This window comes from Muscardinus avellanarius (genome assembly GCF_963383645.1).
Source record: "Muscardinus avellanarius genome assembly, chromosome: 10".
Taxonomy (NCBI): Eukaryota; Metazoa; Chordata; class Mammalia; order Rodentia; family Gliridae; genus Muscardinus; species Muscardinus avellanarius.
Window position 1 is genome coordinate 64,936,818 of NC_137796.1, and position 68,416 is coordinate 65,005,233.

Here is a 68,416-nt window from a genome sequence, read left to right on the forward strand (position 1 = left end):
AAAAAAAAAAAAAAAAAACGAAGATAAGAATTATGGCTGTGGTGGCGCATGCTTATAATCCCAACATTTGGGAGGCTGAGACAGGAGGATCATGGTTCGCGGCCAGCCTCAGCTACTTAGTGAGTCCCTTTGCAACTCAGTGAGACCCAGTTTTAAAACTAAAGAATAAAAAATAGGACTGAGGGTGTAGCTCGGAGTAGAATGCCCCTGGGTTCCATTCCCAGTACCGTAAAAAGAAAAAAAAAAAAAAAAAAGAATCACGGCTGGGCGTGGTGGCACATGCTTGTAATCCCAGCATTCAGGAGGCTGGGACAGGAGGATCTGAGTTTGTGCCCTGCCTCAGCTACTTAGTGAGGCCCTTTGCAACTCAATGGGACCCTGTTTCAAAATAAAGACTAAAAAATAGGGCTGGGGGTATAGCTTGGAGGTAGAACGACTCTGGGTTCCATGCCCAGTACCAAAAAAAAAAAAAGAAAAAGAAAAAAGAATCACTGTGTTGGAAACACTCAGAGTGGTGCCAGCCATTATCTCTGTTAGTGGCGGTGGTGTGGTTTGCACTGAGGCTTTGGGCCAGCTACTTTCCTCTTGTGCCTCGGTTTCCTCTTCTGGATACTCAGGCATGAGTAGCTTTTTTCAAATGTTGGTGTTTTTATCATCACTTTGGCAGTGTGATAAAGACTCAGATGTCCAGACCTTCCTCTCTTTACCATAGACTCCCTGGATCAGAGTCTCCTGAGTCAAGGGAAACTCTGGGGACTGGTAAATGGTTCTCTTGTCCACTGACACCTGAGGAGTGTGAGGAGCTCAGCCTGTCACGGGTCTCTAACTTGGGGGCTGTTGTTGGAGGCCTGACCTCTCCACCCACCCTGTCATTTCTTCTCTCTCCCCCACCCAGGGTCTGGAGATTGTGAACCCACAGGCAGCTGAGAAGAAGGTGACTGAGGCCAGCCAGAAGTATTTCTCAAGCATGGCCGAGTTCCTCAAGGTCAAGGGCGAGAAGAGCGGCATCATGTCCACCTGAGGGGTGGCGTGTGCCCAGGATGGCCACCCACTGAAGGGACACGGAAGCCCAGCCCTTCTGAGAGGATCGGATTCAGGCTGAGAGAGGTTCTGGTAGAGGGAGCCTACTCTGCCATCAGCCCAGGGCCAGGGCCTCCAAGAAGGCCACTGAAGAAGCACTGCTCGCTTCCCCCAGGACCAAGGCTGCTGCCCATGCAGAGGGGTAGAAAAGGACTTCATTACCCTTGCCTTTTTATTTTAACTAACTGAGACAGGAGATTTTTTTTTTTTTTTTGAAAGAGTACAATTAAAGCACAGTACCAGAATCTGTCCTTGGGAAGTGATCATTTATCAAACACCTGGAGAAGCTAGAGCCATGGGATTTTAGAGGAAGTACTGGGCTCCCAGGAGGAGAAAAGCTTTCTCTGTCTGTCTCTGAAGCCCTGGAGAAGAGTATTGATGCCCCAGAAATATGGCCACTGAAAGCTCCAGTGTTGACACAGGCAGACTGAATTGTTCTGGTCCCTCCTCTGGGCACCTAGGAGGACTGGAAAGAATACACAGAAAGCGCCCAGCACTGGGCTCACAGCGGGGCTCAATAGCTGAGTCCTGGTTTTTTTTTTTTTTTTTTTTTTTTTGTGTGTGTGTGTGGTACTGGGGTTCCTGGAAGCCGTTCTACCTCCAGGCTACACTCCCAGACCTATTTGTACATTTTTATTTGGAAACAGGGTCTCCTAAGCCAGCGCACGGCTGGCTTCGAACCTGTGCGATCCTCCTGTCTCTGCCTCCCAAGCGCAGGGATTACAAGCGTGCGCCACCACGCCTGGCTTTTTTTTTTTTTTTTTTTTAACATTTGTGGAGGAGGTGTATTGAACCTCAACAAGGGTGAGGCAAGTGGGCTCCATGCCCTGGTGGGATTAGTGGGCTCCAAAGCCTGGCATGGTGGTGCACGCTTATAATCCCAGCACTCTGGAGGCTGAGACCAGAGTATCATGGTTTGCGGACAACCTCAGCTACTTAGCGAGGCCCTTCACAGCTCAGTGAGACCGTTTCAGAAGAATAAAAAGACTAAAAATAGGGCTGGGAGTGTGGCTTGGAGGTAGACTGCCCTGGGTTCCATCCCCAGAACCGCGAAGGAAAAAAAAAGGTTCCAGCCAGGTGAAAAGGAACCTACACTTGCGTCCTGGTCTATCTTGTAAACAGGCTTAGCCAGGGCGCCTTTACTCAGAGTGAGGGGAAATGCATTCCTGAAGAACAATGTGGGCAGTCCCGGGGGTGTCATGAGACTGTGGTTCCCCTGCAAATGTTAAGAGCAGTTGCTGGAGGCTCCATCCACTCTGCTCTGGAACAGCATTTTATGGCAGTCCTGGGGAGGAAGCCCTGGTCACCTGGCTTGCTAGGTCAGGGCTTCTTTTAGTTACTCAAGAGGTGGGTCTCTCTGGCTTTCAGGGTTGTATCTTTGAGTTCTTACTCTTTCTATTCCAATCTGGGGTTTCACCTTTTATCTCTGTATGTCTTGCTCTCAGCCGAGGGCTCTGTCTCAACTTCAGCCTCTCTCCCTTACAGAGTCTGCATAACAGGAGGTTCCTCTTAAGGGTGGAATTACCCCCAGTTTTCATGACTCTCACATTTTATCCTTGGGCCTTTATGTCAGCCCTGTTTGAAAGTGACAGCCTTTGCTGATCTTTTTATGGGTCTGCTGGAGAAGAGTCCTTTGTCCATAACTTTATCCAGAATGTCCCTTCTTGCCCTGGCCTTGATTGTATCTGACATCTGCCAGCAGTGGGTGGGGTAGGGTTTGTATGGAGGTGTGACTCAAAATTTGATATGCTTCCAAATTTCCTGGAGGAGTTGTTAAATTTGATTCCATTTCACTTAGGTGGGACTCAAAATGTGTATTTCAAACAAGCTTAGAAAAAATTACTGATGTCTGGTCCCCAGCCCCAGAGAGAACAAATTAGTTGGTGTGGTATGAGCTTGGTTGTCTGGATGTTTAAGTTCCCCCAGGTGATTCTAATGTGCATGAAGGCCCAAGGACCACCATTCTGCATCCTTGGGGCTCCTGGACCAGCACCACCCCTGAGCTTGTTAGAAGAGCAGAATCTGAAGCCGAGTATAGTGGAGCAAACTTGTAATCCCAGTACTCGGGAAGTTGAGACCGGAGGACTAGAGGTTCGAGGACAGCTTCAGCAAGTAGTGAGACTCTCATCAACCTAGCAAGACCCTATTTCAAAATAGAAATAAAATAGGGCTGGCAGTATAGCTCTGAGGTAGAATGCCCCTGGGTTCAATCCCCAGTGACACACACACACCATGCACATGTACACACGTGCGTGCGCACACACACAAAAAAATCAGAAGTCCCGAATCAGAGTCAACATCTTAAGAAATGCCAGGGGAGCCAGGTGTGGTGGTACATGCTTGCAATTCCAGTATTTGGGAGGCTGAGACGAGGACTGCAGGTTAGAGACCAGCCTCAGTAATTGAGTGAGACCCTGTTTTGAAAAAAAAAAAAAAAAACAGTCTGGGAGTGTTTCTCAGAGGTAGAAAGGCCCAGGGGATACCTGAGAAGAGTCCATAAGGCACCTGCATGCAGAGGCCACAGAGACTTTAAATAAACTCCCTACCCCTAGAAACCACACCTTGAATATCAAAGATCTAAATGAACTCAAACTGAGGAGCATGGAAACCACCTGGGGAGTTGGAAAAACACTGATTCCCAGGCTTTGCCTCCTTAGGTCTGTGTGGTCCTAAGAATATATTCATGAGCCAAGTGTGGTGGCACTCCCTTGTAATCCCAGCATTTGGGAGGCTGAGACAGTAGGATCACGGTTCGCAGCTACTTTGTGAGGTCCTTTGCAACTTAGTGAGACCTCATTTCAAAATAAAGAATAAAGATAGGGCTAGGGGTGTAGCTTGGAGGTAGAATGCCCCTGGGCTTCATCCCCAGCACTGCAAAAATAAATAAATAAATAAATAATAATAAAAATAGGACTGAGAGTGTAGCTTGGAGGTAGAATGTCCCTGGGTTCCAATCCCAATACCTATAAAAAAAAATACACACACACACACACACACACACACACACACACACTTGTGTGTGGGAGTCTTGGGATCAAGCCCAGGGGCATTCTACTTCTAAGCTACACCCTCAGCCCTTTTTATTCTTTATATATTTTTTTCAGTACTGGGGATGGAATCCGGGACATTCTACCTCCGAACTACACCCCCAGCCCTATTTTTTTTTTTTTTTTTTGGCAGTCCTAGGGATGGAACCCAGGGGCATTCTACCTCTGAGCTATACCCCCAGCCCTATTTTTTTATTCTTTATTTTGAAACAGGTCTCACTAAGTAGCTGAGGCTGGCCGCAAACTGCGATCCTCCTGTCTCAGCCTCACAAATGCTGGGATTACAAGCCTGTGCCACCACACCCGACTCCCCAACCCTTTTTAATTTTTATTATTTTTTGTTTGTTTGAAAACAGAGTCTCAAGGGCTGGGGTGTAGCTCAGTGGCAAAGTGCTTGCCTGGCAAGTGCACCGCCCTGGGTTCGATCCCCAGTCCAAACAAAAAAGACAAAAAAAAAAAAAAAAAAGACAGACAGAAAGAAAAGAAAAGAAAAGAAACAGAGTCTCACTTGGTTTCTGAAAGCCTTGTTATGTTTCTGAGGCTGTCTTTAAACTTGCAATCCTCCTGTTTCAGCTTCTGGAATTACAGGTGTTTTCCATGACCAGCAAGAATATGCTTTGCTGTGTGTGTGTGTGTGTGTGTGTGTGTGTGTGTGTGTGTGTGTGTTTTACTGAGGATTGAACTCGGGCATTCTAATGCTGAACGACACCAACTACACTCCCAACTCTTTTTACTTTTTGTTTTGAAGCAGGGTCTCCCTAGGTTGCTGAGAGACTTGCTATGTTGCTGAGGCTGACCTCAAACCTTTGTTCCTCTTGTATTAGCTTCCCAAGCTCTGGGATTACAGGTGTGTGCTACCATGCTCGGCTAAGAATAGGCATTTTTACAGGCATTCCTTTCTCCTTTGCCACATGTGATTCTGATGGAAGTGATGCAGAATGGCTCATACATGTTCAGGTTCGCTTCAACCTGGGAATTATCTTGCTTTCTACAACCAAGAGAAGCTCATATACAGCTTTCCATACCCACTGTGTGACCCTGGACAAATGCTTCCCAGTTCAGGAAAGCCAGAGTGCCCAATTCAACCACAAGTCATCACTAGCATTCGTTCATTCAGCAAAGGCTACTGAGTGCTTCTTGAGTCTTAAGTACTGGGAGTGCAAATCCAGACTGGCAAACCCAAGTAAGTATGAAAATGACAGTAGCGGGTAAAAAATAAAGTCGAATGAGCACGTCTCACCTGAGCACTCAGCATGGGCAGTCAGGGAAGTGTTTCTCCCCAAGAAAAGACAACGAAGCTGAAATGTGTAACAATAGGTGTTCCTGGAGACAACCGTGGAAGGGCAAGGGCAACCTCTTCTGGACCTTCCGCAACATTGAGGAAACGGATGTGCAGAGAAGTATCCTGCTCTCTGCTCAGGGAGTCAGAGGCTGGACAAAAACTCCATGCCTCGAGCTTACCAACTAATTCTGAGTGGTACTAGTGATTTGAAAGCACTTCTTCCTTAATTCAACGAATACTGAGCTTTTGAAATGTGCCAAACAGAGGCGCTTGGAGAAAACGACGCATTTCAGAGACAAGGACTGGTCTGTCTGGCCAGGGATGCGGAAGGATGCTTCCAAGACTCGCACCTGCCGGTTACACCCTCTGTCACTCGCTGTAGGAGCAGGTGCCGCCCACTCGCAATGCTATTAGCCAAACTGAGATGAATGATAACAGGGCTATCAGGGAAATGGGTGGACCTTGTTGCCCAGCTCCTCCTCATTGGCCCAGCAGTTGTTTTGATTGGCAGATAACTTCGGCTCGGCCCCGCTTTGAAGGCACCTGTCTCTCTTTAAGTACGCGGCCTTTAACGCCCACTCTCCATGCCTTCCTCCGCTCTCCCCACCCACTTTCAGAGCAACCAATGGTTTCAAGGCAGAATACGCCCTGCAACCAATTGAAATGGGCCTCAAACTTGACGGACGACTTCCCGCCCCTGATCAACCTAGCTCCTCCCCTCAGCCAATTAGTTTAGGAAAGGGGGGCGGGTACGTCCAATCAGCGCGACACAGGCCTTCTGACTGACACGCAGGTCCTCGCGCTGGCGTGTTGTGCCCTGAGGCGGGAGGAGGAGGAGGAGCGGAGAAGAAAAACGGAGCCAATCCTAGCAGGCTGAACGGGAGGCCAATCGAACGCCGCGCCTTGCAGAGATCACCCAATCCGAGAGAGGGGGCCGACCACATCCCTGAGAAGAGCCAATGGGATACGTATGATGGCCAAGAGCGACGTGCGGCGGGAGCAATGACAGGCCTATATTCGGGGCTCGGGGGCGGGTCGGCGCCAGAGACGAGAAGAGAGGAGGGGAGGCCTCCTCCGCCGCCGCCATCTTGGACCGGGCCCGGTCAGCTTCCGCGGAGCCATCGGCAGACGCCGCGGCCTCCCTTGAGCCCCGACCCCCGTCGTCAGAACAACCCCGGGCCCACTCCCCCCATCCCACTTCCGCTTCGCGCCGCTATCGCGATAGCGCCCGGGCCCGGGGCGCGAGAAAAAGGCGGCGGGTGCTCGCCTCCCCCGCCTGTCGCGATACGCTCCTCAGCGGCGGCGCCAGCTCCTGTGGTGAGAGCGTCAGGCTCGACTGGGCCGGACCCCTTCCCCTCCCCCGGCGCCGCCGGCCGCCCTCCCCCGCGGCCCGCCGCCTGTCGCGACACGGCTCCCGCCCGCCCTGCCCTGCCCTCGCCTTCGCCGCGCGCCCGGCGGGCCTCCCGCCGCCCCTCCGCTCGGCCCTTCCGGCCCGCACCCCGCCGCCGCTTCCCGCGTGGCACCGCGCCGGCCCGGTGCGAGGTGCCGCCCCCTCCGCGTCGGCGTCGGGTCGGGTCCTGCCCGCGGCTCGGCGGGGGTCCGGAGTGCGCCCTCCCGGCCCGGGGCTTCCTCGCACCCTCCCACGCCGGTGCCTGATACCCAGGAGCGCGGCCGCCAGGACCCGGGTTCTCGCTTCCCCTCGTTGTCTGCTGGGGGAGCCTGTTTGGAGATGGATCGGGTGGATGATAAACTCCTAAGACCTGAGGTTGCAGCTCCGTTGTGAGTTGGAGCCTCAGCCAAAGTTTTCACCTCCTTAGAGTGCGGCTTGTCCCTCATAGTGAAAAGTCCCCTAGGCGGCCACGTCCCATAGTACCGCAGCCTCCCGTTTGGGGGAACAGTGCCCCCCCCCGAGACTCAGGGGTGTCCTCAGTGTTGCTCTACTCCGGGCCTGGGCTCTTATCCCCCCAGAGGGGTGGGTATCACCCTCTGGCTTTGTGGATACAAACTGTCTGCCTCTATGGATGTGAGCTTCCTTTTGGTGTGTAGCCCACCACAGCATTGGTGTCTTGGAGTTGTTAAGTTCTCCTGGGTCTCGGGTTCCTGGGCCTGTCTTGGTGAAGCCTACTAAACTCGCACTCTCTGTGTTGTCGGTGAGCTACTAAGTTGTGGCTGCTTTTCAATGAGGTGCTGTCACCTCCCCTGGAATTAACCTCCTTCCCGAGGGTAAGAGTTTCCTATGCTTTTCATCTCTCCCCACATGGATTGTTACTTTACTGAGTTTGAGTCATGTGTATCCCAATATACATATATCTCATATATCTTTTTTGGGGTGTTGTCTTTCCAGGGGCCAAGAATCTCACACTCCCTTGGTAGTCTTGAGAGCCCTCCCTGTGGGTATCGGGCTGTCCCATCGCTGACTTTAGACAGTTGGAGAATGAGGGCTCTCCTCTGTCCACCCATCAGGCTGGCACCCCATAGGGATGTAAGGCCTCTCAGACCTAGCGTTCCTAATTGCAACTGGTAGCTTTTCTCTTTCAGGTTGTGTTTTCTTGGCAGGGTAAGGAATCTGTTTTGGTGTTGCCACCCCAGGGATAAGGTTCCTGCCTTCTTTGATGTTGACATTTGCCCCTCTTCTGGACTTGAGGCATTCATGCTCACTGTAGGTGTCTTCACTGTGAGTGAGACTAAGGGATCTCTTCCTCTTGGTTGTAAGTGCCCCTGGTTAATGCTTCTCTCTTTCATCCTTGAAGACTTGTCACTATGTGGCACTAAGGCAAAGGTTCCTTCCTGTGGGGTATAAGGTACCTGAGACTCAGTAGAGGCCCAGTATGGTCTGGTGTAGCTTTAGGAGGTGTGGATTCCCAGGGCCCCACCCTTGGTTTTGGGCCTTTCCTGGGGAGGTAACTGCCTCTGACCCAGCTCCCAGAGTGTGGGGGTGACACCATCCTCCCCTGGTTTAAGACTTGCTCCCTGACACTGCTGGCCACTGTTCCTCTTCTAGAGCATAAGCTCTTCTGGGATAAAGGCTTTTCATGCCATGGTCCAAGACCCTTGTGCAGATATGTAATCCCCCAGGATGTGCCCCTCATTGAGTCTTTGTGATGGAGCTCTCCTCCTGAGGTGGTTCTGGGGCTCTTTGTTGTTGGCTTCTGTGGGTCTGGTGTGTAGCTCATTCCACCACTTAGTGTGAGCTCTTGACTTGGGGATGTGCCTCCCCTTGGACATAGGATCTGTGCACTTCACCTCCCCTTGGCCAATACTTGAAGACTCATTGATGCTGTCTGAGACCTCTCTCTGTCCTAGTTCATGTTCTGTGAGAAAACACCTGCACATCTCAGAGAGGTCTGTAGTAGTTACCTCCTGGTGGTGGTGGTGGGGTCTTGGTGGAGCCCCAGATGGATGGGCTTTTCCATGGTGACATCTCTACTTTGAGGCACCAGCCTCTTTTTATGCTGTTATGTGGGTGGTGGTGGTGGGGCGGAGGTCCTGGGTGCAACTCTCTTACAGTGAGATTTTCTTTTGTGGAGAGAAAGTGTTTCCTCCACAGTGATTGAGGTTCTAGCTTTGGTAGGGGTGGGGAGGAGGCAGAGGGATGAGTACCCTAGTCCTATTGCACTTGACTCTTCTCTATATAGCTTCCTTTCTCCAATCAGGGACTGTCTCTGCTAGTCAGAGCTGTTCCTACCTTGGTATCTAAAGCATTTTGCCCTGGAACTTTCCTGTTTCTCTTACACCTTGCTTTTGACTCCAGGACTTAACTTCCTTGCTGCCAGAGGATGTCTCCCTCTGGGGTGTATCACCTCCCCTGTGCTAGGGTCCCAAACAGTGTGAAACTTGGGGAGGGCATCACCTCTCTGCGCTGTGGAGTGCCTTGTTGGGGTGTGAACCATGAGATGCCCTCTTCCTCAGCCCATGACCCTCTGTTGGACTCTTGGGACAAAGCAAGGGAGTGTAAGCTCTTGTTTAATGGTTCTGTCCCTGATGCTTAAGTAAGAGGCTTTTTTTTTTTTTTTTTTCGCCCCTTCTGCTGGTGTCTCGTCCCTCCTAGAAGCTCCCCAGGTCAGAGGTACTTGCCCCACCCAGCTTGAGTCCCCTCTCTGGTATTGTCTCTGTGGGACATTTTGCTGGTTGCTTCACTTTCTTGGAAATTCCCATGTATGATGGGTCAGCTGCTGCTGTTGGGGTGTGTGTGTGTGTGTGTGTGTGTGTTGCTGAGAATTGAACCCAGGGGCATTCTACCTCCAAGCTACATCCCCAGCCCAATTTTGTATTTTTTAGTTTGAAACTGAGTCTCACTAATTTGCGGAGGGCCTCAGTAAGTAGCTGGGGCTGGCCTCAAACTCAGATCCTTCCAAGTATTGGGATTACAAGTGTGCACCACCACGTCTAGCACAGAGCTCAGCATTCTTTTTTTTTTTTTTTTTTGGTACTGAGGGTGGAACCCAGGGGCATTCTACCTCTGAGCTACACCCCCAGCCCCATTTTTTTATTCTTTATTTTGAAACAGGGTCTCATTGAGTTGTAAAGGGCCTCACTGAGTAGCTGAGGGTGTCCGCGAACTGCGATCCTCCTGTCTCAGCCTCCGGAATGCTGGGATTACAAGTGTGTGCTACCCAACCTGACTTTCAACTGTTGTTCTTGATGAATCTTTTACTTATAAAAGTTCAGTTCTGAACTTACCTGAAATAGGTCCCTGTCCTTTCTGGGCCTCTTGTTCAGAAGCCTGCTGTCTTTACAGTGTCTCACATAGTAGGTGCTAGCCACATGTAGTGATTAGTAAGGAGTTAAAACTAAAGCAAATAAAGTTACTGGCATTGTAGTTTGTGCCTGTAGTCCCAGTTACTCAGGAGGCTGAGGCACGAGGATCACTTGAGCTTAGAAGTGAGAGACCAGCTAGCAACTTGAGACCCTATTTCAAAAAGAAAAAGTTCCTCAGTTGCACTGGTCACATTTCAAGTGTTCAGTAGCTAACGGTGCGCTATGGAATAGTTCCCATATTGCATGTTATGTGGGACAGGAGTGTTGTCTAGGTGTCCCTTCCCTATTGGCAAGGATTCCTGGGCACGGCTGCCCTCCAGGTTGAGGCTCTTAGTCCTGGTTATGGGTCATTTTCTGCCTTTACAGTTGAGGGATATGGGGCAGGGGCACCCCTGCTCTGTGCCAGTAGAGTGGGACCATCCCTTGATTTCAGGGATCCTGGCTTTTCAGTATTGGCTTCCGGGGAGGGCAGCTTCTGCTGACAACTCAGAAATCCTCTTGCCATAACCCTCCTTCCACAAGTTTCCCCTGTACTTGGCATCAGGTCCTATCTTGTGGCTTCCCCCAGACTAAATATCCTGGTAACTTGTGTTTGACTACAGTCCCTTCTGGGTTGCATGTAACTTCCTTTAGGGCATCAATGCCCCTCTTTGGGTACCTGCCCAGATGGTTTAGGTTCCCCTGAGTCTAAGTTACTGGTCCATTGGAATTCTTTCATGTGCTAAGATCAGCTTCCTTACAGCTAAAGCACCTTTTCACCCTCTTATCTTCATAAGATTTCTATCTTCTCCCAGCCCTCTCTTTAGTACTGCTTTCTGCACCCAAATCTCTAACCCTTCCTGTTATCAGACTCTTTGGGTTAGGAGTATTATCTCCTTTTGGTTCAAGGATTCTGCTCTGGAGTCAATGTCTTGGAGGTCTAAGATCATATTATGTTTGGCATCCAGCCCTGTCTATAGGAATGGATTCAGCTCTTCATAGCACTAGGCATCTGTCACTCCTTCCCCTGGCCTCAACCTTCCCTCCCTCTGCTACAGCTCATACGTGTATACAGGGCTTTGTGCAGTGCCAGCGCTGTTATCTCCTGGCTTACCTAAGGAGTGACCTCTCCCACTCACCTGTGCTCCCAGGACCTCTGTGTAGAAAGTATGATTTCCAGGGCTCTTACCTTTTTTGTTTTATTTTTATTTGTATCGTGTATTTATTTTTTCAATGCTACCATCAAACCCAGGGCCTTGTGCATGATCTCTACCTCCAGCCCAGGTCTCATGCTTTTTATCTTACAGTCATCTGTATGACATTTTTCTTCTCTGAAAGATCCTTTGAGTACCATCTTGGGGAACTATGCTCCACATTCTATGAACTTTTTGTATCCTAAGTCAGAGGCCTACAAAAAGTATGTTTTTTCTTACTTGGGGGTTTGTGTTGTTTTGGTACTGGACATTGAACTCATTCTATCTATGAATTACACCTCCAGCCCCTTTTTTTTCTTTTTCTTTTTTTTTTTTTTTTCCTTTTTTGGTACTAAGAATGGAACCCAGGGGCATTGTACTTCCAAGCTACACCCCCAGTTCTGTGTTTTAGTCTCTTTTATTTTTTTGAAACAGGGTCTCACTAAGTTGGTAATGGCCTCACTAAGTAGCCGAGGCTGTCTGCGAACTATGATCCTCTGGTCTCTGCCTCCTGAATGCTGAGATTACAAGCATGAGCCACCATGCCCGGCCACCTCCAGCCCTTTTTACTTTTTTGGTGTGTGGCATGGGATTGAATCCAGGGTGATTCTGCCTCTGAGCTACACCCCCAGCCCAATTTAATTTCTTATTTGGAAACAGGGTCTCATTAAGTTTCCTAGGTTGGCTTCAAACCTGCAATCCTCCTATCTGAGCCTCCCAAGTACTGGGATTACAAGTGTGGGCTACTATGCCCTATACCCAGCTGTTTGTTTTTTTCCCCCTTAATTTTGCAACAAGTTCTAGCTAAGTTGCTGAGTCTGGCTTCTAGCATCTAATCCTCCTGCCTCCACCTCCCAAGTACTGGGAATATAGACATTTGCCAGTGGGCCTGTCTTCTTTCCTTGTTTTAACAAATTCCTACAGTCCCATTGGCTAGGCAGTTGAGGTAGTGTAAGATGACTTGGGCCTGGTCATCATTATCAGATAGTAAGTGCTCCTTTCCTTTACAACTCCACCTTCCTCACAGTTCCCACCCATGTCTAAGTCTGGGTTTGGAACAGCAGGGAAATAAATGTTAATTCCTTCCCAATATTTCCCAGCAGCGTCCGGCTCCAAGGGAGTATGAAGAGAGTGCGTCTGTAGGGAAGGGAAGATGGCGGACAAGCGCAAACTCCAAGGTACTAGACTGACTGCCCATTGCACATGTAGTCACATTCTCTTCTGGGAACCCTTCTTTGGATGCTTGTTGTTTCAGCACAGTTCTAACAACTTTCCCTCCTCCCTGGTCAGGTGAGATTGATCGCTGCCTCAAGAAGGTGTCCGAGGGTGTGGAACAATTTGAAGATATTTGGCAGAAGGTACAGGGGCTGGGACCCTAAAAATCTGGGTCTTCAGGGAGGAGGACATAGGAAGAGTTCAGGGTCTCTGGGTGTTGCCCAGGGAGAGGGGCTGCATATCTTGATGCTGAGGACCTAAGAGAAGTAGCTTAAAAGCCAAGTGTGGTGGTGCATACCTGTAAGCCCAGTATTTGGGAGGCTGAGACAGGAGGATTGCATGTTTGAAATCAGCATCAGCAATTTAGCAAGCAAGACCGTTTCTAAATAAAGCTAGGCCAGGTGTGGTGGTGCACACTTGTAATCCCAGCATTTGGGAGTCTGAGACAGGAGGATCTGGGTTCACAGCCTCAGCTACTTAGTGAGGCCCTCTGCAACTTAGTGAGACCCTTTTTCAAAATAAAAGAATAAAAAATAAGCCGGGCATGGTAGCACATGCTTGTAATCCCAGCATTTAGGAGGCTGAGATAAGAGGATTGCAGTTCGCGCCCAGCCTGAGCTACTTAGTGAGGCTGTTTGCAACTCATTGAGACCCTGTTTCAAAGTAAATACTAAAAAACATTGCTGGGCATGTAGCTCGGAGGTAGAATGCCCCTGGGTTCCATCCCCAGTACCACAAATAAATAAATGCCAGGCATGATGATGCATGCCTTTAATCCCTGTACTTGGGAAGCTGAGACAGGAAGATTGCAGTTGTGAGGACAGCTTCAGCAAGTAGTGAGACTCATCAACCTAGTGAGACCCTGTTTCTAAATAAGAAATAGAATTGGGCTAGGGGTGTAGTTTAAAGGTGAATGACTCTGGGTTCAATACCTAGTACCACAAAACTGAGTTGGGAGTATAGTCTGGTAGGTAAAATGCCCCTGGGTTCCATCCTCAGTACCACACACACACACACACACACACACACAGTAGCTTAAAGATGGATTGGATCTCAGAATCCCTGGTCCAAAGAAGGTAGAGGCTGGACCTCTACCACCAGAGCAGAATCTGAGGCAGCTACTCCCACACTGACTTCTGAATTCTCCATCCCTCAGCTCCACAATGCAGCCAACGCGAACCAGAAAGAAAAGTATGAGGCTGACCTAAAGAAGGAGATTAAGAAGCTACAAGTGAGGGGGCTGCGACTGGACTCTGTGTCCTGTGGGAGGAGGGACTGGGAGAGTGGACTGCTGGGTCCCAGGGAGGAGAAGGAGCGGGGAGCCCCAGTTCCCTGGTGCAGGGTCTTACTTTCTTCTCCCAACTGCAGCGGCTGAGGGACCAGATCAAGACATGGGTAGCGTCCAACGAGATCAAGGATAAGAGGCAGCTCATAGACAACCGCAAGCTCATTGAGACGGTAGGAGCCTAAACCTTGAGTCCCCAAGGTGTAGGGTGGTGACCAGATTCTTGGGACCCCAGAGTTTGGAGCAGCACTCCAGAGGTCCCTGAAGGAGTAAGGTCTCCTGAGGGCAGGGCAGAGGCAACAGGCTCAGAGCCTGAGAGGTGGATCCCAAGGTTCAGGTGTGAGTGTCACTGGTCCTTAGCTTCTTTCCCACCTCCAAGAGCCCCTCCCCCTCCCAACTGCACTCTCCACAGCAAATGGAACGGTTCAAAGTTGTAGAACGAGAGACCAAAACCAAAGCTTACAGCAAGGAGGGCCTGGGCCTGGCTCAGAAGGTGGACCCTGCCCAGAAGGAAAAGGAAGAGGTTGGCCAGTGGCTCACGGTGAGTTGGGGCAGAGAAAAAGAGGTGAATGCAGAGCTGTGACTGGGTGCACGCTGGACCCCTGGCTAACAGCCTCCTCTCCCCTCCCCAGAATACTATCGACACCCTAAACATGCAGGTGGACCAGTTTGAGAGTGAGGTGGAATCACTGTCGGTGCAAACACGCAAGAAGAAGGGCGACAAGGATGTGAGTGAGGGGAGCCCCAATGCCTGGGTGCTGGTGGGTGGGGTGGGCTGACAAGGGAGACACCATCTGCTGTGGAAGTCAGCATGTGGATGCCTATGGTGGACCTAGGCTTAGAGATTGCAGGGGCAGAATTGGGGGTACTTAGCAGCTGACTGGTACAAGGAAGAAACGAGACAGGAATTTGGGTCCCCGGGTGTCTGGGTAGACAGAGGAGTAGTTGAGGGAAGATGAACTCTGGTTCACCTGGAGCCACGGAGTAAGTATAGCCAAGGGGGGGCGGCTGAATGGTACCTAAAGGCACCCAGGTTCTCAGAAGAGGATAATGGGTATGGATAAGGTAGGACACTGAGAAGCCTGTGAGTATGGCCTGAAGGAGAGTGATCTGGGACAGTGCCAGATGGTGGGATCCCAGATTCTACACTTCCAAGGTTGTGGGCAGTGCATTCATCAAAGAGATGTGAACGATGTCTGCTTGACAGAGTCCCCAGGGAAGCTGGGAATAGATGTGCCAGAGTTGAGTGTCAGATTCTGAAGGACCCAGAGGGCAGATGATGGTTCCCTGAAGAGAAGAGGAATTTGGAAATGAGGCTAAGGTGTTAAATTCTAAAGGAAACTGGGAGCTAGACGTGGTGGCACATGCTTGTAATCCCAGCATTTGGGAGGTTGAGACAGGAAGATTGCGGTTCGTGGACAGCCTCAGCTACTTAGTGAGGCCCTCTGCAACTTAGACCCGGTTTCAAAATAAAGAATAAAAAAATAGAGGGCTGGGGGTATACCTTGGAGGTAGAATACCCCTGGTTTTCACCCCCAGTACTGCAAAAAAAAAAAAAAAGAAAGAAAGAGGGTTGGGGGTGTAGCTTGGAGGTAAAATGCCCCTGGGTTTCATCCCCAGTACCACAAAAAAATAAATAAATAAATAAATAAAATAAAATATAAAGGAAACTGGGGAAACTGGGGCATTGGTAGTGGGCAGGAGCTAGGTTTCTGAATCTGGTCTCCTGTAGGAGTATGCAGATAGATATGGGCCAGTGATGGCAAAGGCTATCATGATTATAAACAGAAGTTTCCCACAGATAGAGACCATTGCTATTACTACTAGAGCAAGGCAGGAGAAGAGGGGCATTTATATCCCTGCTAGTGGGAGGCTTGACTAAAAGACATGGGCTATAAGGTGTAACATGCAGATAGAGGCCAAATTATACAGGTGGCATAGGGTCTCTGGGTATTTTATAGGTTTCCAGGGATCCCAAGAGCCAGAAAGGGTCTGGGGAGGGACTGGTGGGGTTTCTGAAATATCAGAAGCCTCAATGTTGTCCCCACAGGGACAGAGGGTGGGCCGACTCCACACTGCCCCATGCTGGGAGGGGTCAGAGTGGAGCCTCTGGGTCACCTCGGGGACTGGGGACTGAGGATAGGTTCTGTGGGGGCAGGAGGGCTGGGCAGGCGCTCTGCAGCCCCTGAGCCTGGCCCTGGGCTCGCCAGCAGAAGCAGGACCGGATTGAGGGCTTGAAGCGGCACATTGAGAAGCACCGATACCACGTGCGCATGTTGGAGACAATCCTGCGCATGCTGGACAACGACTCCATCCTTGTTGACGCCATCCGCAAGATCAAGGATGATGTAGAGTACTACGTTGACTCGTCCCAGGACCCTGACTTCGAGGAGAATGAGTTCCTCTATGATGACCTGGACCTCGAGGACATTCGTGAGGCTCTGGGCTGACCTTCATGGTGCAAGGGATGAGGCCAGGAGTGGGTAGCCAAACCAGCTAAACATGCCCCTCCCCTGCTCCCACAGCACAGGCGCTGGTCGCCACCTCCCCCCCCAGCCACAGCCACATGGAGGATGAGATCTTCAACCAGTCCAGCAGCACGCCCACCTCGACCACCTCCAGCTCTCCCATACCGCCTAGTCCGGCCAACTGCACTACGGTGAGGGTCCAGGGTGGTAGGAGCCTGTGTCTCCAGAAGGGCAGGAGTTCAGAGGGAAACCTGCTCTTTCCAAAGTGGCCTGCAGCAAGGGCAGCTGTGAAAGCAAGGGTCTAGGCTCTTAGAGCAGCTGAGGCCCTTCTGGGTCCCCAAGGGATAGAAAGAGCTAATGGGTGGACTCTGGTGTCCCATGTAGATTTAGGCCACAGCCACACATGGGTCCTGGGTGTGTTTTGGGGGGGGGGGCTGTGCATGGTACCCAAGGCACTGGGCAGCTGCCCTCAGGCAGAGATCTCAGGGTTGATTTCTCTAAGGAGAGAAGATTCCTAGGCCCTTAAGAAGCTGGGGGAGTGAATGCTGGCTCCCAGAGGACATTGAGGAGCTTGGATTTAGGTTGTTTCTCCAGGAGGCCACTAAGGGGCCTAGATTTAGGTAGTTTTTACAGAAAAATAAAAGTTGTCTATTTGGACAGCTCTGGGCTACAGTGTCAGTGTGCTGGGTCTAGGTCTTTAGGCGCTTCAGAGATAGGTGTCTCTGTCAGGAATGTAGGGGTCACACTGATATCTGACTCCACCTCTTCCCTCAGGAAAACTCTGAAGATGATAAGAAGAGGGGACGCTCGACGGATAGTGAAGTCAGCCAGGTGGGTCTGAGCCTAGCATTCGTGGTCACTCCCTTGTCAATTCAGTGGTTCCCTGAGTGCCAGCATAGAGCTGGGCTTGGAGACACAGCAGAGGGTCGGAAATCAGTGGCACCCTGAAGGAGGACTTGGAGGCAGGTGACTAGTGTTCTGGGCTCCAGAGGAAGATGAGAGAGGCAACCCATGGCAGCAGGTTGGAAGGCGAGGGAAGGCGCTGGCCTGGGCTTGTTGGCTAAGGGGCTTGGACCAGCTCTGAAGGGGCCAAGCAAACCTGAGAAGTGACAGGTTAGAAATCAAATGGCTTAAGCCGGGCGTGGTGGCGCATGCTCATAAACCCTGCACTTGGGAGGCTGAGACAGGAGGATCACACAGGTTCGAAGCCAGCCTCAGTTACTTGAGTGAGGCTCTCAGCAACTTAGTGAGACCCTGTTTCCAAATAAAAATATAAAAATAGGTCCAGGAATATAGCCCGGAAGTAGAAAGCCTCTGGGTTCCACCCACAGTACCACCAAAAAAAAAAAAAGAAAGAAAGAAATCAAATGGCTTCTACTATATTCCTGAGGGGGAAAACAGTTCACAGTACTTCATAGAATTTCTTTGTCCCTAGTGAGCCCCATTAACCATATTCCCATGTTCCAGGGTAGGAGCACACCTTAGGAAACAAGGTTGATGTTTGGCAGGAGTGGAATTGGCCTAAAGCCCCATGTGGGCCAGTGGGAGGGGTGGCCAAGGGATGAACATAGGCAGGCCCCAATGAGGCTGGTGTGGGGCAGGGTCCTGGAGTGGCTGGGGCAGTGGGCCAGGAAGAAAGTGGGTGAGCAGTCTCATTGGCTCTTGATGAGCCCAAGGTTCCTGTGTGGTCAGGAGAAGTGCAGAGGCAGTTGGCACAGAAGCCAACTGTGGAATACGTGTCAGACCCAGGCTGCAGTGGGGATGCCATGTCCTCTACTTTCTGGCGTGCTGGAGTTTATGGCCCCGTGAAAGGCTTTGGTGACTCAGTGACATTCAGAAGTACTGCTTGACTGCTGACTGTTTCCTTCTACTCTTGACGTGTAGCTGCTCCTGCTAATCTAGCATGGAGGGTACTCAAGACTTTCCCTCTAGCCTCCCATGGACCCATAGCTGGGTGTTCTTTGACAGCAGAGTGTGCCAGGTCACTGTAGGGAATGTGGGGAGGGTCTAGGCAGGGCTTGGGAGGTGGGCGGGCCACTTCCCAAGCACAAAGGTGACTGAAGCCTTAGGATGAAGCACTCCAGGTCCCCTGGACAGTGGGAGCAGTTAAGGACAGCAGGGTCAGAGGGGAGGCTGGTGGGACAAGGATGGAGCCTGAGATCAAGGTGGGCAGGGGACCCACTGACCCACAGCGTTCTGACACTCTGTTCTCTCCTCCCTACAGTCTCCAGCCAAAAACGGCTCCAAGCCTGTCCACAGCAACCAGCACCCCCAGTCCCCAGCTGTGCCACCCACCTACTCCTCTGGCCCCCCACCTGCCGCCTCTGCCTTGAGCACCACCCCTGGCAACAATGGGGCTACCACCCCAGCAGCACCCCCAAGTGCCCTGGGCCCCAAGGCCAGTCCAGCTCCCAGCCACAACTCGGGCACCCCTGCTCCCTACGCTCAGGCTGTGGCCCCACCGGCCCCCAGTGGCCCCACCACTGCCCAGCCCCGGCCCCCTAGTGCCCAGCCAAGCGGGGGAGGTAGCGGAGGCGGCGGAGCGAGCGGCAACAATAGTAATAGCAGCACAGGTGGAGGGGCTGGCAAGCAGAATGGTGCCACCAGTAAGTGGAGGCCCACCGGTGGGGTGGGGCCGGGCCAAAGGGCCACATGAGTAGCAGCTGACATCCCCATACCATTTGCCTATCCTTCCTCCAGGTTACAGCGCAGTCGTGGCGGACAGCCCTGCAGAGGTAGCCCTAAACAGCAGTGGGGGCAACAGTGCCAGCGGCCAGGCGCTGGGCCCCCCCTCGGGCTCCCACAACCCACCTCCTAGCACCTCGTGAGTGTCTTGGCAGTGCTACCTCTCCTATCACAGCCTTGGCCTTCCAGGCGGGCATCCAATGGGCTCTGTCTTCCACCTTGGCTAGCTGTCTTGTCCCCGCTTCTTTTCTACCTGGGACATGTATACATTAGCCTCTACCTTTGCCCTTTAAACACCCTGAAACAACATCCTCCTCTAATCAGGACTCTTCCCCAGAGCCCCACCACACCCCCTCTCCTATTTCTGTTCCCTATACCAAGGCTACTTGACTCCCACTGCAGGGAATGTTGTTCCACTTTTCAGTAGTGTCCCCATATCTCCAGCCATTCCTTCATGCTTTAGGTCAGAGTTCTGACCTGGCCTGTTGGTTTCCTAAAGAATACTGTGTAGCTGGGTGAGATGGCATACACTTGTAATCCCAGCATTCGGGAGGCTGAGACTGGAGGATTGCGGTTTTCAGACAGCCTCAGCAACTTAGTGAGGCCCTCTGCAGCTTAGTGAGACCCTGTTTCAAAATAAAAATACAAAATAGGGCAGGGGGTATAGCTTGGAGGTCAAATGCTCCTGGGTTCTATCCTCAGACCCACAAAAAAAAAAAAAATACTGTGTAGAGACCTGCCACCTACCTCCTTACCCCAGCCCTAGTTGGGCTTCCCCAGGGGTACCTTCCCAGAGCTACTTGTTTTGTGATTGAAACATTTGCTCCCACACTTCTAGAGGGCAGTCCCCTCTTGTCCTCTTAGTTCCAGGGCCTGTTGGAGCACCCTGAAAATCCATATTCCGCCTCTGCAGCTCTGCACTACTGAGGAAAAAGAATTCCAGAAATTGGTTCTGCCTTTACCCGGAAGAGCTGCTTTTGTCCCAGCTGTGTGCCCTCAGCTGCCCTTCTTGCAGTCCATCTTCTATGGCTTCACCCAGCCCATCCTCTGAGCTGCCTCCCCTTCTCCATCCTCTTTCCCCAGGAAGGAGCCCAGCGCAGCAGCCCCAACAGGGGCTGGGGGTGTGGCCCCAGGCTCAGGGAATAACTCGGGGGGACCCAGCCTCTTAGTGCCGCTGCCTGTGAATCCCCCCAGCTCCCCAACACCCAGCTTCAGTGAAGCCAAGGCAGCTGGTGCTCTACTCAATGGGCCTCCACAGTTCAGCACCACCCCGGAGATCAAGGTAAGTTTCCAGGAGTCCCCAGTGAGCACCAAGCCTGTCCTGGCCTTAGTGTCTTGGCTGCAGATGTTTCCTGCACCCTTATCTCCATATCTAGTGACACCTCCACCTCCCCTTCCTCTCTGGGTCTCTTTCTGGCCTTCTGTCCCCTTCTCACACTTGCTATTTCTCTGGATCCATCTGTTTTGTTTTGTGGTACTGGGGATTTCCCCAGGAACATTCTATCTCTGAGCTATATCCCCAGCCCTGTTTTATTTTTTATTTTGAAATAGGGTCTCACTAAGTTGCTGAGGCTGGAAGCTACAATCCTCCTGTCTTGTTTCACCTGCATCCTCACCTTGATCTCTGGGGCTTTCATACCACCTTGATCTCTGTGGATTTCATTCCCTCTTGGTTATACTTGCTGTATTGCTTTTTGTGGGTGTGGGTTTGTGTTTCTCTCTCCTCAGGCTCTTGGTTTCTTCTCATTTCTCCTGACAAGACACATTGGTGCTTTCTACTTCACATGATCATTTCCTAGCTCACGTGTGTGTGCGTGTGTGTGTGTATATGTTTGTGTGTGCGTGCGCCTCTCAGCTCAGGTTGGCCATGCTGCCTCTGTGGCCCTCCGGATCACACAGTGTCCTCTGTCAGTTGGGATAATTCCTAAGGGCAGGAACCAGTCCATATTTCATCCAGCACAAAGAAGCCAGGCCCAGAGCTCATGTCAAAGGTGTGTGTGTGTGTGTGTGTGTGTGTGTGTGTGTGTGTGTGTGTGTGTGTGTGTTACTGGGAATTGAACTGAGGGACATTCTACAATCTACCACTGAGCTACACCCCCAGCCCTATTTTGTATTATTTTGAAACAGGGACTTGCTAGGTTGATGAGAGTCTCCCTACTTGCTGAGACTGTCCTCAAACCTGCAATTCTCCTGGCTCTGCCTCCCAAGTATTGGCATTACAGAAATGCACCACCAGCCCAGCTACCCTTGTCCCTTCTAAGAGACCATTTCAATCAGGAAGACACTTGTTGAAATGAGCTCTGGGCCTGGCTTTATGCTGGATGAATATGGACTGGTTCCTGCCCTTAGGAATTATCCCAACTGGCAGAGGACACTGTGTGATCTGGAGGGCCACAGAGGCAACACGGCCAACCCGAGCTGAGAGTCAGATCAGCCAGCCAAGCATAGTGGCACAGTCTTATAATTCCCATAGTTGGGAGGCTGAGATAGGAGTATTGCAGATTCAAGACCAGCCTCAGCAACTTAGTGAGAACCTGTTTCAGAATAAAAAATAAAGCCAGGTGTGGTGTTCAGGCCTGCCTGTAATCCCAGTACTTGAGAGGTTGAGACAGGAGGGTCACAGGTTTAAGACCAGCCTCAGTAACTTAGCAAGAATCTGAGTAAACTAGTGAGAGACCGTGTTTCAATACAAAAATTTAAAGGCCGGGTGTGGTGGTGCACGCTTGTAATCCTAGCATTTGGAAGGCTGAGACAGGAGGATTGGAGGATTGCAGTTCACGGATAGCCTAAGCTACTTGGTGAGGCCTTTTGCAACTCAGTGAGACCCTGTTTAAAAATAAAAAATAGGACTGGAGGTGTAGCTTGGAGGTAGAATGCCCCTGGGTTCCATCCCCAGTACTGTTTAAAAAAAAAATTTTTTTTTTTTATAAAGATGGGTTAGGGGGTTATCTCAGAGTTTAAATGCCTCTGGGTCCAATCCCCAGTATCACAATAAACAAATATAAAAAGGGCTGGGAGTGTAGCTCGGAGGTAGAATGCCCCTGAGTTTAATTATAAGTACCAAAAGAAAAATGGAGCCCACAGTTTTTTTGTTTTGTTTTTGTGGCACTGGGCATGGAAGCCAAGGGCATTCTACCTCCAAGGTATGCCCCCAGTCCTGTTTTTTATTCTTTATTTTGAAACAGGGTCTCACTGAGTTGCAAAGGGCCTCACTAAGTAGAAGCTGAGGCTGTCCTCGAACTACAATCCTCCTGTCTCAGCCTCCAAAATGCTGGGATTACAAGCGTGGGCCACTGTGCCTGGCTAGAGCCCGTAGGTTTTTTGTGTTTTTGTTTTGTTTTGTTTTGTTTTGTTTGGTGGTACTGGGGTTCCTGGAAACCTTTCTACCTCCAGGCTACACTCCCAGACCTATTTTGTTTTTATATTTTTATTTGGAAACCAGGTCTCTTAAGCCAGCAAGGCTGGCTTCGAACCTGCGCAATCCTCCTGTCTCCACCTCCCAAGCGTGGGAATTACAAGCGTGCGCCGCCACACCTGGCGAGCCCACAGTTTTTAAAAGAAAAGAATCACTAGAGTGGGTGATAAGGTTTCAAGTGGAGAAAGGACAAAAGTAAGACTTCATGGGAGAGGTCCTGTGGGCTGCAATGAATGAATGAATGAATGAATGGATGGATGGATGGCAGTGTCAAGGCTTGGATTGTGCCAGGCTTGGCCAGGTGATGGAATGAATGATCCATCTCAGGGTATTTGGATATGGGGTGGATGGTTCTTAGTAACTGAAGAGTTATACAGAATGAACAGAGGAGCCAGCCCTGACCATGAGAAACGAATCATTTTTAGTAGATTAAGAAAAGCAAATTTAGTAGATTGAGAAAAGTATAGCTGGGTGTGGTGGTGCACACTTGTAATCCCAGCATTTGGGAGGCTGAGACGGGAGAATCACGGTTCACAGACAGCCTCAGCTACTTAGTGAAGCCCTCCACAACTTAGTGAGACACTGTTTCAAAAAATGAAGAATATAAAATAGGGCAGGGGGTGTAGCTCAGAGGTCAAATGCCTCTGGGTTCCACCCCAGACCCACAAAAGTGTAGGCGCTGTAAGCCCAGCCAGCTGATGTTCCTGAGGAGGGGGCTAAATGCCAGAGGGAAGGCTAGCACCCCTGAGATGGCAAGATGGATTGCAGACCTCCCACCTCCCTAAAGGGTACTACATGGTACTGTGGCAGAGTTAGTTTCCTCCAGCAAATGGGTATCTACAAGAGGAATATCCTCAGACAAAAACAGTAGCACACCATGTATTCTACAGGGTCGTTCCTTCATAGCATGTCATGAATTTTCTTTCAGAATAACTATTCCACAGTGGAGAGTCCACGCTTAACTGGGCATTCCTCTATCAGTGGGTGCCTTAGTGGTGTCCTGTTTTCCCCAAGCTACAGTGCTTTTTCATAGGTCTTATGGAATGGGTGATTGTCCTTCAATGGGTGAGGATACCCGGGTCCTGTCAGGTCCAGCCCAGTCTATGCCTCAAGCCCTTAGTCCAGGCCCCTTCCTCCTGCCCCTCCAGGCACCTGAGCCCTTGAGCTCCTTAAAGTCCATGGCAGAACGGGCAGCCATCAGCTCTGGTATTGAGGACCCTGTGCCAACATTACACCTGACAGATCGAGGTGAGTATCCAGGGATGGTGGAGGGGGTGGGCCACAGGGAAGGGGCTGGCCCCTGTCCCATCATCATCTAGGGGCCTGGCCCTGCCTTCCCCACAGACATCATCCTGAGCAGCACGTCAGCACCTCCGGCCTCGGCCCAACCACCCCTGCAGCTGTCAGAGGTGAACATACCGTTGTCACTGGGCGTGTGTCCATTGGGGCCGGTGCCCCTTACCAAGGAGCAGCTCTACCAGCAGGCCATGGAAGAAGCCGCCTGGCACCACATGCCCCACCCCTCTGACTCCGAGCGCATCCGGTGAGGGGCCACAGAAGAGTAGGGGCCGGGACTCTGGAGTCTAAGGGTGGAGGCAGAGGCTGGGGATCTAAGTCCTGGCTCCTGAGAGACTAGGTAAAAAGAATGCTGGCCCAATAAAATGCTGAGGGCTTGCTGGCTGGGGCTCCCAACAGGAGGTGGGGACGCATCTCTGAGGACTCTTCTGAGATCAGGGCAGGAGCTGAAGGCAGCTGGCATTAACCCCCTGCTGCTCCACAGGCAGTACCTCCCCCGGAACCCCTGCCCGACGCCCCCCTACCACCACCAGATGCCACCCCCACACTCGGACACCGTGGAGTTCTACCAGCGCCTGTCGACTGAGACGCTCTTCTTCATCTTCTACTATCTGGAGGTACAGCAGGGCCCCCGGGGCAGCCTCGGGCCCCCCGGCTCCGCCGCCACTGCCGCCGTCCCCCCTCGGGCTGGAGGGGCGAGGTGGGTGCCCCACTGCGGCCACCGGGACCGCACCCCCTCCCTATCCCAATCCTGGGCCCTCCCCCCAAACCATACCTGTCCCAGTCTCCATCTGGCCCAGAGAGGTATTAGGACTGCTCAGGCCAGGTAGACCCCAGCCCCTTTGGTTTCCCCATGGTGTGACCCTCAGCCCTTTCTCCAGCTCTCCTGGGCAGGCCCTTTAGCTAGGATGTTCCATAGTTCTGCACCAGAATATTCTCAGGCCTCCCTGGAGACCTCTAGGAATCGGTGCCCTCCACCCTCTTCCCCTCTTGAGAATTTCTCTAAACTGTCTCCTCTCAGCTCTCATCATGCATTAGTTTCTCTTCCTTCTCAAAGCTTCTCTGAGAGCACTTTCCACCTCCTGTCTCATTTTTCTTCTGACCAACATTGGTATGTTCCATGGCCCCAGTGCTACTCCAAGTGGATTGTCCAACCCAACCGTGGTCTGTGGTGGGGGCCCGGGCCCAGCCCTGATACCCTGCCCCACCCCCTGGCCCCCACCCAGTTTGGGGGGTGCCCTGATCCCCTCTCCTGCCTTCTTCCCCAGGGCACTAAGGCACAGTACCTGGCAGCCAAAGCTCTAAAGAAGCAGTCATGGCGATTCCACACCAAGTACATGATGTGGTTCCAGAGGCATGAGGAGCCCAAGACCATCACTGACGAGTTCGAGCAGGTGAGGGCCCTGCCCACCCTGGTCTCACTGGGAGACAGTTAGTGTCCCCAAATCCAAGCTGCCTTGCTGGCTTTTCTCCCTCGTCACCACCCTCTAGCCACTCAGTCCTGCAGGTGATCAGGCTAGCCTACCGGGGGCTGTTTACTCTGCCTGGTATATCACCCTCACCCCATTTGTCCAGCTCTAGATCTGAGCACAAATATCCCTTCCCAGAACCACCAGTCTGTGCCCCGCTGTGTGGCCCCAGGCACCACAATTGACAGTGTGGCATTTTCTAGTTGGCATGCTCCCTGAACCTGAACATAGGTTCCCCTGCATACAGTCCTTGGCTCTTTCCCCAGCTTTCTGGCACCCAGCAGAACAAGGGCTCAGTAGACACTCAGGGGGAGCTGTTAAGTAGCCTTCTCATGTTCCAATTAACTGATGGGGAACTCTGCTTCTCTCAAACACCCTGGAGCCAGCATACCTAGGTATGAGTCCAGCACTAGCTGGGTGACCCTGGGCAGGTTCCTTGAAGCTCTCTGTCTGTCTCCTTACCTGTAAAAATGGGGGTAACAGGTCCTACCTCATGGAGTTGTTACAAGGATTAAATGAGTTAATAACATGTAAGTACTAGTGGTGCCTGCTACACAGTGAGCGTCATGGACATGTTATTTTCATTTTTCAAATTACTTTAATTTGTGTTTTCCGCAGTGGTTTTCCCCCACTTAGCATTTCTTAGATGGCTAAGCTCCTCAGGAGGCCCTTACCCTCACTGAACCATCCTGCCCCTCTATTCTTCCAGGCTGATTTCTTTGAAGCATTTCACTCGCTCAGGACCCAGCTCCTCTCCTGCTGTGTCCTTTCCAGCCTTGACTGAAGGCTTCCTGTCCCACCTTAGCTTGATCCAGCACATTAGTACATTTTAGGGCATTGGGTCACTCAGAAACTCCTACACCACCACTGTCACAATAAAGCGTCCCTGTAGAGCGCTTGGATTTAGACTGTGGTCCTGTTGCGTTCTCTGGGCAGGGGTGATAGTACCCATTGTCTCAGGGTGTCTGAAGACTCCACTCTAGGCCTCAGCATCTGTGCTCTGCATACGCAAGGTGCTGCAAAGCTGCAGCTGTCTGAAAGCCATGGAAGCTACAGGTGTGCCTGCAGTGGAAACCTGACTTTTCCACAACCTCTCCACATTCACCCCCTTCCACCTGCTAAAGCGGGCACGGTAACAGTTCTACCCAAGAAGACCACTGAGGGTGGAGTGACGTCGCATGTATGTGGAGGGCAGTTGGCCTGGCGTCTCTGTAACCCTGACAGCTGCCCCCTCTGTCTGTTGGTCTGGCCCAGATCCCAGCCCACCTCCTCATCCACTCACTGACCGCCTTCTCCCCCGGCCAGGGCACCTACATCTACTTTGACTACGAGAAGTGGGGCCAGCGGAAGAAGGAAGGCTTCACCTTTGAGTACCGCTACCTGGAGGACCGGGACCTCCAGTGACACCGGCCCCCTCCACCTGACCCCTCCCCCGCATGCTGATCCCCCTGCCCAGGTGAGGGCCCTGCCCTGGAAGACTGGGGGAGGCCCCAGGCCATGGGGCACTCCTTCCCCCAGGAAGCAGGGAGGGGGCCAGAGGTTTTCTCTTCCTCTCAGCCCCACCCTGGGGGCCCGGGGGCGAGGGCCGCCCCCTCCTCCCCTCCCCAGTGAGGGACATTTTTTGGTAAACCTATTTTCATTTTGGAAAATATTTATGAATAAATAGTTTTATATGACGGCTGGCAGCACAGCCTCTCCTGTACCCCCTCAGGAATCAGTGAGCAAGATGGTCCTGCCGGCGGGGGCGCCGGGCCAACTGGGGGTTGAATTGGGAATTGTACCGCCGCCGCCGATCATCAGTCTCTTCTTCCAGCTGACCCTCCTGGGGTGCCTGGCCTTGGACCCGGGCCAGCAGGGCCTCAGCCCGGGCACGCTCTGCTGCTTCCCGCTTAAGACGCTCAGCTCGAAGCTGATCCAGGGATGGGGGCCTAGGGGAAAGGAGAACAAGGTCAGAAAAGGGGGGTAGGCAATCCACATTTTTTGTTGTTGTTGTTGTTGTTAAAGAAGATGCCAACTGGGTCTTTTTTGTACCTGACTCTGGCTTCAGCTCTTGAAGCCTACTAGAATAAAGCCACCTGGTGCTTAGACACCTTGTGGCAGTCCCTGTGCCCACCTCTCTGTGGGCTTCTGTCCTAGTTCTAGATCAGGTGCTTGTCCAGGTCAAGACAGTACAGTGAGCAGCATCCTAGCCCTGTGTGGGCCTCAGTTTTCCCTTCTGAGGTATAAAGGAAGTGTAGTCAGGGAACTTTTGTACTTGGGAGTCTAGCATCTTTTTGTGTGGGGAGGGGAGTGGGCACTGGTGATTGAGCCCAGGCATGTTTTTACCTCTGAACCATTATCCTAGCCTTTTATTTGTTTATTTTTTATTGTGAAAAAGGGTCTCACTAAATTGTTGAGGGCCTACATTGCTGAGGTTGGCCTCAAACCTATGATCCTCCTGTCTCAGCCTCCCAAGTCCTACGATTACAGGTGAATGCCACCACATTCCACTGGAGCTAGCACCTTAGGAACACAAACCTGCTTTTATTCTCTGACCCAGTGGTTCTCAAAGTCAAGTCTCAGAACCTCTTTAATAATAATTGAGATTTCAAAGACCTTCTGAGTGGATTATATCAGTAACATACTGAATTAGAAGCAAAAACTAAAATATCTTTGATACAGCCATGCCACTGCAATCAGAGCGATGGCATCTCACATGATGAAAACAGGCTTGACTGCCCAAAAGCTCCAAGAGGTTTCTTGGGACTTGGGTCCCTGTATCACATGTTGAGGACCACTTCCCCACTCTGCCTGCCTAGATCTGAGTTTCAGGCTGGCTCCAACCAAGTCCTCAGCTCTGGGTCTGGGCTGCTTACTCTCTGGGCTGCTGCCTCCTAGATCCCTCCGTCTTCCTCCTGCGGAGGTCACATTCTTCACCACTGTGTCTTCTCTTCTTCCCCAGGTGCTTCTGCACCTCCCGCAAGGGGTCTAGGCGACTCTTAATCTTCTCATCTGGACCAGAACCTGGTGGGGGGCCATCTCGCTTGGGGGGGAGCTGGTACCAAGGGGGTTGAGTCTGGGCCTCCGCTGCACTCTGGCCCAGGTATGTCAAAATGCCCAATGCTTTCTCTTGCCTCTCCTGAGGGAGCCAGAAAACAGAAGAGATAAATAAGGTCTCCAATCCTTATTTACCTGAACGTGGCAACAGGAAAACCTAGCATGCTCTACCCCCACAGCCCAGGTCCTGGGAAAGCAAAGCTTGTCATTCTATGAATGGGAATTGAGGGCCGGTCATGAACCGCCTGTGCCAGATGCTAGACCATAACAGACCAACATAGGCTGAGCTCCTGCCCTGCAGGAACGGTGGCAAGCACAGCGAGGAGTCCAGAAAGGAGAGGTTAAGTGGAATGACCTCATTTCAAAGGCAAGCACCTTTGGTCAGACACTGAAGAAAAACCCAAAGAAAGCAAGCAGTGCAGCAGAGAGGTTAAGGTGAGAGGTTAGCAATGTCAGAGTGACAGTAATGGAATGCCAGGGAGCAGTAGCATGACTGGTCTGATGTGCAGTTTCAAAAGCACAGGACTTCTTCCCGTACAGGGTAAGCATCGGCTGAAGTGGGGTGCATGCTGCACATTCCACTAATGTGGCCCGTGAGCGCCCTACAGCAATAAACTGTCCTGGTGCCTTGTCAGTACTGCAAAGGCTATGTTCGTCATTCACTCCCACTATCCTGCACTCCTCAGTCACAGCCGAGGGCCAAAGTGCCTCCCCCTGCCCCAGCTCTACCCAGACTCCTCCAGTGACATGGGAAAGGCCAGCTTACTTTATCCTGCCGCTTTTCTTCCTCATACTCTTTATTGCCTTTGGTCACTCCTTTCCCTTCTTCTAGCAGCTCCCGAAACAAGTCCACAGGGCCAGAACATGGAGCTCCTGTCTCTGTTGCTTCAATCTCAGGCAAAGAATTCTGATGCCTGGCTTTCTTCCTTAGGAATTCGGTGCGAGCCTGGGAGAGGAAAGAGAGTTATAGGTAGGATATACAGAACCTAGAAGTGATTCAAAGAACTCCCTTGAGTGTGGTGCTGACCAAAAAAAGCAAAGTAGTACAGTATGTTGGGGGGTTATAAGGAGGACACGGAACTGGGACCCTTGGAGGACAATGGGCATTTTCAAATAGTAAACCGTAAGGTTACCATGAATGATTTGGGGCTGGGGTGTAGATCTGTGGTGAAGTGCTTGCCAAGCACAGAGGAGGTCCCTGGCTTAAACCAAAAGGGTTCCCATGGTGGAGTAACAAGTACGCCAGGCACTGTGGCGCTCCTCTGTAATCCTACCTACAGGTTCAAGTTAAGCATGGACAACTTAGCAAAATCCCATCGTGGGAGGCTGAGGCAGGAGGACTGCAGGTTCAAGATCAGCCTCAGAAACTTAGACCCTCTTTCAATATAAAGTAAAAAGAGTTGGGGGTATAGCCCAGTAGTAGAATGCCCCAGGATTCAATCCCAGTACCAAAATAAACAAGCAGCCGGGCATGGTGTGGCACACCCTTGTAATCCTAGCATTTGAGAGGCTGAGACAGGAGGATCCAGGTTCACAGAGTCTCAGCTACATAGGCCCTTTGCAACTTAGAGAGACCCTGTTTTAAAATAAAATAATAAAATAGGGCTGGGGGTGTAGCTCGGAGGTAGCATGCCCCGGGGTTCCATCCCCAGTGCCACCAATAAATAAGTATAAATAGGACTGAGGATGTAGCTCAGTGGTAGAAAGCTTGCCTAGAATGCTCAAGGGCCAGGGTTCAATGCCCATTACCACAGAACAAATAGTAGTAGAGCCCCTGCTTAGCATGTGTGAGGCCCTGGGTTCAATCCCCACCACACACACAAAAAAAGAATATATTGTCTAAAAAGGCAGTTAAACTGGTTCATGACCAACGACCTGAATTCCAGGCGTAGCTTCATGTCACTATCCCATGTCGATCAGTAATTTCTACAAGTAAATGTGAGTTTCAAAAGCCCAAACTATCCCCCAGTCACTGCTGAAGGAAAGTTAAATAGAAACCAAACAAATTGAGGGGCTATAAAGTTTCTGGTGTGTGTGGCATGCCTTAGGAGTGGTATGAGGGGAGGGTCACCCAGTGGAGTGGAACCTAGCTTGTCCCACTGTTTCCTTTCCCTATGCTTGAGGCCATCTCATGAGCAGCAAGATGACAGTGTCCCTCTAAGAACGCACGGTGCTTAGATTACACAAGTCAAGAGCCTTGTACGGGAGTAAGTATACAGCAGATGCTCAATAAATTGTGCAGGCAAGCTAATCAATGATCTTGAAATTACCCCCCCTCCCCGCGCGCACGCCCGCGTTATTCATTCAACTACTACTCAGGCTCCAGCAGTGAGTGGACACATGAAATACATCAGGAGGGGGACCAAGACTAGGGCGAGATCAAGAGGTTTCACGGTGCCGGGCGTGGTGGCGCACGCTTTGTAATCCCAGCACTTGGGAGGCTGAGACAGGAGGATCACTGTTCGCAGACAGCCTCAGCTACTACTTAGGCCCTTCGCAACTCAGTGAGACCCTGTTTCAAAATAAAGAATAAAAAATAGGTCTGGGGGTGTGGCTTGGAGGTCGAATGCCCCTGTGTTCCATACCCAGTACTGCAAAAAAATAAAGAATAAGCCAGGTGTAGTGGCGCACGCTTGTAATCTCAGCATTTGGGAGGCTGAGACAGGAGGATCGTAGTTCGATGACAGCCTCAGCTACTACTTAGGCCCTTTGCAACTCCGTGAGACCTGTTTCAGAATAAAGAATAAAAAATAGTGGGGCGTGGTGGTATACGCATGTAATCATAGCATTCGGGAGGCGGAGACCGGACGATGGCGGTTCTTGTACAGCCTAAGCTACTACTAAGGCTCTTTGCAACTCAGTGTGACCCTGTTTAAAAAAAAAAAAAAAAGACTAAAAACTAGGCCTGAGGGTGTAGCTCGCAGCTACAGTGCTCCTGGGGTCCATCCCCAGTACCGGGGGGAAAAAAAGTTTCGTGGAGGTGGGCGCAAGGCTAGGTTAGCAAGGCAGAAACCGGCGGAGCCCAGAACCCAAACACACCCACGGCGCAACACGCCTGCGCAGCACCGCTTCCGCTTCCTGTTCTCGGCACCCGCGCGATTTGGTTCTGGGTGCTCCGCCGGCCGGCCTCGGAGTTTACCTCTTGCTGGGCCAGCAGCACCTTCCGCTCACGTTCCTTCTCCTCCTCCCGGGCCTGGGCCTCGTCACGCCGCACGCGGGCAACATTGTCTTTGTTCCGGACATGCCAGCTCTTCTTAGGCAAGATGTTCATGGCGCCGTAGCTGTCTGCGGACTAGCAGGCCCGCCCTCTAGCACTTCCGATAGGCGGGAAGATGCACCGTCTTTTTTTTTCCTGTTCCGGCCCAGATTGGTTCTGCGTTATTGACACGCCCTCTCCGAGTCTGTAACGAGAGTTGATTGGCTGGGTTTCTCTATCATAACCAATCACGGATAGCTGGCTTTTAGGGTCGCCTAGCGACCGCTTAGGTCCGGATTTTGGGCCAATCGAAGTGGTCTACCCAGGTGCTGCCGGATGTGGCCGACGATTGGCTGGCATGCTTGTCAAGCCCTCCACGCAGACAGGCAGACAATACATGAGATTGGTCAGTCCCTGGCCGAAACCCCGCCCCCGACTCCAGGATGCAAGTTTCAAAGAGGGCTCAGCAGCCAAGGATGTGTTTATTGATATAACTAAGAAGTTCACAAGAGAGTCAGAGATTTAGGGGCAGAAGCCCTGGAAATCTTAGGATCTCCGAGTGGGAGGGCGTCATTCATAGATGACATAACCGAGGATTTTAAAGGTCTGGGAGCTTCACAGTGGGGCGTCATCTCTAGCCAGGCTGGTCAAAGAGTCCCGGTGGCCGAGCTGAGAGCCACAACGCGCTGTGCCAGGAAGACTTTATTCTGTGTCTCCTGAGATAAAGAGAGGTGGAGGTGAGACAAAGTCCCAGAGGAGCCCCTCCCAGGGATTAGCTTCGCTCACCATCTCTATCTGGCGTTTGAGTTCAGAGATGAGGCTTCCATAGGAGTTGGCCAGGGCCACGGTATATGCCATAATGATACTAGAGAAGACAGGAATGGAAGTCATTCCAGAAAAGCCCTTAGAGTATCTTCAACAAATAGCTTGTTTGTTTTTTGTGTTCGTTGTTGTTGTTGTTGAGGGTCTGGGGATGGAACCCAGGAGCATTCGACCTCCGGGCTACACCCCCTGCCCTATTTTTTATTCTTTATTTTGAAACAGGGTCTCACTGAGTTGCAGAGGGCCTAAGTAGCTGAGGCTGCCCGCGAACCTCAATCCTCCTGTCTCAGCCTCCCAATCCTGGGATGACAAGCGTGCGCCACCACGCCCGGCTACCTGCCCTATTTTTTTTTTTTTTTATTCTTTATTTTGAAGCAGGGTCTCACTAAGTTGCGGAGGGCCTCACTAAGTAGATGAGGCTGTCTGGGAAGCGCGATCCTCTGGTCTCAGCCTCCCAAATACTGAGATGACAAGTGTGCACCACCACACCCAGCTCAACAAATGGCTTCTTAGAAACCATACTGGGCCGGGCATGGTGTAATCCCCGTGCTTGGGAGGCAGAGACAGGAGGATCGTGCAGGTTCAAAGCCAGCCTCGCTGGCTTAAGAGACCCTGTTTCCAAATAAAAGTATGAAATAGGTCTGGGAGTATAGCCTGGAGGTAGAAGGGTTCTATCCCCAGTACCACCAAAAAATAAATAAATAAAAGAAAGAAAAGAAACCAGACCCCCATGATGCTGCCTCCTTCAAACTTCCACCACGTCCTCCTTAGGATCAAGCAGCCCAGGTCCTCAGCACTCTTTTTTTCAGGCCCAGGGATCCAGATCTCAACCCCTCCTGCCTCAGATCCAGAAGTTTGGGCCCCCTCACCTGGAGATCAGCAGAAGGGGCACAGCAAAAGCCTGGGTCCCCAGGAAGAAGAGAAAGTCTTGGGCAGTCTGAGGGAGACTGTCGATGGATTCAGGGATTTGGGCCCAGATGGATGACTTCCCCTGGTATGGGCCACACAGCCTAGAAGGTGGAATCCTGGAGGCAAAGACAGGCTGAGCTCAAGTAGGACCTGAGTCAAAATCCTGTATGAGGGTGGAGGGAGGCATGCAGGAGCCTCTCACACTTACAGGAAGATGCTGTACAGCACAGGAACAGCAGAAATGGCCAAACCCAGAAGAAGGACCAGGGGGAAAAAGAAATTCGCCGTGGAGGCCCGGAAGGTACGGGAGGCTGGAGAGCAGGTAGCGAAGAGAGTGAGCTAGAAGAAGGTGAAGAAAAGGAGATCTGAGACCCAAGAGTCCTCTGCCTCTCCTTTATCCTGATCCAGCCCCCTCCTCGGGCTGCACCTGGTTGTCTGAGCCCCTATCACTTGGACCTAGAAGTCAGGATGCCCTGGACTCCTCCTCCTATCGTCCAACTCTCTTTTCAGGACCTAGTAATCGGAACTCCAGCATCCTCCTCCCCCCAGGCCCCAGTACCTGCCGGCTCAGACCCAAGGGTCCTCACTCCTTACCTTCTTCAGATAAAAAAGCAGCAGGAACTTGGCTGTGTTGAGCAGAGGCAGTAAAGGGCAGAAAAAGCTCCCCACCCAGACCACCGTCTGCGCGTAGATAAGTCCCAGCACCTCGTCGGGCACCTGGAACTCCTGGGTCCCGGCCAGACGACCTAGAGCACCTGGACAGTACCCGCCAAACAACCTGAGGGGCGGGGCGGGGCGGTCAGGGGCGTGTCCACAGGGTTTCCCCTCCTGCAAGGCCCCGCCCACCAACCAGAAAGGAACTCGAGTGAGGGGCGGGACCTTGAGGTCACGTGACGGTGGCGGGCGTGCTTCAGAGGCTTCAGGAGGTAAGGGCGGGGCCAGAGGAAAGTAACCATCAACCCTGGGCGGGCTGGGATCTAAGACTAGAACCCGGAACCAGAGGCGGGGTAGAGAAAGAGGTGGGGCAAAAAGGGAAAACTGCGCCTGGGGGCAGGGCCACCGCCAGGAGCGCTGTTCTCACATTCGAGGAAACTGGATGAACAGGGTGATGGCCAGGCCGGTCAGCAGATCGAAGAGCAGAAGCTTGTACATCTCCTGGCCCAGCCGAGTCTCCCAGCACTGAAGAAAGAAGAAACAGGTCACCCAGACCCCAGGACCCAGGCACAAAGCAAAGCACCGAGGCACCATTTCACCTGGCCAGCCTGTGAGGTTCTACACATGCTTTCTCTGGGGACCTTCAATTTTTTTTTTTTTTTTTTTTTGCGGGTTTTGGGGAATGGAAACCAGGGGCATTTGACCTCCGAGCTACACCCCCGGCCCTATTTTTTATTCTTTATTTTAAAACAGGGTCTCACTGAGTTGCAGAGGGCCTCACTCAGTAGCCGAGGCTGTCCGCGAACCGCGATCCTCCAGTCTCAGCCTCCCAAAAGCTGAGATTACAAGCGTGGTCCACCACGCCCGGCATTTTTTTTTTTTTTTTTTTTTTAAGCATCTACCCTTGTCCTGCATCCCAAGCTCCTCCCTCCCAAGCCGGCAGTCAGGACCCACTCTCCCAGCTCCTTTACACCAGGGACTCAGGATTTCAGGCTGCAGACGGCCCGCTGCCTCCCACACCCGCGCAGCGTTCTCACCGGAAGTTCTTTGTAATTGTAGCCACAAGCTTTACAGTCCTCAGCCTCGGCGTCACCCCCGCAAGTGATTTGATTCCAGAGGGAGAAAAGCAGGACCAGCAGGGAGGCGAGGCGCAGAAACACGGTCCTGAAAGGGGAAAGCAAAGGGACGGACTCGCACGGAACCGGCGTCCGCCACGCGTCAGTCTCCTCCTGCACAGAGCGCTCACCGGTCTCCCATTTTGCCGAGGGAGAAACCGAGACTAGGCAACAGTCGGGTTTAATTCCAGAACCCCCTGGACTCTATATCCGCCCTGTTTTATCTGCAGAACCAAAGACTCTTAGCTGCCCCCCTTCTCCCACCACCCCGGCCCACCCCTGAGGCTGGAACCTGATTAGAATAAATACGATCTGGCGGCTCCTGGTGTAGCCCTCCAGTGGGGCGATCAGCTTAAAAACAGGCGGCAGCACGAAGTTGACTCCGGAGATGAAGATGGACGGGAGATAATTCACAACGAGCACCAGCAATGGTGTCTGCTGGACAAGAGGCATCTCCTGGAAGGGACAGTGACAAAGAAAAGAGCCATGCCTAAGGGCCTCCTCCTCCGGACTCGTCCCTCAGGACCGCGAAGTCGGGGGTCCACCCACCTCCCTCCATGTTCCTAAGATTTCAGGAATCTTAGACCCGGTTCTCCGTCCCCTGCTCTCCATCCTTGGAAATGTAGATGACAGGACCTTGGGTCCCTCTTCCCCCCAGACCCTCTGCACCTGCAGCTCCACGGTGTACCCTGTAGCCCAGTAGACTCCGTAGAAGGCCGCCCCCAGGAGCGCGACCACCAGCACATTGATCAGTATCCGCACCAGCCACACCTGGGCCTGCTGGCCCAGCGTCCGCACTGCTGCCTGGCGCCAGACCCCGGCTTCCTCCAGCTCCACCTAGGACCAGGATACCAGGATAGACATCCACCTGGGCTCCTCTTTACACACTTCTAGGGGGTGGTTCATGTCATGACCCCTCCTCAAGTAGAGCTGATGCAGCCCTCCCCTACCCTCTAACACCTCTGTAGTCCATGGGGCCATTTCTCCGTCCCGGTCCAATCCACACCCCTCCAAGGCCCTGCCCTGCACCTCCTGCCAGGAATTTCAGACCCTCCATCGAGCCTGCCCCTGTGGCCACACTGCTCCAGTTTGAACCCAGGCGCTTGGGGATTCCTGCTGTGTATTTTTCCCTGCACCGTCTGACTTCATGCATCGCTAGCATGGCCTCCTTTTAATCCTGTCATATTCCAAAACTGTCCTTACAAGAAAACTCTGCCCAGCGTCTCTGAAGCCCCATAGCTGTTCTGGGCCCTTGCCTTATCCCAGCACAATCTTCTCTGGTTGTATTCTTTCCCATTCCCCAACCCCGCCCCAACCACACCTGCAGCTCATACAGGAGGATGCGCTGGCGCAGCCGCACATGCACGTCCCCGCAGAGGCCGAAGTCCCAGGCAGAGAACACCCGGTGGCTATAGCTGGTCAGAGCCCCCGACTCGGCCAACAATGTCTGCTTCAGCCCCAACACCGAACTGAGAGAGAGGGGAGACCCATGAGATAGGGTGTGGGAGAACAGCCAGCCCTCAGGGGACAAATGGAACATGAGCCCCCAGACCTTTGGCATTTGGTGAGCTGCCACCTGATGGAGAAAGAGTCAGAGGCAGAGGGGCATGCAGTCCCTGGAACCAAAGGCCAAGAGAGATTCTGAGAGGCAGAAACCCAGGAGAGAGAGACAGTTCAGAGAGAAGAGGCAAGGACCTGGAGACAGAGACCCAGAGAAGGGGGAGAGGTAAAGACACTCGAGAGGGGGACCAAGACCTAGAGAGACAGGGAATGGAGACACAGGGAAGGGATGGAGACTCCAGGAAGGGGGAACTGGGCAGAGATGCGTCCACCATCACGGCGGCCCTGGCCCCCATCTCTCACATGGACAACTAGACAGGACTCCCACCTGGTCCCCTTGCCTCCACCTGTGACTGACCTCTGAGAATCCATTCTCTGTTCTTTAGCTGGTTTTTTATGCAAGCCAGATAGCTGTTTAAAATCCAACCCACAAAGCCGGGCGTGGTGGCGCACGCTTGTAATCCCCGCGCTTGGGAGGCTGAGACAGGAGGATCGCACAGGGTTCGAAGCCAGCCTCAGCTACTTAGTGAGGCTCTCAGCAACTTAGTGAGACCCTGTTTCCAAATAAAATATATTACAAAAAAAAAAAGGTCTGGGAGTATAGCCCGGAGGTAGAAAGCCTCTGGGTTCCACCCCCAGTACCACCAAAAAATAAATAAATAAATAAAAATAAAAAATAAATAAAATCCAACCCACATAAATCTTAAGATTTATGCTTCGTCCTAGCATGAGCAGCCAGGGCCCACCCCCTCCTACCTTGTGTATGGAGAGGTACTGGAGATTTAACTCAAGTGCCTTCTACCTCTGAGCTACACCCCCAGTCCTTTTTTTTTTTTTTTCTTTGTGGTATTGGGGGTGGAACCCAGGGGCTTTTCTCCCTCCGGGCTATACTCCCAGACCTATTTTTTTATATTTTATTTAGAAACGGTCTCACTAAGTTGCTGAGAGCCTAAGTAGCTGAGGCTGGCTTCAAACCTGTGCGATCCTCCTGTCTCAGCCTCCCAAGCACGGGGATTACGAGCGTGCGCCACCACGCCCAGCCCCGGTCCTTTTTACTTTTATTTTGAAATAGAGTCTCCTTAAGTTGCTAAGACTGGCCTCAACCTGTGATCCTCCTGTCTCGGCCTCCCAAGTACTGAGATTATAAACATGTGCCACCAGTCCTGGTTTAAGCAGGATCTTAAAAGTGGATTGTAAATCAGAGAAGGGAGCACAGAGCAAGACTCAGGATTCTTGAGGATAGGGCTTCTATTATTAGGCAGCTAGGTAGAAATGAGCAGGGGAGAGTAGGACTGAATCCAGTCTGACAGGGGAGTTGGAGCTCTCATGAAAGGAAATATGGGGCTTCTCTGCTCAGCTGTGTTTAGAGACTCAATCCTACGGCATGGGTACCAACTTCCAAACTTGTTTGTAAGTAGTGTCTGGCAAGTACTCAATAATAATGATGACAATGGCAAGTAAATAATTAATAATAATAATAATAATAATAATAATAAAGCAGTAGCAACCAGACATGGTGATGCATGCTCATAATCCCAGTACTTGGGAGCCTGAGATAGGAGGATCACAGGTTTGAGAACAGCCTCAGCACGTAAAGACAATCATCGACCTACCAAGAGCCTGTTTCAAAATAAAAATAAGGCTGGGGGTATAGCCAGAGGCAGAATGCTCCTGGGTTCAACCCCTAATACCACACACAAAAGAAAACAAAACAGGGTCTCGCTAAAGCTGCCGAGGGGCTCACTAAGTAGCTGAGGCTGACTTCAAACCTGCGATCCGCTAGTAGCAGGATCCTTTCCAAGTAGCAGGATTACAGGCATGCCCCACTGTGCCTGGCTTACTATATCACTATGATATCCCCTGCCCTTAACACTGACTTTACCCCCACCACACCCTCCCCTCTTGTCCAGGGAGGTCAGGAAGTGGGTAATACTGACCGGTGCAGGATGAGCAAGAGGCAGATAAGCCCAGTGGCAAGGACGGAACACAGGTAGGTAACTGCCAGATTCTTGCGGGGTGGGTAAAATCCATAGAAGAGAGGGGTCCATTCTAGGTAGCCCTGGGGACGGAAAGGCAAGTCAGTGGTCACGGCGGGATGGGGTGGAGTCAGGGATCAAAGAAGCTGGGCAGTCAAGGTCCACAGGTCAGAGCGAGTTATTGGGGACAAAACTGTGATCTTTTAGGGGGTCACTCACCCACCTCTCCAGAGAGTAAGTTGAAAAGCTGAGTGGGGAAGCTGGTCAAGCCTGGGGTGTAGGGGCTGTAGGAGCCACAGGGTGAGGAAGTGTTAGGGGCCGGGGGGCCTGGAGGAGCCCCTTCCAACCAGGTGGGCAGCAGCGTCATGCAGGCGCCCAGCACAGAGGCCAATACGTTGAGCAGGAGCAGAAAGCGCAACAGGGAGAAGTAGGACTCTGTGCCCGCGCCATACTGACCTGCAGGGGGCAGTAGAGAAGGGTTCAGGGTCCTTGATTGCTGACCAGGACCCAGGGGGCTAGGCCCCACCCCTCCTCCCTCAGACCCAGGGGTTCAGAGAAGGTTCCTCCTCTCTGAGAGCCAGGAGTCCAAGCCCTGGCCTTTCTCCCTCAGACCCAGGAATCCAGGCCCCAGCCCCCCTCCCTCAGACCCCACCACACCCCCAATCTTCTTCAGTGTCCACGCCCAGGGCTGTATGGTGTGCAAGCCTTCCTTCATCTTCTCCTTGGACCTGGCCAGCTGCCGGGCCCAGTGGGCAGCTCCGGATCCAGAGCCATAGGCCGCTTGGTCCCTGGCCTGGTTCTTCCTGGAGGGAAAATGGAGGCACAGACAGAAAATCAAGGGTATGCTAACACCAAACTGGGAACCACCCATAGGTAGACACAACCCAATAGAAAAAGGATATAAATTATGGTATACTGTATTCATAATGTGGAATACTCTATATCAATAAAGAAACAAAACTAACATACATAGAAGAAACCAGGTCACGGGAATAAAAAAATACATTATTTATTGACACAATTAGGGAGTAAGCACAGTGGAATGCTGCTCTGGAGAGACACATATACTTTCAGTGAAACCATGAAGATAAGGGAGGAAATTAGCCAGGTGTGGTGGCACTGGCACATGCCTGTAACTCCAGTACTTGGGAGTATTCTTTTCTATGGATTCCTCTGAGAAAGGAGGATTGCAAGTTTGAAACCAGCCTCAATAACTTAGTAAGCCAGGCATGGTGGCGCACGCTTGTAATGCCAGCATTTGGGAGGCTGAGACAGGAGGATCAGCTACTTAGTGAGGCCCTTTGCAATGCAGTGAGACCCTGTTTCATTTTTTTTTATTATTTCTTTTTATTTCTTTTTTAATTTTTCGTGGTGGCCCTGGGGATGGGACCAAGGGGCCTCTACCTCCAGGCTATACTCCCAGATCTATTTTATATTTTACTTGGAAATAGGGTCTCGCTAAGTTGCTGAGAGCCTCACTAAGTAGCTGAGGCTGGCTTTGAACCTGTTCAATCCTCCTGTCTCAGCCTCCCAAGCATTGGGATTACAAGCATGCACCACCATGCCTGGCTGATTTCCTTGCTTATTTTCATGGCAGCCTGTGCCACCATGCTCGGCAAGACCCTGTTTAAAAAATAAAAATAAAAAATGGGGCTGGGGGTGTAGCTTGAAGGGAGAATGTCTCTGGGTTCCATCCCTAGTACCACACACACACACACACACCAAAAAAAAAATAATAATAATAATAACTTAGTGAGATTCTCAGCAACTTTGCAAAACATCCCTCCTGCTACTGGGGTGGAACCCAGGGGCATTGTACTTCTGGGCTACACCCCCAGCCCTATTTTTTATTCTTTATTTTTTGAAACAGGGTCTCACTGAGTTGCAAAGGGCCTTACTAAGTCGCTGAGGCTGTCTGTGAACCGCGATCCTCCTGACTCAGCCTCCTGAATGTTGGGATTACAAGCCATATGGTGCCCGGGTTAGTCTTTTTTTTTTTTTTTTTTTTTTTTTTTTTTAGTGGTACTAGGGGTGGAACCCAGGAGTTTTCTACCTCCAGGCTATACTTCTAGACCTACTTTTTTATATTTTTATTTGGAAACAGGGTCTCACTAAGTTGTGGAGAGCCTCACTAAGCAGCTGAAGCTGGCTTCGAACCTGTGTGATCCTCTTGTCTCAGCTTCCCAAGCGCAGGGATTACTAGTGTATGCCACCACACCCAGCTTTAGTCTTTATTGAAGCCGGGCGTGGTGACGCACACTTGTAATCCCAGTATTCAGGAGGCTGAGACAGGAGGGTCGCGGTTCGCAGACAGCCTCAGCTAAGAATAAAGCTGGGTATGGTGGCACACGCTTGTAATCCCTGGCTTGGGAGGCAGAGACAGGAGGATCATGCAGGTTCAAAGTCAGCCTCGCTGGCTTAAGAGACCCTGTTTCCAAATAAAATATAAAATAGGTGTATGTAGCCCAGAGGTAGAGGGCCCCTGAGTTCCATCCCCAGTACCACCAAAAATAAATAAAAAAAAAAATAGGGCAGGGGGTGTAGCTCAGAGGTCAAATGCCTCTGGGTTCTATCCCCAGACCCGCAAAAAAAAAAAAAAAAAAAAAAAAAGAGTTGCCTGAGAGAAAAGGGGATATCCAGAGGGAAGGCCCTCACCTGTGTTCCCGCCTTGCCTGCATGGGCCAGGGCAGTTCCCGGGAGGGAAGAGGCTCCTGTAGCTCCATTCCTGCAGCTTCTGCTAAGGCCTGGATGCTCCTTCCTTTATCTTCATCCTCCTCTTCCAGTGCCCCCCAAGGCAGCATCCCAGGGCCACGGTACCGAAGGGTGGCAGCACTAGGGAGCTCATTCAGCACAGAGGCCAACGACTGGCCTGGCAGGAAAGCAGAGGGTTGGAAAGAGCCAGGGGCCCTGCCCCGGCCCTCCTCCCTCAGACCCAGGAGTCCAGGCCCAGCCCTCCTCCCTCAGACCCAGGGATCCAGGCCCAGTCTTCCTCCCTCAGACCCAGGGGCCCCGGCCCCAGCCCTCCTCCCTCAGACCCAGGGGCCCCGGCCCCAGCCCTCCTCCCTCAGACCCAGGGGCCCTGGCCCTGGCCCTGGCCCCGGCCCCGGCCCTCCTCCCTCAGACCCAGGGGCCCGGGCCCCAGCTTTTCTTCCTCAGATCCCAGGGTCCATGCCAGTACTCCTCTCTCAGACCCAGGGTCCGGACTCCAGCCCCCTCCCCCCCCAGATCCAGAAGTACAGCCTCAGCCCTCCTCCCTCAGATCAAAAGTCCAGTCCTCAGCGGTCTTCCCTCAGACCCAGGAGTCTTGGCCCCAGCCTTATTCCCTCAGACCCAGTATTCCAGCCCCAGCCTCCTCTCTCAAACTCAGGGGTCCAGATTGCCGGGTTCTTCTTCCTAAGTGCCTATGTGGATCCTGTGGCCTCTCCTGCCCTAAGGCTAGGAAGTCCAGGCTTCAACTTCCTTTTCCCTTACTCCCTCAGGAGCTTGGGGCCGGGCTCCAGTGTCTGGCCAGGTCTCCTCAAGAGTATGGGTCTCCAGACTCCTCCTCAGACCCAGGGGTCACAGCTTCCAGTTCCTTTCTCCCTAAACCTAATCATTAAAACCCTTCCTTCCTCCTTCCCTTAGGACCCAGGATTCCCCTTTTCTGCTCCCTAGACTTCTACTGGTGCTGAGGGCCGGATTCAACTCCTTGGGCTCTCCCACCTCCTCTGGCATCCCGGGGGGCTGGCCACCTCCCTGAGGGGCCCCAGGCTTCTGGCTCCCAGGTGGGGTTTTCTTCCATGGCCGTGGACACAGCAGTTTCCGTCTCCCGTGACGCTGGGAGGACACTGTCCCAGGTGAAGGAGGGGCCTGGGCAGGGCCATACCTGGCCACCAGATGGCTAGAAGGGACTGTAGTATACTTCCCACAAACCTTCAGGGCATGGCTGTGAAAGGCCTCCTGGGAGCTGAAGTCCTGGTGGCCTCCTGAGCCTGCCAGTCTCGTTCCCGGGAGCCCAGGCAGCATCACAGCATGCCAGCTCTGTGGCCTCTGTCCCCACTGGATTACTGCCCACAGATACTCTCACAAACAGATGCCTGTGCGACACTTTATTGGGAAAGATTTACACATTCAGACCTGTCTCAGGCCCAGGGATGACAAGAGGGTGGCAGGTGTGCTGGGGCCCTGAGGTGGCTCTCATGGGGGCTGCAAGATCACAGTTCCAGATGGCTCACCTATACCCGTTTTCCCTTTAGGAAACGGAAGGTCACATTCCCTTCTGTCTGAAATACTGGTGTGATGAGATGGAAGTGGAGCAAAACCCAGAAGCCCCCCCCCCCCCCAAAACCAGCCCTGAATCTCCTGTTCCTACCATGAGGATCCAAAGAGGGAATCCATCCAAGAAGCCACACAGCCATTGGCCCCTGCCTAGGTGTTTGAGGGAAGGGTAGCTCTCCAAACCCCCGCAGGCTGGAGTGAGGACAAGAGATGTCTGGACAGTACCCTGATTTCAGAGGAGCTTGAAGTGGCTGGAGGCCCAGGGTGGAGTGCCAGGGCACAGAGAACTGTGTGTGTGTGTGTGTTCCTGTTCCACTCCAGTCCTGGGCATGGTACTTAGCTGGAGAGATTGGAAACCTTTCCAGGCTCCTAGCCAAAATAGGGGCCCTTTCTGGGAAGGAGAGAGCAGCCTGGCCCACAAAATTCCCAGGCAAAAGCTTGGTGGCCAGACTAGACTGGCTGGCACGGGGAGGGCGGCGCAGCTCACTCCTCCTACTTACTCCTCCCGGAGCTTTTCTGGGGCAGGGCTGGGGGCCTTGGTCCCTGCCTTCCGCCTGCTGGGGCTGCCCCCACCCAAAGCCAGCCCCAGCCCCAGGCAGGCCAGGGCCAGGAAGTGGATGCAGAAGTAGATGGAGGACCAGTACCGGAGCGTGTCGCCCATGGAGAGGAGCACGAAGCCCATGCACATGTAGTCATAGGCTCGCATCTTCAGGAACCAGTGCACCCAGTCCCAGGCCTGCTGGCCTCCGGCACTCAGTCGCCCTCGCAGTGCAGACTCCAGACAGCCCTCTGCGGCCAGGCACAGCGGGATGGTCAGGAAGCTTAGGTAGTAGCCAGGGTGGAGGCCGTGCCAATAGGCGCTCAGCAGCATGGTCCAGGCGCTCCTGGGGGAAGGGACTGGGAATCAGGATCCAGAGGCAAGTTTCTAGTCTCAGGAGTCTCGTTTTTTTTTTTTTGTTGTTTTTTCAGTACTGGGGATGGAACTCAGGGGCATTCTACCTCTGAGCGACACCCCCAGCCCTATTTTTTATTCTTTATTTTAAAACAGGGTCTCACTGAGTTGCAAAGGGCCTAAGTAGCTGGGGCTGGTTTCGAACCTGCGCAATCCTCCTGTCTCAGCCTCCCAAATGCTGGGATTACAAGCGTGAGCCACCATGCCAGGCAAAGTCCCAGGAGTCTGGATTCCAGCCCAACTCTTCCCTCAGACCCAGGAGTGCAGGCTCCCCCTTCCTTCCAAGAAGCCAGAATTTCAGAAGCCTATCCTCAGCCAGCTGTGATATCACATATCTATAATTCCAATATTTGGGAGGCTAAGACAGGAGGATCCCAAGTTCATTCAGCCTCACCAACTTAATGAGACATTATTTTGTAATAAAAATAGAGCTGGGTATAGTGGCACACACCTATAATAATCCCAGTACCAGGGGGTTGAGATAGGATTGCAGGTTCAAGGACAGCCTCAGCAAGTAGTGAGATGCTCGGCAACCTAGCGAGACCCCACTACAAAATAAAATAGGGCTGGGGCATAGTATGGAGGTAGAATGCCCTGGGTTCAGAGCATGAACGCACACATGTGCACACACACGCAACAGACACACGAAGGCTATCTCCTTCCCTCCCTGAGTCTCGCACCTCTTTCTCTCCAGATGTAGAAACCCAGGACCATAGCTCCTTGAAACAGGCTCTCATTAGATTGCTAAGAGTCTCACTATATTGCTGAGGCATCCTTGAACCTGCCTCTGCCTCCCAAATACTGGGATTACAGGAATGGCCCATGTCTCCTTTTTTTTTCCTTTTCGATACTGGAGTTGGAACCCAGGGGCATTCTACCTCCAAGCTAAAACCCCAGCCTGAGCTGGGCGTGATGGCGCACCTTTGTAATCCCAGCATTCGGGAAGCTGAGACCGAAGGATCGCGATTTGCGGACAGCCTCAGCTACTTAGTGAGGCCCTCTGCAACTCAGTGAGACCCGGTTTCAAAATAAAGAATGAAAACAGGGCAGGAGCTGTAGCTCGGAGGTCTAATGCCCCTGGGTTCCATCCCCAGACCTGCAAAAATAAAAATAAAAAAAATAAAATAAAACCTCAGCCTGATTTTTTTTTTTTTTTTTAGGTCTGGGGATGGAACCCAGGGGCATTCGACCTCCGAGCTACACCCCCTGCCCTATTTTTTATTCTTTTATTTTGAAACCGAGTCTCACTGAGTTGCAAAGGGCCTCACTAAGTAGCTGAGGCTGCCTGCGAACCACGATCCTTCGGTCTCAGCCTCCGGAATGCTGGGATTACAAGTGTGCGCCACCACACCCGGCTTTCCCAGCCTGATTTTTTATTCTTTATTTTGAAACAGCATCTTACTGAGTTGCAAGGGGCCTCACTCAGTAGCTGAGGCTGTCCATGAACCGTGAACCTATCTCAGCCTCCTAAATGCTGGGATTACAAGTGTGCACCACCACAACTGGCCCCATGTCCGCTTCTTGCTTTAGCGATTCGGGAGTATAATTCCTGACTTGTCTCCCTACGGTGCCCTCCTCCTTTGCAGACTCTGAGGTTTGGTCCTCCCTTTTTTTTTTTTTTTTTTTGGTGATGCTAAGGATTTAACCAAGGGCCTCATACAAGCTAGGAAAGTCCTCTACTACTGAGCTACATCCCCAGACCCTGACAGACTTAGAAATGTACTTCCCTAGTCCCTGAATCCTATGAAGTCAGGCTCTGACCACTCTGCCAAGGAGATCAGAGACCATTCTCTACCTTACCCTCCACCCGGGCTTCTATCAGTGACTTTGGCAGGGCTGGGACCTTGAGGGGGGAGAGGTGTTCTCCTGCCTGTGGGAACATCCCTCTGGCATACCTAAATACGCTGAGTACAAAAATAATCTAATGACAAAATAATACTGACAGACACCCTCTTGGGGGTGTGAGGTAAATAAAAACATGGGAATCCTGTGCATTTTGGATATTAGGGGGCGCTCTGGCCTCCACCATTAGCTGCCAGAGGCATCTCCCAGTGATGACAAAAATGTCTCCTGGAGCTGGAGTGTGCCTCAGTGGCAGCGCGCCTGCCTAGCAAGTGTGAGGCCTTAGGTTCCACCCCCAGGGTTTCCGTCTGTTTCCATACACTGTTGCATGGCTCCTGTGGTGCAGTGCAGTCACCCTCAGTAAGGAACTACTGGCCTAAACCACTGGGTGCCCTGGGCTTTGACCCCACCCTCAGCCCAGAGCTTTCAGCGCCATCTGTACCTGACCACACCCAAGTATCCACTTCTATTCTTTTTTTGGTGGTGGTACTTGGGGTTGAACCCAGGGGTGTCCTACCTTTGAGCCACACCCCAACTCTTATTTTGAAACAAGGTATTAGCTGGGCGTGGTGGTGTGCATCTGTAACCCCAGTACTTGGGAGTCTGAGACAGTAGGATCATAGGTTCAAAGACAGCTTCAGCAACATAGTGAGAGTCTCAGCAACCCAGTGGATTCTATTTCAAAATAAAAAATAAAATAAGGGCCAGGCGTGGTGGCGCATGCTTGTAATACCAGCATTTGGGAGGCTGAGACAGGAGGACTGTGGTTCGCGGACAGCCTCAGCTACTTAGTGAGTCCCTTTGCAACTCAGCAAGACCCTGTTTCAAAATGAAGAGAAAAAAAAATTGGGCTGGGGGTGTAGCTCGAAGGCAGAATGACCCTGGGTTCCATCCCTAGTACTGCTAAATAAATAAGTAAATAGATAATTATAAGGCTGGGATTGTAGCTTAGAGGTAGAATACCTCCAAGTTCAATCCCCAGCATCACAAAAGAAGGAAAGAATGAAAGAGAAGAGATAAAGGAAGGAAAGAGGAGAGAGGAAAAGGGAGAGGCGAGGGTGCATGTGTGTGTGTGTGCGCTCACTAAGTTGTTGAGCCTGGCCTCAAACCTATAGGGGTTTGCCACCACGCCTGGCTAAGTTTTCACTTTTTTTTTTTTTTTTTGCAATACTGCGGATTGAATCCAGGGGTACTCAACCTTTGAGCTACAACTCCAGCCCTATTTTTATTCTTTATTTTGAAACAGGGTCATACACTAAGTTGTGGAGGCCTCACTAAGTAGCTGAGGCTGGCCACAAATCAGTGCTTCTCCTGGCTCAGCCTTCCAAAAGTATTTACTCTGTGTGTGTGTGTGTGTGTGTGTGTGTGTGTGTGTGTGTGTGTTAATGGAAATGGAACCCAGAGGCCTTCTACCTCCAGGCTACAGCCTCAGACCTATTTTATGTTTTATTTGGAAATAAAGTCATGTTTAGTGGCTGAGACTCTCACTAAACTGCTGAGGCTGGCTTTGAACCTGTGATCCTCATGTCTCAACCTCCCACATAATAAGTGTTCATTTCTTTTCTTTTTTTGTACTGGGGATGGAACGCAGGGGCATTCTACCTCCGAGCTATACCCCCAGCCCGATATTTTATTCTTTATTTTGAAATAGTCTCACTGAGTGGAAAGGGTTTCACTGAGTTGCATGGGGCCTTACTAAGTAGCTGAGGCTGGCCGTGAACCGTGATCCTCCCATCTCAGCCTCCCAAATGCTGGGATGACAAGCGTGCGCCACCATGCCCGGCTCTACATGTTTACTTCTAATTCCACCTTCTCCCTGAAGTGCTAGAAATCACAAAACTAGCCCCTATCCAATGACCCCAGCTGGATATGTGATAGTCACCTCAAAGTTCATCATACTAAACCCAGCCTTGCTTCATCATACCCACTCTGGAAACCTCTTGTGGAATGCTCTTCTCTAGAAAAGCCCTCATTAAGAGGGACTATCACAGCATATTCAAATCTCATTCTGTGTCTTGAGGAAGGCCCTGCGATATTCAGCGGGTTACCTATTCTCTCTGAACTTGAGTTTCCTCACCTACAAGATGGGGATGACAGTCCCCAGTTTTTTTTTTTTCTTGTTTTGTTTTGTTTTTGTGGTACTGGGGGTTGAACCCAGGGGTGTTCTACTTCTGAGCTACATCCTCAGTCCTATTTTATTTTTTAATTTTTTGTGGGTCTGGGGATAGAACCCAGGGGCATTCTACCTCCAAGCCACACCCCCAGCCCTATTTTTCATTCTTTATTTTGAAACAGGGTCTCACTGAGTTGCAGAGTGCCTCACTAAGTAGCTGAGGCTGTCCGCGAACCACGATCCTTCCGGTCTCAGCCTCCCGAATGCTGGGATTACAAACATGCGCCACCACGTTCGGCCCTATTTTTTTTTAGTTTGAAACAGGATCTCACTAGCCTGCTGAGGCTGGCTTAGAATTCACAATCCTCCTGTCTCAACTTCCCTAATACTGGGATTACAGGCGTGTGTGTCACCATACTCCGATAAGAGTTTCCACTTTTTTTTTTTTTTGCGGGTCTGGGGATGGAACCCAGGGGCATTCAACCTCTGAGCTACACCCCCTGCCCTATTTTTTATTCTTTATAAGAGAGCCTCAATAAGTAGATGAGGCTGTCCACTAACCTCGATCCTCCAGGTCTCAGCCTCCTGAATGCTGGGATTACAAGTGTGAGCCACCACACCCGGCTGGGTTTCCACTTTTGATGACTGTAAAGATCGTAATGCCTAGCAAGGTCTCTACTCAAGATATATTGGAAGAGGGTTGGTGGCACATGCCTATAAGTCTGAGGTCAGCCTGGGCAACTTCATAAGATCCTGTCTCAAAATAAATAAAAAGGGCTGGGGGTGTAGCTCAGTGGCAGAGCAGCCCTGTGTTCAATGCCCAGTACTGCAATAAATAAATAAAGTAAGGAATGGGGGATAGCTCAGTAGTGGAGCGCCACTAAGTTCAATCTCCAGTACCAAAAGGGAGAGAAAAAAGAAAATATAAGAAGAGGGCAGCCAAGCCGGGCGTGGTGGTGCACGCTTGTAATCCCAGCATTTGGGAGGTTGAGACAGGAGGATTGCGGTTTGCAGACAGCCTCAACTACTTAGTGAGGCCGTCCGCAACTCAGTGAGACCCTGTTTCAAAATAAAGAATAAAAAATTGGGCAGGGGGTGTAGCTCGGAGGTCAAATGCCTCTGGGTTCTATCCCCAGACCTGAAAGAAAAAAAAAAAAAAAAAAAAGAGGGCTGAGGCCAGGTGTGATGGCACACACTTGTGATCCCAGTACTTGGGAGGCTGAGACAGTAGGATCACAGGTTCACTGATAGCCTCAGCTACTTAGTGAGGCCCTCCACAACTTAGTGAGGTCTTGTTTCAAAATAAAGACTAAAAAATAGGGCTGAGGGTGTAGCTCGGAGGTCGAATGCCCCTGGGTTCCATCCTCAGTATGTAAAATAAAATGGGGGCTGTGTTGAGGATGTAGCTCAGTGGGAAAGCATTTGATTAGCAGGCACAAGGCTCTGGATTCTAGCACCCCAAGGAAAAAAGAACTATCCAAAAAAAAAAAAATGAAATATAGCAACAGTGATATAGCAAGCACTCACCTGTCAGGCCTGACATATAAGTACATTTCACACGCTACCACACTTAATCCTCTTATCAAACTATGAAAGAGATCATCCTCATTTAACAGCTGAGGAAACTCAGATGTCAAACTATTCCTGGAGGTTTCTCAGTAATCTGCAGGGCCAAGTTTCTGGAAGGTGTAGCTACCGAGCCCACATGATGCGGAGAGGCTGACCTTAGGCTCAAGAAACTACAATTCCCATGAGCGGCCCAGGTGGGAAAAGGGGGGGGGGCTGAGAGGTACTTCTGCGCTGTCCAGGGCTCCCTCACCTCAGGACGTAGGAGCGAACAGGTGCGCTCTTGTAGATGTACTGTGCCAGCCACCACTGCACCGTCATGTTCCAGTACCGCATGCCATCCCGCACCCGCACGCAGAAGTCTGTGCTGTAGCAGTCGATGTTGCGAACCGTCTCAAAATCATACTCCAGGGAAGCTGCCTCCTCCAGACTGGGGGGTGGAGGATGAGGGTGGGACAGACATGCAGCTCAGCCAGGCCCCTCCTGATGCCTGCTCCTGTCCCAGCCCCAGCTGCTAAGGAGGGGATTCTGGACAGGCAACAGCTCCTGGCTGTCAGACTTGCTAGGGTTGCAGGGGAGGAGACCCCAGAGGGCGCATTTGGGAGAGCCAGGTGGGTGGATAGGACACAGTTCACCAACAGTGGGGGGGGGGGGTCTTCTGGTAACCAGTGGGGCCTACCAAGGCTGCAGAAAACCTTGAGGGGCTATAGTGCTCATGTAGGAGTCCTCTGGCAACCTAGCTCAGTATATTCAGACACACTTCCAAGCAGAGCCCCTTCTGACAGTGTGGCTGCTGTATCCTCTGGCAAGGTGGTCCAGGGTTGCTAGGATGAGGCTCTAAGCCCCAATTCTCAGTGGTCTCTGTTGCTAGGGGGAGGCATTCCTTAGCAACAAGGTCCAGGCTGTTTAGAAAAGCTTCCAAAAAGGGCCTCTTTTCCCTAGCCCCCGTGATTGTTCAAGAAGTGTCACCTCTAGAAACAGTGGCTTGGTCAACTGGCACCAACAGCCCCAGAGGTGGAGAACACCATGGCCCATTTGAATCCTAGTGGCTTCTGATGATGGGAACAGGGCCGTCCTTTAGAAGTGAGGTCTCACACATTTAGAAGAGACTTCAGATTCCTGCTTGACTTTTGGGCATAGGGGAGGTCCTCTAACAGCTGGAGGTCTGCCCATGTTTACTAGGGCAATGATAATAAATTAATGTGTGCCAGGCGTGGTGGTGCACGCTTGTTATCTCAGCATTTGGGAGGCTGAGACAGGAGGATCACGGTTTGAGGACAGCCTCAGCTACTACGCAGTGAAGCCCTGTGGAATTTAGTGAGACCCTGTTTCAAAATAAAGAATAAAAAACAGGGTGTAGCTCAGAGGTCGAATGCCCCTGGGTTCTACCCTCAGTACCGCCAATAAATAAATAAATAGCCAGACATGGTGGCGCACACGTGTAATCCCTGCGCTTGGGAGGCGGAGACAGGAGGACTGCGCAGGTTCAAAGCCAGCTGTGCTGGCTTAAGAGACCCTGTTCCAAATAAAAAGTAAAAAATAGGCTGGGAGTGTAGCCCGGAAGTAGAAGGGTTTCCAGGAACCCCAGTACCACCAAATAAATAAATAAATAAATATAAATAAAAATTAATGTGTGTGTGTGTGTGCCACTGTCCTACAATGGGGTGGCAGTTTGTGACTCCTAGAGAGTGGCACAACCCTAGCCGGGAGTGGCTTCCTAATTCTCATCATTTCAGCTCTATTCCCAGCCCCAGGTGGGAGGCTGACAATGAATCCTTGGAACTGAGGGTTGGCTCATTCCTGGTTGTCATGGGCACCATTCCCCTAGCAACACAGGGACAATAACTCCTTAGCAAAAAGAGAACCCATAGTTACTAGTGTTGTAACTCACCCAGCAGAGAGGTGTGTGGGGACAAGGGTCGCATTACTAGCAACAGGGGTCAATTTGTGTTTTCCACCTCAGGCTGTTGGTGACAGTGACTGAAAACCACTGTATTTCTGGAGGGAACAGTTCCAGTTCCTTGACAACGGGAGGAAGGCTACCTGTAGTTGCTGTGAAAGAGGCCTCCCCCATTGGTAGGGACACCACAGTCAGGGATGCTATTTCCATAGAAACAGAGGGCAACTGAGAGATGCTATGTGGTCAACATCCCACAGGGGTAGGCACTGGCTCCCAGTAACACAGGGGAAGTTCAGGTGGTGCCGGTCTGTAGCCACAAAGAGCAAGACTTCTGGCAAGAAGGGGCAAACTGCAGTTGCAAAGGTCTTGCTTCCCTAGCAACAGAGGAGTTTGGTTGCTAGGGAATCATTTCCCTAGCAACAGAGGTTGACCCACCATTACCAAAGGATGGCATCCTCAGCAACCAGGAATACGGTTCTTGGGGTGACACTTATTTGGCAACACGGGGGTGCATGTGGTTGCTAAGATACTATCTTCCTTTCCCCAGCAAGGGAGGGTGATTCACCATACTGAGGGTCGACAAGCGCTGGAAGAGGGGCAGTCCATAGGTACCAGAAACACTGTGCCCCTACTGACCAGGGGGGGCAGGCGCAGGTTGCGGGTGGGTGACACGCCGCTAACCACAGGTAGTGGCCTTGCCCCCCTGCTACCCGCTCTCCTCCCTGCTAGGGGCAGGGCCAGCCCTTGGTGATGGGGCCTGCTGGGTCTTGGGACGCCTCCCTCCCGCCACCTGACCTGCTGGGGGGTGGGCATTGGAGGGTGGGGCCACCCCCGGCCCGGGCTTTGGCAGCCACGGGGTAGGCCCCGAAGCCCGCGGCAATGCAACCGCACTCGGCGGCAATCCAGGCCACGTAGAAGCGCATGCGGAAGGCGAAGAAGACCGGGATCATGTAGAAGAGGCGGGCGGGCAGCGGGCGGGCGTAGAAGGCGTCCTCGCGCACGGCCTCCAGTGGGAAGAGGTGGGAGGACAGCAGGAAGAGCAGGCCAAAGAGCGGGGCCGGCCAGGCTCGGCGCAGGAGGGGCCGCAGGCTGGGCACGGCCCCCGGGAAGGGCTGCTCCAGCCAATCCAGGTAGGTGCGGTAGCGGAAGAACGGGCCTGTGGAGGTGGGGAGGGGGCAGGTGGTCAGCCTCCGGGCCTGTGCGACACGGGGAAGGTGGGCAGAGCTCAAGTCTGGGGGTGGGTAGGTGCGGAGACAAGGGTGGGCAGAGATGGGGCCTAGGAGCCAAAGACAGGGAGGGCTCAAAGAGAAAGAGGGACAGAAAATTACACAGAGGGACAAGCACCCTGGGGATGGGGGTTGACTCTGAGACAGACGGGGGGCACACAGACAAGACCTGGATAGGGCGTCACAGAGAACAGAGTGGTGCTGGAGAGAAGCGGGGGACCCGCGGAGGAATCCCTGGGGCTGGTGGGCAACCCAGAGTGGTTCCCCAGGAACTTGAGGAAACCCCTGTAGGCCTCTCCAACAGGAAGAGCCCTCTAGTAGTTCACGCCATAGCGCCCTCTGGCCACTGAGCCGACTTGGGCTGCAGATGGGGATACTGGGTGGGAAACAGGAAAACTTGGGAGGGTTTTTTTTTGGGGGGGGTACTGGGGTTCCTGGAAGCCCTTCTACCTCCGGGCTACACTCCCAGACCTATTTTTATATATTTTTTAAAATTTGGAACACAGGGTCTCTTAAGCCAGCAAGGCTGGCTCCGAACCAGCGCGATCCTCCTGTCTCTGCCTCCCAAGGACGGGGATTACAAGCGTGGGCCACCACGCCTGGCTGGTTTTTTTTTTTTTTTTTTTTTTTTTTAAACTTGGGATTGAATGCAGGGCATTCTACCTTTGAGCTACACCTCTAGCTTTATTTGTTTATTTATTTGTTTATTTATTTATTTATTTACGTGGTACTGGGGATTGAACCCTGGGGCATTCTACCTCTGAGCTACACTTCCAGCCCGCCTATCTATCTATCTATCTATCGTAGGGCTGGAAAAAAAAAATATATATATATAATTTTAGAGTCAGGCATGGTGATACATGCTTGTAATCCCAGCATTTGAGAGGCTGAGACAGGAGGATGGAGGATTGCAGAAAGCCTGAGGTACTTAGTGAGGTCCTGTTTCAAAATAAAGAATAAAAAATCAGGCAGGGGATGTAGCTCGGAGGTAGAATGCCCCTGGGTTCCATCCCCAGTACCACAAAATAAATAAATAAATAAAATTTTAAGCAAGGTCTCAGTAAGTTGCAGAGGGCCTAAGTTGCTGAGGCTGACCTCGAACCTACGATCCTCCTGTCTCAGCCTCTCAAGTACTGGGATCACAAGTCTGTGCTGCCATGCCCAGCTTTATTTCTTGAGATAGGGTCTTACTAGGTTGCTGAGTCTAGCTATGTTGTTGAGGCTGTCCTGGAACCTGTGATACTCCTATCTCAGTCTCCCAAGTACTGGGATAATGCATCACCCTGTCAGTCTTTTGAGATTTGATGGTGGGTGGTCCAGGGAGTGGCAGTGGAATTAACAGAGAAAACAAACAGGTGTTGAAAATCCTCCAGATTCAGACCACAGGTGTATGACTTGAATTACAAAAAAATGTCGGAAGCCAGCTGGGGGTGGTGGTGCACACTTGTAATCCCAGCATTTGGGAGGCTGAGACAGGAGGATCAAGGTTCATGGACAGCCTCAGCTATTTAGTGAGGCCCTTTGCAAATCAGTGAGACTCTGTTTCAAAATAAAGAATAAAAAATCAGGCTGGAGGTGTAGCTTGGAGGTAGAATGCCCCTGGATTCCATCCTCAGTACCGGAAGAAAAAAAAATGTCCAGAGGAGGCACATCTATAAAGACAGGTCAATCAGTGGTGTGCAACAGTGGTGATAATCAGGTATGGTGGTACACACCTGTAATCACAGTAACTTGGAGGCTGAGACAGGAGGAACACAGGTTCAAGGTCAACCTCAGCAACATATGGAGAATATCAGCAACCTAGTGAAACAAAAATAAACCAGTCATAGTGGCGCATGCTTGTAATCCCACTACTTGGGAGGCTGAGACAGAATTGCCGGTTTCTGGCCAGCCTTAGCTACTTAGCGAGGTCCTCTGCAACTCAGGAAGAACCTGTTTCAAAAATAAAGGTTAATACATATGCCGGGCATGGTGGCGCACGCTTGTAATCACAGCATTTGGGAGGCTGAGATAGAAGGATCGTGGTTTGAGGACAGCCTTAGCTACTACTTAGTTAGGCCCTTTGCAACTCAGTGAGACCCTGTTTCAGAAAAAAAAAAAAAAAAAAAAAAAAAAGGCCTGGGGGGTATGGATCAGAGGTATGATGCCCCTGAGTTTAATCCCCAGTATAAGAACCACCACCACCACCACCACCACCACCACCACCAGCTTGGGGATAGAATTCTCCTGGGTTCAATCCCCAGTACTACAAACAACAACAACAACAACAAAATAAAATAAAATAAAAAGCCAGGCAAGATGGCATACACCTGTAATCCCTGTACTTGGGAGGATCACAGGTTCAAGGCCGGCCTCTGCAAGTAGGGAGACTCTCATCAACTTAGCAAGACCCTGTCTCAAAAGAAAAATAAAATACAGCTAGGGGTGTAGCTTGGAATGTAGCCCAAAGGCATTCTACCTCTGAGCTACACCCCCAGCCCTATTTTTTATTCTGTACTTTGAAACAGGGTCTCAACTGAGTTGCAATGGGCCTAAGTAGCCGAGGCTGTCCACAATCCTCCCGTCTCAGCCTCCAAGTGCTGAGATTACAAGTGTGCGCCACCACGCCCAGCTATTCTTTATTCTGAAACAGGGTCTAAGTTGTGGGGGTCTCACTAAGTAGCTGAGGCTGGCAGCAAACCTGTGATTCTCCTGTTTCAGCCTCCCAAGTACTAGGATTGTCGACAAGCGTGTGCCACTACCACACCTGGCTTAGGGACTCTCTGGAGATGAAATTTGTTCTGCAAATAGCTACTTAGTGGCTGCCGTTCTGCAACTGTCTGGATACACTAAGAGCCAGTTGTGGGCAAGAATACTTAATACTTGAATAAGGGGCTGGCTACACTTTCCAGGTGATAAAAACATTCATGAAAAATATTTTCAGAAACTGAAAATGGTCTTTAGGCTATGAATATTTGCAACCTGGATGAGAGAAACACCATGCGTACCCATACCCATCTCTTTTGTCCCTCCTTTCAGCTCCCAATAAGCTAAGAGGAGCCGAGTGAGGAATCATTCAATTCAGGCTGAGAACAGTCGGTGTGTACAGGGATGGTCTCTGGTCCCAAGGGAGAGTCAGACACAAACTGGACACAGGATAGTAGGTGAAGAGATGGAAGCAGCCCAGGGCAAGGTAAATACACGGCACACGCAGACAGCTGAACAGAGGTGGAGAGGGTGGACCCACTCACCTGTCATGATTCCCACATAGCAGTAGCTGTAGCTGAGCGTTTCCATCAAGGAAGGCACTTCAGGTAGCAGCCCCAGGGTGGGCTCCTTGCTGAAGCCTGTGGCCATTTCCTTCCTCTGGGCCAGGTGCAGGTCCTGGACTTCACTGGCCAGACTTACCAGCTGGAGGAAGGAGCAGGCCGGCCATCAGCCCCTGAGAGCCCTTCTCAGGTCATCTGCCTGAAGGCCCCCCTCTCAGCAGCGAGGCAGCCTGGGATGGGGAGTCCTAGTGCTCATGAATCCAGAGCGGTGGGGGATACCTCTAGCTGGGGCTGATCCCCACGACTCGGTCCTGGCCCTCATCATCCTTCTCCGTGTTTGATCCAGTCAGTAGCTTTAAATACCATCCTCGTGCTGAGGACACCAAACTCCACCCCCAGTCTGGATCTCTCTTTGAACCCCAGACCTATCCTGCAAGCTGCCTACTGCAGTTTTAACTTGAATGTCTCCTGGGCACCTCAAATTTAAAACTTGTGAGATGGCACACGCTATTACAAACTCACCAGAGTAGATCTTCTAGACTCTCCCCTGGGAGAAAGACCACCACCATCCAAGTAATTGCTCATGCCACAAACCACCCTCAGCCCCCAGACTCAATCCCCCAGGTATCTCTCTCTCTCTCTCTCCTCTCCGTCTGTCTGTCTGTCTCTTTCTCTTTGGCAGTACTGGGGATGGAACCCAGGGACATTCTACCTCCGAGCCACACCCCCAGCCCTATTTTTAATTCTTTATTTTCAAATAGGCTCTCACTGAGTTGCAAAGGGCCTCACTAAATAGCTGAGGCTGACCATCAACTGTGATCCTCCTGTCTCAGCCTCCGAAATGCCCCTGAGGTCTCGAGTCTGTTCTCTTCTTTCTGCCTCCACTGCAGGGCTGAGATTGTCTCAGCTGCCCTTCTGGGTCTCTCCTAGTTCCACTCAGGACTGCATCTACTCCCAGGGGGGTGTCTTCTAGCTACCCACTGGGAGATGGAGGAAGGCAGGAGAGCAAGTCCAGAGTTCTTCTCAGGTTGAGATCGCAACCCTTTATAGATGATGTAGGTGGTCTATATAGCCCTTTTTCCTTCTAGGTTCCATGACATGCCCCTGTCCCTGCCCCCTGGGTCCAGTGTTAGTGACAGCACCCTGCTCCTGGTCCAGGGTTCCTGCACTTTTTCCTCCTCTCCATCCTGACCCCAGTGCTGCCAATAAAGAGCCCTCAAATTATCCTCAAAGCTGGATGTGGTGGCACTTCCTGTGACCCCAGTACTTGGAAGGCTGATTACAGATTCAAGGACAGCCTCATCAAAATAGCAAGATCCTGTTTCAAAAACAAAAACTAAGAAAAGGGCTAAGGTAGAGGTAAAATACCCCTGGGTTCAAGCCCCAGTATTTAAAAAAAAAAAAATCCTGAAAGTGGTGTTTGACTGTAAGGACTCTGATTCAGTTACCTACAATTGGCATCTTATATCAAACAGCCACTGTTAGTCACCTGGACTTTGAAAAAGGAACCCATCTCATCTCACCTTGCCCTGTTCAACTTCAGTTCTCCTTGCAGCATTCAGGATAAAAAAAAAATTTTTTTTTTTTTTGGTGGTACTAGGGATTTAAATAAACAGGGGCTTTCTACCTCTGAGCCACATCTCCAGCCCCCTTCCTCCTTTTTTTTTTTTTTTAAACAGTTTAGCTAAGTTGCTGAGGTAGGTACCACTAAATTGCTGAGGTTGGCCTCGAATCTGTAATTCTCCTGCAGGATCAAATTTCTTCTTCTTCTTCTTCTTCTTCTTCTTCTTCTTCTTCTTCTTCTTCTTCTTCTTCTTCTTCTTCTTCTTCTTCTTCTCTTCCTCCTCCTCCTCTTTCTTCTTTTTCTTCTCCTTTTTTTTTTTTTTTTGTGGTACTGGAGATGGAACCCAGGGACATTCTACATCTGAGCTACACCCCCAGCCCTATTCTTTTTAGATGAAACAGAGTCTCACTGAGTTGCAGAGGGCCTCACTCAGTAGCTGAGGCTGTCTGCAAACCGTGATCCTCCTGTCTCAGCCTCCCGAATGCTGGGATGACAAGCATGCGCCACCACGCCTGGCTAGGATTAAATATTTTTAAGCATGTAAATCTGGCTGCATCCCCTCTCCTGGCAACAAACCCAAAACCCTCTTCCAGTGCACCTTGGTCCCCTAGAGGAGGAAGTCCAAACTCCTTCCTGTGGCCAACAAGCTGCATGTGGCTAGCCCTTGCTGTATATTTCCCTGTGTTCTGCAGAAAGTTGGTGTGGCTGGGCCAGGTCAGTGGCACCCAGCCTGCTCCTTTCTGCATGTGCTGGTCCCTACAAATCCTGAAGTGCTCTTTTTCCAACTCTTTACTCAGCTGATTCCTGCCCATCCTTGCGCTCCAGATGAGAGCACAGATGCTAGAAAGACTCATTCTCAACTTGGCATGTCTATTCTGTTCACAGGTATGTCGCCGGAACTCAGCACATAGTGGGAACTCATGGCTTTGTAGGCCTGGGAGTCTGTTTCCACCCACCCTCCCAGGTGATTAAGAACCAGACCTGGCCATCCCAGTTTTGTGCCCTTGGCGAGAATCTTCTCCCCAGAGTTGGACTTCCTCCTTTGCAGAGTGGCTTGCTACAGAGACCCACGGAGGGCAGGTTGGCAAATTTGGCAAAGCTTACTCCACGCGCCCAACAGCTTCCCTTGTTAAAGGGCTGGAGCTAGCTCCTTACCCCAAATGAGCAGAAGTGAAGATCTGCTCAAGTGCCAGCAAGAGGTGAGCCCTATACCCAGAGAGATGTGAAATCCTACCCCAGGGTGTGTGTGAGAGATAAACCCCCACCCTGCTCCCACGGGAATGAGTGGGAGGAGGAGGAGGTGAAGCCTGGAGGGTAACACAGCCCCAAGTCTGACCTTCAGTGTCAACAGCAGCTGGACGGCATTGGTGAAGGGCGTGGGAGTGGGCAGGCCCAGCAGGCTGAGGGCTCGGAAGAAGAGGAGATAGGAGAAGGTCCAGGCAAGAGCCAGGGCGTGACAGGAGCTGGGGTGGGGGAGAGAAGAGAAGTCACTGTGGAGCAAGGACCTGGACCTCTGCCTCCCCTTCCCTCCCCAGAATCTAGCTACAAGTCCTCCCCCACCTCTCCTGCCCAGACAGAAAACAGGAGTGCAGAGAAAAAAACAGAGGATGGGAGGCAGGGACAAGAGGAGGTGGCACAGGGAAACGCACAGCCACAGAGGACGATGGAGAGGGGTTAAAGAGGGTGCAGAATGAAGGTCTTTCTTTCTTTCTTTCTTTCTTTTGGTACTGGGGTTCCTGGAAGCCCTTCTACCTCCAGGCTACACTCCCAGACCTATTTTTATATTTTTATTTGGAAACAGGGTCTCTTAAGCCAGCGAGGCTGGCTTCGAACCTGCGCGATCCTCCTGTCTCCGCCTCCCAAGCGTGGGGATTACAAGTGTGTGCCACCACGCCCGGCTTGAAGATCTTTCGTTCTTCATTTTTTCTTCATCACTGAGACCCAGAGCTCAAGGTGGGGGAGGGGGAGGGGAGAACAAGTGACTATGAACTATGGCAGGGCCAGCCATGATATGACATGAACATACAGAACTGGGGAGAATGCACAGGGACAAAGTGCAGAACCAGGCAAGACAGGAAAGAGAACAGATGAGACAGAGGAGGAAAAATAAAAGAGAAACAAGAGATATCCAAAAGAGGAGACAGAAGCTGAGAAGGACCCAAAGAGGAAACAGGTTGCTTCCTTCTCTTCTCCCTCCCCCCATCAGTCCTCACCAGGGCTGGGCCTGAATGAGGGCCCAGGTCCCCAGGATGGTGATCAAAGAATGCAGGCTGTGGGGGCCGCAGGTGAACAAGGTGAGCCCGAGCCCTACAGCTGCTGCCCCCCATCTCTTCAGCCCAGGCCCTGCAGAGAAAAGAGACAGCGTAAGCCTGGAATCTTCCAAAAGGGTCCCCCCCCTCGGGCTCCCCCCTCATTTTCCACTGGGGAGGGAACCTGACTCACCAGCTTTCTTAAAGAGGAAGCCGATCGGGATGGAGATAAGAAGAACCACTAGATATGTCCATTCTTCAGGCGACATGGTCTGGGGGAGGGACAAAGGCCAGGCAGGGGCCTGTAGTGAGAACCCAGGAGTCGGTGTCCCCCCCCTCCCCGCCCTATCCCCTACCTTTTTTTTTAGTACCCAAGAAACCAGGCCTGAGCGCTCTCCTAGAAGAACCACGGAATCCAACTACTCACCCACTCCATTTAAGACACCCCTCCTTGGACAACCCCCCCCCCCGCGTCCTGGCCCCTTCCTTTCTAAGAGTTCCGAAATCCTGACATCCCACTCCCTCTGTCTCGAGGACCCAGGAACCCAGACCCCCTAACGCTTCTCTTTCGAGTGTACCCGGAGCATCCCGGGCCTCCAGCCCCCACCTCTCCAGAAGCTCCGGGCCGCTCCTACTTCGATCACAAGAGGCAATGCTGCCCGTGTTCGGGCCCCAGCCGGGCGCAGCCCAGAGACGCCCTGGTAGAGCTACAGGCGGTTACGCCACAGCGCCCGGCCGCGCTCCGGCGCTGTCCCCGCACCAGACACCACGCAGCGCTCAGCCCGGCCCACCTGAGCCGCCCCAGCTCCGGTCCGCCGAGGTCGGCGCCACGCCTCCCCGCTCTGCACGCCCGCACGTTTGCTAGGGCGGGCCCGGCGCGGCCTCGCGGTCACCGGTGGGGTCCGGCTGGGCGTGGAGGGGCAGGAGCAGGAGCCTCCGACCCGAGCCGCCGAGCAGAGAGGAGCCCCGGGCGCCCGGGAGAGAGTACGTGAAGGGGAGGAGCCTCGGGGCCGGAGGAGCAGGCGCGGCGCTGGGGGGAGGCGGGGTCTGGAGCTCGGTGCTCGGGAGAAGGCGTGTCCTCCGCTTCGGATTGCTTCGGGTTCCTTCGGACACGGTCGGAAGGAGCTCAGTTTGGAGGCTGGACCTCGAGTTTCGGCTGACTTTGGAGATGGTCGGAGAGTTGTCACTGTTCGACTGTAGATGGAGCCCGGAGCTCGACCGGATGAAGGTGGGGCAGGTTTTGGCTTACTTCGAAAATTCGCCTAACTTCGAAAGTCAGCGGGAGCCGGGCTGGTGTCATTTCGGAGGCTGAGACCGGAGGATCGCGGTTCGCCGACAGCCTCAGCTACTTAGTGAGGCCCTTTGCAGCTCAGTGAGACACTGTTTCCAAATAAAGAATAAAAAATAGGGCTGGAGGTGTAGTTGGAAGGTAGAATGTCATTGGGTTCCATTCCTAGTAACACACACACACACACACACACACACACACACACACACACACATCAGCGAGCCGGGCGTAGTGATTCACGCTTGTTAATTCCAGCATTCAAGAGGCTGAGACAGAATGATCGGGGTTCGCCGACAGCCTCAGCTACCTGGTGAGGCTCTTTGCAACTCAGTGAGACCCTGTTACAAAATAAATAATAAAAAAATAGGGCTAAGGGAGGTAAAATGCCCCTAGATTCCATCCCTAGTACTTCAAAAAAAAAAAAAAAATCAACGGGTACAAGTGACCTTGGATTAGTGACTGGCGGAGCCTCGTCTTCGGGGGAGGTAGGCGGGGCCACGAACAACTCGAAAGAGGCGGTGACCGGATCACTTGCAGGGGGCGGGGCTCAGGGTTGGGGGCGTGGCCAGGCTAATGAGCCTCAAGTTCCCGAGTTGCGAAACCCGAGCGGCGGAGGAGGTTCTCGCGGGGCGTGGTGACCACCCTGCCGGGGTGGGCCTCAGGCTTCCCGCTCCGCTGACGTGGCGGGGTGACGAAAATCACGCAGGGGGTCGACATGACCCGGGGCGGAGGAAGCAGTGCGGGGCGTGCTTCGTAGGGACTGGGTCCACCTCGAGCTGCAAGCTGGTGTTGACGAAGTGGCTGGCTGGTTCTGCCGGAGGACAGAGTGGGCCAGCTTGAAGAGCAGCCAGGAGGCGCAGTGAGCGCTCTCAAGGGAGGTGAGCGCGTCCTGCAGAGCGGACGGCGGGTCCCCAAGGCCGAGCCTCGGGCCGCGGGTTCAGCGCGGGCGGGAACTTCCCTATTAGGGCGCTCGCGGCCGGGGGCGGGGCCGCGGTGATTGACGGGAGCCGAGGGAGCCGAAGGGCCCGGCTGTCCGCCGCCGGCGCGCGAGGGGGCGGGGCCGCGGTGATTGACGGGAGCCGAGGGAGCCGAAGGGCCCGGCTGTCCGCCGCCGGCGCGCGAGGGGGCGGGGCCGCGGCTTCGGCTTTCCGAGAGCTCCCGAGCGCCTCGGCTCGGGGCGGGCTGGGGCTCGGCGGAGCCGCGGGGGCAGGAACCCCGAGCCGCCTGCGCGCCGAGCCGACGGGGCGGGGCTCCTTCCCCTGCTGCGGAAGTTCAGATTCCGAGCGAAAAGGCCTGAAAACCCTACTTCGCTGGTTGGAAAGGGAGTGGCCAAGGTCTGAGAATCCGGAAGGGGGTGTGGCTTGCGGGCGCCCGGGCAGGTTCCGACACCTGTGCGGACGCGGGAAGGAGATGCCCGCTGGGCGAGGGGGCGGTGTCAAGATGGCCATTTCCCAGGGGACGTGGCGCCCCGCTGGCCGAGGTCTCTCTCTAAGACTCTGGGGCGCACAGTCGTCAGGCACGGTAGAGTTGGCAGGGCGCGGGCGGAAGGGCCCCGCAGAACCCAAGCTGCCGATTCCCCAGCCCGGGGCTGGCTTTTCGGGATCCGGGCAGTGGGTGATGCAGGCCTTGGTGCGGCTTTGTGGGTGACCGCTGCTGCTCCCGCTCTGCAGGAGGATGCTGGTGGTGGAGGTGGCCAATGGCCGCTCGCTGGTGTGGGGCGCCGAGGCCGTGCAGGCGCTGCGGGAGCGCCTGGGTGTGGGGGGCCGCACGGTGGGCGCCCTGCCCCGCGGGCCCCGCCAGAACTCGCGCCTGGGCCTCCCGTTGCTGCTCATGCCCGAAGAGGCGCGACTCCTGGCCGAGATCGGAGCAGTGACCCTGGTCAGCGCCCCGCGCCCAGACCCCCGCCACCACGACCTGGTAAGGGTGGAGAATTGTGGGGTCCCTGGGGTGGGAGGGTCTGGGAGTCCCGGTCCTGGAATGACTAGTTTTGAGGTGTTTACGGAGTCAGAATTCTTGGCCTTCTGAGAGGAGCGCAAGTTGGGCCCTGTGCTCCAGCTCAGTTTATTTCCCAGACTCTGGCATCCTTCAAACGCCAGCAAGAGCAGAGCTTCCAGGAGCAAAGAGCCCTGGCCGCTGAAGCCCGTGAGACCCGGCGTCAGGAGCTCCAAGAGAAGATTGCAGAGGGTCAGGCTGCCAAGAAGCAGAAGTTGGAACAGGAGGCGGGGACCAGCGGGAGCCAGGAGGCCAGCGGAGGTCAAGGTGCTGAAGGGAACGAGACCAGTGATGGCCAGACTTCTGGGGAGCAAGAGGAAGCAGGTAGGAATGGGTTGGGAGTCCAGAGGCCAAAGGAAGGAGGTGAGGGAGTTTGGGGGGGGGGGGTTTGAGCTGAGTTCCCAGGAGTTGGGAAAACCTTGCCTTTATGTTCACCAAACTTCTCTACACTTTCTCCAAGCAGGGCCTTCAAATGAGGTGGCCCCCCTGCCAAGATCTGCCCTGCTAGTCCAGCTGGCCACTGCCAGGCCGAGACCTATTAAGGCTAGGCCCCTGGACTGGCGTGTCAAGTCCAAAGACTGGCCCCATGCTGGCTGCCCTGCCCATGAGCTGCGTTATAGGATCTACAAAGACCTATGGGAGCGAGGCTTCTTTCTCAGTGCCGCTGGCAAGTTTGGGGGTGACTTCCTGGTCTACCCTGGTGAGTTCTGGTTGGGAGCTCAGATTGCTGCCCCTTTCATCAGGATCTTAATATTTCTGCACCTTTCCTTTCTGTTCTACTTTGTCTTATCTTCTGAAACCCATAGTAGACTAGGAAGCACTTGAATTCCCATGTTCCTGTGGAGGACAGTTTAGTGACTTTTGTTAAATTTTCCCTTAAAATCGGGTGTGGTGGCGCACGCTTGTAATCCCAGCATTTGGGAGGCTGAGACCTGGAGGATCACTGTGGACAGCCTCAGCTACTTAGTGAGGCCCTCTGCAACTCAGTGAGACCCGGTTTCAAAATAAAGAATAAAAAATAGGGCGGGGGTGTAGCTCGGAGGTCAAATGCCTCTGGGTTCCATCCCCAGACCTGCAAAAAAAAAAAAAAAAAAAATTCCCTTATGATTTAGACAATTCACTTAGAAGTTTTTTTGTTTTGTTTTGTTTTGTGGTACTGGGGATGGACCCCAGAGGCTTTCTACCTCCAGGCTATACTCCCAGACCTATTTTTATACTTTATTTGGAAACAGGGTCTCATTAAGTTTCTGAGAGCCTCACTAAGTAGCTGAGGCTGGCTTCGAACCTGTGTGATCCTCCTGTCTCAGCCTCACAAGCACGGGGATTACAAGTGTGCGCTACCACGCCCAGCTTCACTTAGAAATATTTAGACAGGTGTGTAAAACACACAGTAATATTCACTGCAGGATTCTTCATAGTATTGGAAAATTGGAAAATGATTAATATGTTAATAATTTGACATACTAGGTAGTCATCAGAGAAACAGCATTTGTTATCAGAGGTTGATGTAGGTCCATGAATGTTTACAGATAATATGAACAATAAACGATAGTTGTAAGCTGGGCATGGTGGTGCATGCTTGTAATCCCAGCATTTGGTAGGCTGAGACAGGAGGATCATGGTTCGTGGACAGCCTCAGCTACTTAGTGAGGCCCTTTGCAATTCGGTGAGACCCTGTTTCAAAATAAAGAATAAGAGTCGGGTGTGATGGCACATGCTTGTGATCCCAGCACTTGGGAGGCTGAGACAGGAACCAGCCTCAGCTACTTAGTGAGGCTCTCAGCAACTTAGTGAGACCCTGTTTCCAAATAAAGTATAAAATGGAGTATAGCCCCGAGGTAGAAAAGCCACTAGGTTCCACCCTCAGTAACACACACACACACACACACACACACACACGAATAAGAAATAGGGCTGGGGGTGTAGCTCAGAGTACACCAGAGTAAAACCCTAGGTTTTACCGCATTAAAAAAAAAAAAAAAAATATATATATATATATGTATACATATAGTTTTATGTGAGTATGCAGATAACATACACATATAAATAGCATAGAAAATTGTGGCTCTAGCTGGCTGCGGTGGCCTGTCTATAGCCCTCAGCTAGGAAGGCTGAGGTACGAAGATCACTTTAACTGAGGAATTCCAGTCCAGCCTGGGCAACATAGTGATATCCCATTTCAAACAAACAAATGAAGCCACTTCAGCTTAAAATAACAAGTTTGTCAGTTAATTACTCAGCCTCACATTTTATTTTTTATGTTCTTTTTTTTATGTTCGGTAATGGTGATTGAACCCAGGGGCATTCTACCTCTGAGCTACACACTCAGACCTTTTTATTTTTATTTTGAAACAAGGTCTTGCTGAATTGCTCAGGGTCTTGCAGAGTTGCTGACACTGCCTTGAACCTGCAGTCCTCTCTCAGCCTCCCAAGTACTGAGATGATATGTGTGTGCCACTGTGCCCAGCTTTATTCTTTTATTTTGAAACAGGGTCTCTCTCTAAGTTGTGGAGGGCCTCACTAAATTGCTGAGGCTGGCTGCAAACCTGGGATCATCCTGTCTCAGCCTCCCAAGTCCTGGGATTACAGGTGTATGCTTCCACTCCTGGCTGACTACATTCTTTTTAAATCTTCACAGTTGTATAATATTTAGTGTTATGGCTCTATCATGAATATAGCCATTCTGTTTCCATTTGTTAGCAATTACAAAGGATCATGAAGTCAGGCGTGGTGGCGCACGCTTGTAATCCCAGCATTCCGGAGGCAGAGACAGGAGGATTCTGGTTCACAGACAGTGTCAGCTCCTTAATGAGGCCCTCTGCAGCTTAGTGAGACCCTGTTTCAAAATAAAGAATAAAAACTCAGGCTGGGGGTATAGCTTAGAGCTAGAATGGCCCTAGGTTCCATCCCCAGTACAGCCAAAAAAAAAAAAGGATCACGAAGTGATATAGATATATTTTATTTTATTTATTTATTTATAATTATTTTTTGTGTGGTGATACTGGGGGTGGAACCCAGAGGCTTTCTACCTCCAGGCTATACTCCCAGACCTATTTTTTTATACTTTATTTGGAAACAGGGTCTCACTAAGTTGCTGAGAGCCTCACTAAGTAGCTGAGGCTGGCTTTGAACTTGTGCGATCCTCCTGTCTCAGCCTCCCAAGCGCGGGGATTACAAGCGTGCGCCACCATGCCCGGCGATATATTTTAAACATATATATATATATATATATATATATATATATATATGTATGTATATATATATACACACATATATATATATGTACACACACATACACACATGTACATACACATATATACATATATATACTGGATATATGCACACAAACACACATATATATACATATATATATACGTATATGTGTATGTATATGTGTGTGTGTGTACTGGGGTGGAACCCAGGGGCTTTTCTACTTCCGGGCTATATTTCCAGACCTATGTTATGCTTTATTTGGAAATAGGGTCTCACTAAGTTGCTGAGAGCCTCACTTAGTTGAGCCTGGCTTTGAACCTGTGCGATCTCCCTGTCTCAGCCTCCCAAGCACAGGGATTACAAGCATGCCTCACCACATCTGGCTAGAAATATTTTAATGTCACTATACTTGTAAGAGAAAATTCTTAGAAATAGAACAGTCGAAGCTGGTGTGGTGGTGCACACTTGTAATGTCAGCATTTGGGAGGCTGAGACAGGAGGATCGCACAGGCATGGTGGCACATGCTTATAATTCTAGTACTTGGGAGGCTAAGACCGGAGGATTGCAGGTTTGTGGCCAGCCTCAGCTACTTGTGAGGCTCTCTTAAAGTTAGTGATACCCTGTTTCAAAATTAAAAATTAAAAATAGGGTTGAGAGTCGAGGTCAGAGGTAGAATGCCCCTGGGTTCTATCTCCAGTACCCCCCACACAGACAAACAAATAGGGCTGAGTGTGTATCTTGGAGATAGAGTGCCCCTGGGTTTTGTCCCCAGTACCGAAAAAATAAATAAATAAAAAATAAAAGCTGGGTGCGGTGGCGCACACTTGTAATCCCAGCATTTGAGAGGCTGAGACAGGAGGATTGCGGTTTGAAGCCAGCCTCAGCTACTTAGTGAGGCCCTTTGTAACTCAGTGAGACCTTGTTTCAAAATAAAGAATAAAAAATAGGGGGGATGTTGTTCGGAGGTAGAATACCCCTGGGTCCCATCCCCAGTACCATAAATAAATAAATAAATTAATAAATTTAAAAAAAAAGGGCTGGAAGTATAGCTCGGAGGTAGAACACTCCTGGGTTCAATCCCCAGTTCTGACAAAAAGTAAAAATAAAAAAGTATTCATAGTGATTGGGAAAGGGAACCCATGTCAGTGTTCCAGTGTGTTGCAGTCCTCTGCCATTGGGAACTGCCGTAATGCCTCTCTCCCTCCTTGCAGGTGACCCTCTCCGTTTCCATGCCCACTACATCGCCCAGTGCTGGGCTCCTAAGGACCCCATCCCACTCCAGGATCTGGTCTCTGCTGGCCGCCTGGGAACCAGCGTCAGGAAGACCCTGCTGCTCTGCTCTCCGCAGGCCAATGGTGCGGTGATGTACACTTCCCTGCAGTGGGCCAGCTTGCAGTGAGCACCAGAGACCCAGGGGACGCGGCTGACTGCAGCAAGAGGCTCCCTGGATCTTCCCAAGCTCCTCTCCTCCTGGAGGCTCGTGCCTCTCTACCTCTCTCAGTGGTTAGTTTCTGATCCCAGGGTTTTGAATACTATCCTTTTTAAGTTCTTACTGTTTGAAGGCATTTATTTGCTAGGCTGTTTTTGTAGTTACCTATTTCCAAACTGTGAGCTTATTGAGAGTGGGGACAAGTTGGATGTGTCAGTTTTCCACAGGCTGAGGTCCCAGCAGGTCTCAATAAACTTGTTGAATACATTTCAAGTTTGTGATTTGAATCCTTACAACAATCCTGATAGCGTATGCACTTTCATCTGCAAATACAGAGAGGACAAAGGAAGGGAAATGAGTTGCTCAGGGTCACGAAGCCAGTAAGGAGCCCGCTGGGCTTTACAAAACCTGCTCTTTTGCACTCTTAAGTCTCCCTCTCTCCACTGAGGTAAACCTCCTCCTTTCTACCAAACTCTTCACATGTGTATAAAGGTTATAACAAAAAATACGGTGGGAAGGAAAGAGGACTTGTAACTTCAGAGTTCATGGTATGGGAAGCCTCGTGGGCATGCTGTACTTTTTCACAACCTCTGGTGTTTGAGCTTTCAATACTGTACTGCGCATTTGTTTTTTGTGGTACTGGGGGTGGAACCCAAGGGCTTTTTTACCTCCGGGCTATACTCCCAGACCTATTTTATACTTTATTTGGAAACAGGGTCTCACTAAGTTGCTGAGAGCCTCACTAAGTAGCTGAGGCTGGCTTTGAACCTGTTCGATCCTCCTGTCTCAGCCTCCCAAGTGCGGGGATTACAAGCGTGCGCCACCACGCCCAGATCTGTAATTTGTGTGTGTGTGTGTGTGTGTGGGGGTGTCTGGGGATGGAACCAGGGGCATTTGACCTCCGAGTTACCCCGTGCCCTGTTTTTTATTCTTTATTTTGAAACAGGGTCTCACTGAGTTGCAGAGGGCTTCACTAAGTAGCTGAGGCTGTCCATGAACTGCGATCCTCCGGTCTCAGCCTCCCGAATGCTGGGATTACAAGCGTGTGCCACCACGCCCAGCTTGTACATTTGTTTTTAACTCTTTTTTTGTGTATGTGTGTGTGGCACTGGAGATTGAACCCAGGGACATTCTAA

At 51.8% G+C, this 68,416-nt stretch overlaps 6 protein-coding genes across 11 annotated transcripts in view; 3 read left to right on the forward strand and 3 right to left on the reverse strand.

Moving 5' to 3' along the window:
- Positions 1–1,021, forward strand: part of PRPF31 (pre-mRNA processing factor 31) — a gene marked incomplete at both ends in the record, with an annotated part of 18,467 nt that extends 17,446 nt beyond the window's left edge. For both annotated transcript variants that reach the window (XM_080702967.1, XM_080702968.1), the window contains one exon: positions 896–1,021. In XM_080702967.1, the coding sequence (XP_080559093.1) occupies positions 896–1,021 (126 nt within the window). The remainder of the gene's footprint in view (positions 1–895) is intronic.
- An 11,471-nt stretch (positions 1,022–12,492) lies between these two features.
- CNOT3 (CCR4-NOT transcription complex subunit 3) lies at positions 12,493–26,576 on the forward strand (the record flags this gene model as incomplete). The annotated part of the gene is made up of 17 exons (XM_080704690.1): positions 12,493–12,517; positions 12,630–12,697; positions 13,711–13,785; positions 13,923–14,012; positions 14,252–14,380; positions 14,472–14,567; positions 16,053–16,272; positions 16,365–16,498; positions 17,082–17,138; positions 18,532–18,913; positions 19,008–19,131; positions 20,076–20,274; positions 23,556–23,655; positions 23,752–23,950; positions 24,188–24,320; positions 24,972–25,097; positions 26,478–26,576. The coding sequence occupies 17 exons, from the start codon at positions 12,493–12,495 to the stop codon at positions 26,574–26,576; spliced, it is 2,256 nt and encodes a 751-aa protein (XP_080560816.1).
- A 310-nt stretch (positions 26,577–26,886) lies between these two features.
- On the reverse strand, positions 26,887–31,479 carry LENG1 (leukocyte receptor cluster member 1; the record flags this gene model as incomplete). Its single annotated transcript, XM_080702232.1, has 4 exons — positions 26,887–27,100; positions 28,028–28,290; positions 28,975–29,154; positions 31,348–31,479. 4 exons carry the CDS (start codon positions 31,477–31,479, stop codon positions 26,887–26,889), a joined length of 789 nt encoding a protein of 262 aa, XP_080558358.1.
- Positions 31,480–32,051: 572 nt separating this feature from the next.
- TMC4 (transmembrane channel like 4) lies at positions 32,052–42,221 on the reverse strand (the record flags this gene model as incomplete). Of its 2 annotated transcripts, none has more annotated exons than XM_080702634.1 (15): positions 32,052–32,120; positions 32,191–32,269; positions 33,096–33,251; positions 33,344–33,474; positions 33,730–33,913; positions 34,217–34,314; positions 34,827–34,953; positions 35,197–35,360; positions 35,574–35,741; positions 36,226–36,373; positions 38,402–38,523; positions 38,664–38,896; positions 39,098–39,243; positions 41,096–41,309; positions 42,143–42,221. In XM_080702634.1, the coding sequence occupies 15 exons, from the start codon at positions 42,219–42,221 to the stop codon at positions 32,052–32,054; spliced, it is 2,118 nt and encodes a 705-aa protein (XP_080558760.1). The 2 variants fall into 2 exon arrangements, with proteins under 2 accessions (XP_080558760.1, XP_080558759.1); XM_080702633.1 differs by having other exon boundaries at positions 41,096–41,327.
- Positions 42,222–43,193: 972 nt separating this feature from the next.
- On the reverse strand, positions 43,194–59,626 carry MBOAT7 (membrane bound acylglycerophosphatidylinositol O-acyltransferase MBOAT7; the record flags this gene model as incomplete). Of its 2 annotated transcripts, XM_080702774.1 has the most annotated exons (7): positions 43,194–43,581; positions 49,424–49,600; positions 51,866–52,226; positions 55,527–55,686; positions 58,445–58,571; positions 59,322–59,451; positions 59,551–59,626. In XM_080702774.1, 7 exons carry the CDS (start codon positions 59,624–59,626, stop codon positions 43,194–43,196), a joined length of 1,419 nt encoding a protein of 472 aa, XP_080558900.1. The 2 variants fall into 2 exon arrangements, with proteins under 2 accessions (XP_080558900.1, XP_080558901.1); XM_080702775.1 differs by lacking the exons at positions 58,445–58,571; positions 59,551–59,626 and having other exon boundaries at positions 59,322–59,435.
- A 2,693-nt stretch (positions 59,627–62,319) lies between these two features.
- On the forward strand, positions 62,320–67,250 carry TSEN34 (tRNA splicing endonuclease subunit 34; the record flags this gene model as incomplete). Of its 3 annotated transcripts, none has more annotated exons than XM_080702969.1 (4): positions 62,320–62,562; positions 62,718–63,000; positions 63,101–63,337; positions 67,063–67,250. In XM_080702969.1, the coding sequence occupies 4 exons, from the start codon at positions 62,320–62,322 to the stop codon at positions 67,248–67,250; spliced, it is 951 nt and encodes a 316-aa protein (XP_080559095.1). The 3 variants fall into 3 exon arrangements, with proteins under 3 accessions (XP_080559095.1, XP_080559097.1, XP_080559096.1); XM_080702971.1 differs by having other exon boundaries at positions 67,150–67,250; XM_080702970.1 differs by having other exon boundaries at positions 62,718–62,961.
- Between the last annotated feature and the right edge of the window lie 1,166 nt (positions 67,251–68,416).